This window comes from Nelusetta ayraudi, unplaced genomic scaffold (genome assembly GCF_046127955.1).
Source record: "Nelusetta ayraudi isolate G7.1 ecotype Tasmania unplaced genomic scaffold, CSIRO-AGI_Nayr_v1 ptg000189l, whole genome shotgun sequence".
NCBI classification, from domain to species: domain Eukaryota; kingdom Metazoa; phylum Chordata; class Actinopteri; order Tetraodontiformes; family Monacanthidae; genus Nelusetta; species Nelusetta ayraudi.
Genome location: NW_027466238.1, coordinates 209,829 through 281,917, shown reverse-complemented (window position 1 = coordinate 281,917; position 72,089 = coordinate 209,829). Strand labels below are relative to the sequence as shown.

The window sequence follows — 72,089 nt, the reverse complement described above, 5'->3', positions numbered from 1 at the left end:
CTCATTTCTGCAGCCAGAAACAGAGCAACCCCTTCTTCCTGATCGTGGTTTCGCCATTGTTCTCACCGGAGCGTTTGCGAGCAGAAGAAAATGGCGCAGCTTCTGGAATTTCTGTGGGTGTGACAAACCTTTACCAGAGGCGGTGCCACTAACCTGAGGGGGCAGGGTCGAGTGCACTTCCGTGACATCACCAAGTCACGGAAGTATGATCTGCCCGTTGGAAGCACAAATGTTCGAAAGTAGGAAACACTAAAGACCGTAACGTAGACAGACTTTTTTCACACCAGGGGGGATCGTAGACATGCCGGGGATGCATATTATTGATAGAAAACCGCAATAAAGTGCATTTTGGATACTATGGGACCTTTAATCTGACTGGAGATGGAAGCAAGTCAGTTAATCTGAGCATCCTGAGGACAAGACACCCTGAAGACAGTGCGTTTACATGGCACTAGAGAAATTTGAATTATTGCCTTAGTCCGATTATGATCGGAGAACTCACGTGCATGTAAACACCTTAGTCCGATTATGATCAGAGTTTGAGAACTCCGATTGGAATCGGAGAACTTCGATTGAGACACCCAGATAATGCGATTGGAATTCGAATTTCTCTGCCATGTATACGCCTAAGTCGGACTATTAACTGGACAACGCGAGTGCGCACGCGCCACGCCTCCCTCTCGCAACTCATGACCACACAACTACGTCGTCTAACAAAACAGACGGCGTGAAACAACCTGGCAAACGCGAATAAGAATGTTCGCATTTGGAGAGAGGATGAGACCGGGCTGATGCCTTCTCTTCTAAAAGAGATGGACATATTAAATAAAAGCACACCAAAGAGATGTTTTTCTGATTTGTTTTTATTTTGGTAATTTCGCTGTTATTCTGCTGGAAACGGCGTGCAGCGGCACCAGCTTCCTCCACGGTCGGCACTTTAATGTGCGTGTGTATAACTGAAGACACCGTTCCTTTGCAAAACCTGTACACAAACTCTCCCACCAGTCTGCTCCGAACCCAACAAGAACGAGAGTTTCGGGTCCGTAGCGACGGCACAAAGTGTAGCATCGAAGACAGTGTGTTGTTGTAGCTCTCCAACAGCAAACAACGTTCTTGTCTGCCTTTTAAAATCACCATGAGCACAAGAAATAGGGTACACCTTATCTGCAAAGCAAGTAACACGTACATTATGAACTATCGTTCCATATCATAATGATTTAATATGTCAACCGAAAGCAACTGACCAGCTGAAGAGACTCACTCCACCCCCTAGTGTTGGGAGGATGACACGTTCCCGTCAATAATTCGAATTTCTCAGCTGCATGTATACGGGGGCAAGGTGAGAACGCCGATTGGACGAGAAAACCGAATTATTGCTTAGTTCGATTAAGCTCTGCATGTAAACGCACTGAGTAGAGAATATGTTGGAGCTGCCAGTCTCCACAGTAGTGAAGACAGTCACTCTGTCAGACATGAAACCTCCATAATAATCCAGCAGCCAGAGACCGGAAGCCACTGAAACCACGTGACACACTGTCACATTCACATGTTTACACGTTCACTTCATTATTTAGTTAAAGGTCCCACGTGTGAAATTTTAAGGAAGCCCACCTGACAGCGCGTTTGGTATTTCCTTCACTGTCAAACGGGCTTCCTTCAGAAATGGAAGCGCAAGATGGCAGTGAACTATGAGCAAGATCCATTGTTCTATGTATATTCTTACCTATGGTGTAACCCATGTACATTATTATTACTGTTGTTTTTATTTACTGTAACATTGTTAAAGCTGTACTGTGTGGTTCGTTGTTTATATGTTTGTTAATGAAAAATCAATAAAACATAATTAAACAAAAAGTGAAGTGCAAGATGGCAGTGAACTAGGAGCAAGACCGTAGCTCTATGTTGTATGTATGTATGTTTTTATATGACAACCGTTCTAAGGGTAGGAACACCAAATAGCTTTTATTCTACTCTGTGTCTGCACCTTTAAAAATGTATGGGCAGTATGTTAAGCTTTAACTAATGTATAAAAATCATGAATCAATCCAAACTTTACACACTGGACCTTAAACTATAACTCGGCTTTGTCAACATCACTTCCTGTCTCCTCCCCTCATAAACCAGCTCAAACTGCTGCTGCTTCATTCCACTCAACATGACACCACCTGGTCTCATCGTTTGCTTCATCACTGTCTCCTGGTTTCAAGGTAACACATTCAGAAAGATTCAGCCACCAAAGTGGAACAATGACATCCACTGAACGCTCTGGCTGATGTTTTTATTGGCATTGTAATTTCTTCCAGGAGTTCACCTCAGTAAAGACCAACAGGTTTTCCAGGATCCCACTGACCTGATAGTGAAACCAAACCAAGAAGTCCAGCTGAGCCTCGAACATAAAATCCAAGACTACAAGACCATTCTGTGGTACCAGCGCTCACCTGGAGACTCTGCCCTCAAGCTCATTGGTTATGTCTATTATGAAGCTCCCACGATGGAACGTGCTTTTGAGGGTCACTTTAAACTGACTGGCGATGGAAGGAAGTCAGTTAATCTGAGCACCCTGAACCCAAGACACCCTGAAGACAGTGGGGAATATTTTGGAGCTGCCAGTTACCACAGTAGTGAAGACAGTCACTCTGTCAGACATAAAACCTCCATAATAATCCAGCAGCCAGAGACAGGAAACCACTGAAACCTTGTGACACACTGTCATGTTCACATTCAACACTCAAAGCAACATTGCATCAAGTAGACCCACAACTTTACTTTTTTATCCAGTCATTTATTTGTCGACGTTGTCGACATCACTTCCTGTTTCCTCCTCTCATTATAAACCAGCTCAAACTGCAGCTGCTTCATTCCACTCAACATGACACCACCAGGTCTCATTGTTTGCTTCATCACTGTCTCCTGGTTTCAAGGTAACACATTCAGAAAGATTCAGCCACCAAAGTGGAACAATGACATCCACTGAACGCTCTGGCTGATGTTTTTATTGGCATTGTAATTTCTTCCAGGAGTTCACCTCAGTAAAGACCAACAGGTTTTCCAGGATCCCACTGACCTGATAGTGAAACCAAACCAAGAAGTCCAGCTGAGCCTCGAACATAAAATCCAAGACTACAAGACCATTCTGTGGTACCAGCGCTCACCTGGAGACTCTGCCCTCAAGCTCATTGGTTATGTGAATTATGACACTGTCAAGATGGAACCTGCTTTTGAAAGTCACTTTAAACTGACTGGAGATGGAAGCAAATCAGTTAATCTGAGCACCCTGAACCCAAGACAGCCTGAAGACAGTGGGGAATATTTTGGAGCTGCCAGTTACCATAGTAGTGAAGACAGTCACTCTGTCAGACATAAAACCTCCATAATAATCCAGCAGCCAGAGACAGGAAACCACTGAAACCACGTGACACACTGTCATGTTCACATTCAACACTCAAGGCAACATCACATCATAGATTTAGCGACACAAATCTCGGACCCAGGACCTGCAGATGTAAACCTTGACTGCCTATTAGAAAGGAATCTGCATTCAATGTTCCTCACTGCAGTGGGTGAAGAAGAGATTGTAGAGATTGTGATGAGTTATGAAAAAAAAAACGTCTGATTGTGATGGAATTGATATAACTGTATTGAAAAAGGGTTTTGGGTTCTTTTACCATCTACGTTCTTATATCTATGTTTTGGATCTCCCTTTAATCAAATGGGTTTTAACTATTTACTTATTTATATTTAAATAAATAATTCGGTAAGTATTTATTTACTCATCTTTAAATATTTAATTATATAAATAATTATTTATTTATATTTAAATTCTTAATTCTATTTCACTTTTAAATTATACAATAATCAGAATGTATAGAACCTAGTTCTACTTGCAACAAGTCAAGCACACATCTGAAACACACCGTTCAATGCAAATGCAAAATAAAGTACACAGCACAACAGATTTCATAAATAAAATCCTCAATCATTTACTTGTAAACCAAGGAATGTTGGCTATGGACGTGTTTCAACCGAAAACAAAAAAAAAACTTTCACATCAGGGTAAACGCTATAATACAATCAAACTCAACAACTCAAAAAACACACTTGTGGGCCCACACCAACTAAGCCGGCTTTTTTTCTTTTTTTTTTACCACGGCACGCTAAAAGAAAACGGGTCATTTGGTCAGCCGGACGTAGCTCGGGTGCGACTGCGGTCAAGCCAACCGACAGTTCGAAAAAAGCGGTCGAGCCAGCAGGCACTCGCTTTTTGCTTGCTCCGTGTACACCAGGTATTACGGTAGTCATTGTACTCAATGGGGAAACAAGATCGAATCGCTTTTCTCTGTACTTGGTTTCAGATTAACATTATTGGAGAATTCCTAATTGTCACTCCATTATTACACTTCAGGGTGGTAGTGCAGCACCCCAGGAACACCCTCACTGAATTTCAGGAATTTCTGATGTGGTATTTCAAAATAAAGCTCATACAAAAATGTGCACTTTTCATGTTTATAAGTCGTGATTTCAGATGTAAATATTTGGAAATTGGTGTTCCTGGGGTTGTTCACTAGCACCCTGAAGTGGAATGGTGGAGTGACAATTAGGAATTCTCGAAAAAATCTAATCTGAAATCAAGAATAATAAACATAAAAAGTGCACAGTTTTGGATGAGCTTCATTCTGAAATGCTACATCAGAAATTTGTGAAATTCAGTGAGGGTGTTCCTGGGGTCGTGCACTAGCACCCTGAAGTGTAATACTGGAGTGACAATTAGGAATTCGCCAATAATGTTAATCTGAAACCAAGTACAGAGAAAAGCGATTCGATCTCGTTTCCCCATTGAGTACAATGACTACCGTAATACCTGGTGTACACGGAGCAAGCAAAAAGCGAGTGCCTGCTGGCTCGACCGCTTTTTTCGAACGGTCGGTTGGCTTGACCGCAGTCGCACCCGAGCTACGTCCGGCTGACCAAAGGACCCGTTTTCTTTTAGCGTGCCGTGGAAAAAAAAAAAAAAAAAAGCCGGCTTAGTTGGTGTGGGCCCACAAGTGTGTTTTTTGAGTTGGCCGCCGGAGCCGCAGCGTGTGGCGGTTTCGCCCACCACTGGGCAATGGAAAACAGAAAACAGTACCTTCGTCCAGGGCAATGGGGTCCACCACAGTGGGGGTCAACGGACAAAAAGGAGGCGCTGAGGAAACTGACCGGCTTGACGATGGAGGGTGACGATGTGCGGGGCGCTCGCCCGCCGTCTGCTGCTCCTCCCGTCCCACGGTCTCCGCTCCCACAGTTAGCGGATGGCTAACTGCCGCAGAGCGTGGGGCCGCTAGCTGCTGTGTTAGCTGCCAGGTGTCTCCGTCCTTCCTCAGGACAAACTTGAGCTGGCTGCAGATAATCCACTTTTTGGGAGAGAGTCCGTTTTTCCTCCGCGCCGTCGGTTTCCTTTTCTCCTTTGGTTTTTTCCCCCCGGTTTTCAGCCGAACACACCTGGTTCTTAAGTACCGGTGATGGTTGACCCGCCCACTGCTGAACACACCTGTTGCTTGAATAGCGGTGATGGTTAAGGTGCAGTACAATAAACAAACAAACAAACAGTTAAAACACCTGCTAAACATTTTAACAAAAATAACTGAAAACCAACCTTTTTAACCCATTTGTATTTTATAATATATAAATAGTATTAGGTTATTTAGATCATTTTAACCGGGTTACAGAAGCCACTCACTTATATATGTAATTTGTCATTTCAACCTGGTACCTTCCCTGACAGAAGGAAAATAGCTAAGGTCATACCCTTGTACAAAGCGGGGAGCAAAACATATTTTACAAACTACAGGCCTGTCTCACTACTGTCACAATTTTCTAAGATTCTAGAGAAGCTCTTCAATAAAAGACTAGACACATTCATTGATAAATATAAGTTACTTGCAGAAAGTCAATATGGGTTTAGGGCCAAAAGATCAACATCACTTGCCTAAATGGAACTCACTGAAGAAGTCTCTAATTGTAGAGAACAGAAAAAACATGCACTTGGAATAGATATAGATTGAAAAACAAAAAGCATTTGATACAATCGATCATAACATTTTAGTCAATAAATTGGAAACATTTGGAATTTGGGGAATAATATTAAATTGGGTTAAAAGTTATTTAAGTAAGAGGAGACAGTTCCTGAAGTTGGGGGATAGTTCCTCTTCATGTTTGGACATCACCTGTGGAGTCCCCCAGGGGTCAGTATTGGGACCAAAATTATTTTTGTTATATGCTAATGATATCAGCAAGGTATCCAAAGAAATACATTTTATTTTGTTTGCTGATGATGCAAACATGCTGTGCACTGGGGATGATTTTTACAGTCCAAAATCCTTAACTTTACTGACCTGATCAACTTCAAAACTGTGCAAATACTGTTTCAAGCAAAAAATAACCAATTACCTCACAATATACAAAAAAGGTTTATGTTAACGGAGAGAAATTGTTGTTTAAGGGGATCATTTAAAATTAAGCATAAAAGAATTCGTACTAATATGAAAGGATTTTGTATTTCAGTTTGTGAGGTGAAGCAGTGGAATGGGTTGCATGAGAATCTCAAAGGATGCCCGAACATGAGGCAGTTTAAAAAGTTTTACAAAGATATGATTTTTGCGGAGTACAGAGAGACATTGGCTTAAAATCCAGGCTGTCCAATTCGTTGTGGGGTATTTGTTATTATTATTATGGCTATTATTGTTGTGTTATTATTTATTATTATTCTCATTTTTTTTGACAATATTCAATGTTATTGATTCAATTAGATTGGTTGCGTTTCTTTTTCTTTTTCTTCTTAGTATGAATTATTATTTAATTTTGACCATATTGTTGCACAACTTTGCACTGATTTACTTTTTTTTTACCTTTGGGGAAGAGGGTGAGATTTAAAAAGTTTTGCTTCTTCTTACTCCTTTTCGAATATGCTATATATATGTCAGAATTATTAAATATTATTATTATTTCTTGGGTGTTTGACACTGTTTTGTTACTGTTTTTGATATTTTGCAAAAATTGTCTTGTTGATGTGCACAGAGGCTATTCGAAAGGAAAAATTATTAATTTCTTTCATTCATTCATTCAAGTAGACCCACAGCTCGACAGCCAGAGACAGGAAACCACTGAAACCTTGTGATACACTGTCATGTTCACATTCAATACTCAAAGCAACATCACATCAAGTAGACCCACAGCTCGACTTCTTTATCCAGGAGGAGACATCACTTCCTGTCTCCTCCCTTCAGTGAAAACCCATCTCAAACTGCAGCTGCTTCATTCCACTCAACATGACACCACCTGGTCTCATCGTTTGCTTCATCACTGTCTCCTGGTTTCAAGGTAACACATTCAGAAAGATTCAGCCACCAAAGTGGAACAATGACATCCACTGAACGCTCTTGCTAATATTTTTATTGGCCTTCTGATTCCTACCAGGAGTTCAACTCAGTAAAGACCAACAGGTTTTCCAGGATCCCACTGACCTGATAGTGAAATCAAACCAAGAAGTCCAGCTGAGCCTTGAACACAAAATCCCGAACTACAATGTCATTCTGTGGTACCAGCGCTCACCTGGAGACTCTGCCCTCAAGCTCATTGGTTATGTGAATTATGAAACTGTCAAGATGGAACCTACTTTTGAGGGTCACTTTAAACTGACTGGAGATGGAAGCAAGTCAGTTAATCTGAGCACCCTGAACCCAAGACACCCTGAAGACAGTGGGGAATATTTTGGAGCTGCCAGTTACCACAGTAGTGAAGACAGTACCTCTGTCAGACATGAAACCTCCATAATAATCCAGCAGCCAGAGACAGGAAACCACTGAAACCATGTGACACACTGTCATGTTCACATTCAACACTCAAAGCAACATCGCATCAAGTAGACCCACAACTCGACTTCTTTATCCAGTCATTTATTTGTCGACGTTGTCAACATCACTTCCTTTCTCCTCCCTTCAGTGAAAACCAGCTCAAACTGCCGCTGCTTCATTCCACTCAACATGACACCACCTGGTCTCATCATTTGCTTCATCACGGTCTCCTGGTTTCAAGGTAACACATTCAGAAAGATTCAGCCACCAAAGTGGAACAATGACATCCACTGATCACTCTGGCTGATGTTTTTGTTGGCATTGTAATTTCTTCCAGGAGTTCACCTCAGTAAAGACCAACAGGTTTTCCAGACTCCCACTGACCTGATAGTGAAACCAAACCAAGAAGTCCAGCTGAGCCTCGAACATAAAATCCAGAGCTACGACACCATTCTGTGGTACCAGCGCTCATCTGGAGACTCTGCCCTCAAGCTCATTGGTTATGTCTATTATGAAGCTCCCACGATGGAACGTGCTTTTGAGGGTCACTTTAAACTGACTGGCGATGGAAGGAAGTCAGTTAATCTGAGCACCCTGAACCCAAGACACCCTGAAGACAGTGGGGAATATTTTGGAGCTGCCAGTTACCACAGTAGTGAAGACAGTACCTCTGTCAGACATGAAACCTCCATAATAATCCAGCAGCCAGAGACAGGAAACCACTGAAACCATGTGACACACTGTCATGTTCACATTCAACACTCAACGCAACATCGCATCAAGTAGACCCACAACTTGACTTCTTTATCCAGTCATTTATTTGTCGACGTTGTCAACATCACTTCCTGTTTCCTCCCTTCAGTGAAAACCAGCTCAAACTGCCGCTGCTTCATTCCACTCAACATGACACCACCTGGTCTCATCATTTGCTTCATCACGGTCTCCTGGTTTCAAGGTAACACATTCAGAAAGATTCAGCCACCAAAGTGGAACAATGACATCCACTGATCACTCTGGCTGATGTTTTTGTTGGCATTGTAATTTCTTTCAGGAGTTCACCTCAGCAAAGACCAACAGGTTTTCCAGACTCCCACTGACCTGATAGTGAAACCAAACCAAGAAGTCCAGCTGAGCCTCGAACATAAAATCCAGAGCTACGACACCATTCTGTGGTACCAGCGCTCACCTGGAGACTCTGCCCTCAAGCTCATTGGTTATATGCGTTATGACACTGTCGAGATGGAACCTGCTTTTGAGAGTCACTTTAAACTGACTGGAGATGGAAGCAAGTCAGTTAATCTGAGCACCCTGAACCCAAGACAGCCTGAAGACAGTGGGGAATATTTTGGAGCTGCCAGTTACCACAGTAGTGAAGACAGTCACTCTGTCAGACATAAAACCTCCATAATAATCCGGAAACCACTGAAACCATATGACACACATATCATATTCAAACTCAACACGCAAAACAACATCATGGATTTCACAATCTTTTTTACTGATTACAATTAGAACATCTGTAGCGGTTTGTGGACAACTTCTTTTGTTTGATATTTTTTTCGTCAAAACCGTGTTTTTGACACATGAATCATGAAATCAAACTCAAAAAACAAAAACAAATCCACTACTACATTTGTTCTTTGTGTATAATAATTTATGGAAACATTGGAAGCATTTTTACTCGAAATAATTTACTTCATTTTTGCCTCTGAATATTACAAGATAATAATTCGAAATTCCAGAACTCACACGACCGTCTGGACGACTGACGTTCCACCAACAGGGGGAGGCAGAGAACAGACAGCTTTTATCAGACAGGAGGAGGGGAACAAACTCACGCAGACACATTCAGCCTTAATCTGTGAGAGCTTCTCTCTGTCAAACCCTGACAATGGTTTCATCAGCTCCCATCGTTGCTTTACTTCTCATCTCTCTTTATGGTATGAGCTCAAATATAATCCCTTAACAGCAGCAGCAAAAAATATTTCATTTTTGTTGTTGTTGTTGTTGTTGTTTTCTCTGCATCAACAATCTTGTTGTCCCTTCTTAGGTGGGGTGAGCACAGTGACCTTCAAGGACTCTCCTCCACAGATAGTAGGAGAGAACACCACAGTCCGCTTATCCTGCAGTCATGATGACACAAACCTTCAGGTGATGCTCTGGTACCAGCAGAAAGTGGACAGCCAGTCTCTGGACCTCATTGGATACACATATGGTCAGAATTCCCCGACCTATGAGAAGCAGTTCAAAGACCAATTCACTCTGAAGAGAGAAGATACGACAAGAGGAACGCTGATCGTCAACAGTGCAACGCTGCTACACACAGCTGTTTATTTCTGTGCTGCCAGTACACAGTGGTGTGGCGTCATGCTCCTCCCTCACTAAAAACCCTCATCTCTTCCTGTTAATGGCATGTGAACAAGAGCAGGTGAAGTTAATCACTATCAGGCACAGCAGCTCCAACATGTCTCTGTCTCTGACTGGACTCCTCCTCATCTTCCTAACATGTAATGTCCAAATAATCAAAAACAACCTTTGCTGAATTTCTAAATCAAGTGAATTGTACATTTTTAATTTGATTCAGTGGGAGTTTGATGCAATTTATTTGTTTTTTCTGACAGATGAGGCGCTGACTGTGAAATTTGAGCCGTCCTTCCCAAGAATAGTCCACGAGTCAACAAGAGTAAAAATCAGGTGCAGCCACGATGACAGCAGCATGACTGTAATGCTGTGGTACCAGCAGAAGGACACGGGCTCTATCAGCTTGATGGGATATGGCTACACTGCTGGCAGTCCCCCAAGCTACGAGGAGCAGTTTAAGGATCGCTTTGAGATCACCAGGGAGAACACGCAAACAGGAGCGCTGATAATTCCCAGTGCTGATCCGTCATACTCAGCTGTGTATTTCTGCGCTGCCAGTACACAGTGATGTGGTTGAATGTCTTCACTTTGCCAAAAACCTACATCTCCTTCACGCTTCAGCTGCTCCAACGCTGAAAGTGTGGAGGAAAAACAGGCTAATAAACTGTCTTTAATAATAATAATAATAATAATAATAATGATAATAATAATAATAATAATAACAATAATAATAAAAATGTATTGACAACAATCACGCAGACTTGAAAGAGCAACTTTACACAATTGACCACAAACTTTATGGAGCTCTCTAAAACAAAAACCCAGTAAGGGCTTAGGACCGCCCCTTTTCGGTAACTAGTGCACACCTCCGTATGCTGGCTAGACGCCACGTGTAGGCACGAGTGGGTTTTTACTAGGTTTTGTTGGAATCAGATATTTAACATCATGCATCATAGCATATTGTGTTATATTGGTGCGCTTTGTTCTTGGTGAATCTTTTGAGTTTTCAGTTCGACGCGCCCAAGCGTGGTTGTGCAAAACAAAAACTCTGGAGGATGCGGCGATCCAATGCTCCGTTTGTTTATCTTTTTCCCCACTCAAAAAACGAAAACAGTCTTACCGCGACAGTGGACAACGCGGCACAGGTTGCTTCCAACACACTGATCGTCAAATTAATCCAAAAATAGTCAAAAATCAGAAATCCAATAAAAATGCTTGACAGCGGTCTGAAACTGTTCTGCTGCGTTCTACTCAAGAGACCTGCCACCCTGATATAGTGCAGGTGCTGCAGTCACCAGCCTACGGTGATGTGGGGGCGTGGCCCTTAGTGCAACCGATGCTAAGAAAATACAAAATAAATAAAACAATTACTGTTGAGTCCATAATTAACACATTAAGCCAAAGTACCAATAAATCAGAAATAAGGAAAGAAAATAAATATTTTGGCTCCAACAGAGGGCACTTGCACCAGACTTTTATTCTGTGAATTTTATTTTGTTATTTTACAAGAAAGGAAGTTTGCATCATTAGTTTTATTTTGTTGTGTCTACAACATTAAGCGTCGGAAGTGCAGGGGAATAAATTGAGCCAATGGGTGGTACTAGGAAAATAATTAACGGGAACAAACACGCCCGACGTCCAAGGAATATTATGTAGTAATAGATTCTTTGTCCTTGGGCATTCACCCCCAGGGTGAAACCGGAGCAACCTAGGTTGGCCTAGAAGCTTGTTTCACTGGGGCACTGAATTGACCGATAAAATCATTCACAGTCAATCTCACTCGGGAACAAAGTATAAAGTCTGCAAAGGCCTCTGGATCAGGTTGGATTTAGAGTAGAACAATAGATAACATATAATAAATAACATTTTCTTTGTCAAGCTTACTTGGGTTGATGTGAGACAAGGCCCTTCAGGGCCCGCCGCCCATATGCAGACATGATTGGGTCCTGAGCATGTGCAGTTTCTCCACCACTAGTACAGCAGCTGTTGAGGCACATTAACAGAGAACGCAATGGTGAATGCTCTATAGTTAGAAAAGATAAAAAGGCCAAGTACTTTAAAGGGGACCTATGATGCTTTTCCAATTTTCTGAGCACTAAATACTGTCACAATGTTGAATACTAGTGTCAAACGATGCAAAATCGTCAGATGGGCGTGGTTCTGAACGCTCTGTTTCACCGAGTTTTGTTTTTAACATTGGGATCGCATTGACGTCAATGCATGCCGTATTTCCCTACATGGCCGAGCTCAGGCATACTCTCGGACTGGTTCCGCCCTCCCCCGCTCTGCCCCGAAAGTTATTTCGCTGTGTGCTGCTTCAAGAAAGGTTTTTCAGTGTGAGGGAAATTTGAAAAAAAAAAAAAAGATACCGAGCGACTACCGAAGCACCAAGTACTCAATCGAATGAGTGGAAGGAACAGAGAAAATGTTGGAGGTTTGTTCATCCTAATGCGGATGCAATATAACACCGTCCCAGTGGGCAACGGGAGGGAGACGGGCTCGACTCGACCGGTGGACGGTATAATAATTGTCACGGCCTCCAAGCTAACAGTATGCGCCTGTGATCTTGAGAGCCAACAATCTTCGCCTTTGATCTGCACTGCCTTTATTAACCAGTCTCCCATGTTCCCCCATTGCCAGATTATCTGTTTTACAGTGCACCAGTAATCCAGCGCCTGTCTCCTTGTTGTGCTGTTTCATTCCCCGGTTGACAACAGCCCGTCTTCGACCCTGCCTCCGCCTCGTCCTCGGACCGATTCCCCGGTATCCCCGGTAACGACCCTGCTCGGCTCTGACTACGTCCCTCATCTGCCCTGTCTGGATCCTTTCACTGTTATCGACCTCCGCCCGTCCCCGACGCCGATCTCGCCTGCCTCTCCCACCGCTTGCACTGGTTCTCGACCCTGGACTGCCCGACCTCCCTGCTTCAATAAACATCTTAAACTGCATCAGTGGTTGTCGTGCATTTGAGTGCACCAACACCTGACAATAATAAACAACTCTGTGACTCAAGTGATCATTTCAGCTTACATATTTTCTCTGCTAGGACAGTTTTTTGATACAAGTCAACAGTATGAAACGAAATCATTCTAAGCCCTATTAAAATGTCTAACAAAAATACAAAACAAAAACACAGTCAGTACAAAAAGTAAAATATGTTTCCGATTAGTTGATCAGGTGGCTTCAGGATTTGAGGACATTCCATTCCATACCTGCCTGGTTTTGTGATGTTGCTGTTTTATTCCATGCATTTGCTCATTATGCAATCAACTAATTGTTTTGTCATGCAGTCCATGAAGTGTTACTGAGATACAAGGTAAAAAAATAAATAAAAATACAACCTTTCTGGCTCAATCTCAGATGGAGAGAACACCACTGATGAATGATTTGGTGGAGGAGACAGCAAGTACAGTATTCAAAGTCACAGGGATGGGAACTTATGACCCATTCAGTCATAGGGATGGGAACTTATGACCCATTCAGTCACAGGGATGGGAACTTATCACCTCAGGTTTTTCTTGAAGGAGATTGTTTCAGCAGGTCATACCGGAAGGAAGGATGGACCATTTGGCTCACGGCCTAATAAGGACTTTTTTCCTGCCTCAGGTATTAGCCTAAAACGGGGAACAAAGGCTACAATCACATCCAATGAGGCTGAGAAATGAAGAACAGACAGCCAATCGAAGGACGACACTTGAGAAGACATTCACATCAGGAGTCAGCTTGTTTGTCTTTGTATTTAAGGACCTTTTTTTTAGGAGAAAGCAGTCAATCGGACTCCAGTGACGGCCAGGACTCGACTCCAGAGATCTCTGCACCAAATACCTTGTTCCTCCTTTTACTAAAACTGATTAAGATTTTACTTGTCTCCTATTCTCTTCATTAAACAAACACATGGTTTGGTAGCACAACACTAGATAAAGTAGCCAAACCAACACTTTGTCTCCATCTTCTAACACTAAGTCCGGCCGCTATGCACTGCCAGGTTCTCCCCATCCTCCCGCTTCACAGTGTTGTCTCCAAAACTCTCCTCCTTCCAGACCATTGTTGGTTGCGGCGATCGAGGGTCAAAAGATTTCTTCTCGTCATTCTCTCAACAAAACTTTCCCTAGACTTCAGCATGGTGTATACATGCATATACTGTATACTGCTGGTGCTGGCACATGAGGACCATCAAACTGCCGATGACGTCAGAGACCCAAATTAGCCGTTCTCAGACCAGCTCTCAGCTGGTGACTTCCTAGTTAGGTCCAGTTCTTTAGTTGGATCGGGAACAACCCAGAGACTGATTCAGTTTACAGTTGTTGTATCTATTTTGAGTGTTGTCTTGATCGAACTAATAAAACAAAGAAGAACTTGTGGTTACAACTGGCTTTTGTTTATCAAGTTAAAGAGTGCGGGATATGATTTAATGATGACGACCAGTAATCTAAAGGAAGCAAATAACCAATAATAACATTCTTCTCTATGTGTACATATATTTTCTTTTTTTTTCTTTTTTTTTTTTTTTTCCCTTGTCCGGTCTGGCCATAATGACAAGCAGAAGTGTCTCTGAATGTCTATGATGGCTGACAGATTTTATTCTCAGAGGTCGATCTTGAGAGTGTGAGCCACGTGGGTGGTTTCAGGAGCTACCTCTTCAGTGGTTTTATTATAATGTTCTTGGTGACATTCTGGCCATGACCGGACTGAGGGGGACAGATAGGGGGGTGAGTAGAGAGGGGAAATGAGTGGGGGGGGGGATGATGAGATGATGAGAGGGATAGAGAGAGAGGAGTAGAGGAGGCAACTGGCAACAATATACAATTGTGTTAAAAGAGAACAAAACAGATCGTAAATATGCATAACTAATTGTCAGATAGTGCATATATACCCATACAAACATACATGCGAGTTCATACAGTGATGTTAATAATAATAGCGATGATAATAATAGCAACGTTAATAGTAATAATAATAATAATAGTTATAATAATAATAATAATAATAATAATAATAATGATAATAATAACGATGATAATAATCTACTCATGGATCAATAAGACAATAAGCTATGCAATAGTGTACAACAGTGTACCCGCGCTTGTGTATATTTGTGTGTGTGTGTGCGTGTGTGCGGGTGTGTGTGTATATTTGCATGTGTGTATACTTGTGTGTGTGTGCATGTTTGCATCTGTGTATACGCGTGTGTGTGCGTGTGTGTGCGTGTGTGTGTGTGTGTGTGTGTGTGTGTGTGCGTGTATGGATGTGGTGGTGTGTGTATGGATGTGGTGGTGTGTGTACCTGAATGTGGGAGTGGGTGTGTTTAAGTACGTCACTGGAAGTAGGCTGCCAATTAGTGCGGTCCCCGAGGCCGCAACCGCCCCACGCCAGTGACGAGCCGGGGGTGGGGGGGCCGGACACGGCATACCCACCGCAAAGCCGGCCAGGAAGAGGCCCGGAGCAGCAGGCCCCCGGGCCGGAGGGCACCCGCCCCATGAGGAGCCAGGGCAGGGTGGACAGGGAGGCAGATACCCCAAGGAGAAGGGACACCATCCAGGGCGTCCTGGCGTTATGGGGACCTTGCCACAAGTGGCAAGGTCCCCATAAGCCCAGCCGGTCTCGCACCTCGGGGGCACCGGACTGCACAGGGCCCATCCAGGGTGGGAAAGATGTCGGGTCCAGCCCCCACTAGCAGGCCGACCCCACTGTGTGTAGGAGTGTCAGTGTGTGTATATGTGCACTTGCTGGTGTGTTGGACTATGGTGCGTTTAAAATGGAAGGGTGGTAAGGCCCTGGGGCAACCACACTGCTGCTGAGCAGGGCGGCGGCCGCAGTGCACGAACCCCCCCCCCCAGGCCCTAAGTGTCTATAATGCTATTAAAATTGGAGAGGGTCTCGGATGGAGCGGTGGCCGGCCGATGGAGACCCTCATCCAAAGCCCTAGTGATAATGTCAGTGGTTCGTTGGCTGCGTGGGGGCCAGGTCCTCGCCAACGAGGGTGCAGTCGGTGCCCCATGCAAGGGCGAGGAGACCGCACCGGGGGGAGGCCCACCGGGGACCCGGTCGCCGCCCATATCGAGTCCCCCGCGGCGCCCGGCCAGAAGGCCGGGCAGCGACCCCCCCAAGACACAAATCCCCAAAACAGAAGGAAAGAAAAAAATAATAATAATAATAATAATAATAAATAAATAAATAAATAAATAAATAAATGAAAAAAAAAAAATGAAAAAAAAAAAATATATATATATATATATATACATATATATATATATATATATATATATAAAAATAAAATTTAAATTTAAATTTAAATTTAAATTTAAATAAAATAAAATAAATAAATACACCCATTATGTGACCAGGGGGGACTCCCGGTTAGGGCGCCCCCTCAGCGACATCGGGGCCGGGGACACCACAGGGATCCAGGAGCCAAAGGGGGGGCCACCCCCCACCGCCCGAGGGCCCCGGGGCAGCGGCAGCGACCAGGGAGACGGAGGGCGAAGGTGGGGCAGAAGGCACCACCCGGGCACACAGGAGCGGTAGCCGCCGGCCGCGCAGCCCCACCCCAGGCATGTGACCCCACCGCGTACGATCCAGTGCCAGTTCCCAGACACAGGGACGGACCAGCCCCCCCACCAACAGGAGGGCCCCCGGCCCAGAGCCAGGGACCGCCGCCCCCCCACCCCAGCCGCCGCCCCCCCACCCCGTGGCACCACCCCCCAACCACCAGGCCCAGCCCCCCGCGCGGAAGACATCCCCCGCCGGGGCACCCAACCCCCGACCCCCCACCAACCCGCAAAGCAGCCGAGCACCCCACGCCCAACACCCCCCCCCACCCCCCCAGACCGCACCCGGCCTGCTGCAGCACAACCACGGCCGTCCACATCAACCAGCAGCCTCAGCTATTGATTGTTTACTAGTTAGTTATAGGATGAAGCAGACACTCCTACCAAGGAGGTGTGGTCTAACAGTAAGTTCCTATATTGTGCAATGTGCAGGTGTTGTTTTGTTTTCCAGTTTATGAGGAGTGTTTTCTTAGCGATAGATAAGGAGGTGATCAGCATGCGAGATTCTGCCTTATCTGAGGTGATATCACTAAGGTCTCCTAAGAGACAAAAAGAAGGAGTGGCTGTGATGGTGTAACCGACCTGTGCTGATAGATCATTGCATACTATGTGCCAGAATTTATTTACTGGTGGGCAATGCCATACAGCGTGTAGGTAATTATCTGGAACATTAACTGTGCAGTGTGAGCAGGTTTGAGTGGCGGTCATGCCCATCTGAAACATCCGCTGTCCAGTGTAGTGGATCCTGTGGAGTACTTTAAAATGTATTAATTGTAGATTAGGTTGTTTTATCAGTGAAAAGGTGTTCAGGCAGATTGTTCTCCAGAAATTAGAGTGGGGCTGGAGAGACAGGTCTCTTTCCCACTTAACAATGGGGATAGAAATAGTGCGATCTGTGTTTGTAAGGATTTTATATATCTTGGAAAGTAGTTTAGGAGGTGAGAAATTAAGGACCGACTGTACAGCCGGAGAGACCTCCATGTGTGTTTGTTCAAGTTTGAATTTTTTCTTAATTATGGACTTAATTTGCATGTATTCTAAGTAACAACTACTGTTAATTCCAAACTGTGTCACAAGCTCTTGAAATGGTCTAAAATTGTTATTCTCTCTTATGTGTTTTACGTGAGTTATACCTTTATCTGCCCAATGTGTGAAGTTAAGTACTTTTTTATTTTGTAGTAAATCAGGATTGTTCCAGATGGGCATACGACCGCACGGGAGAAGGGAAGAACCTGTGATTTTCAGAAATTCCATCCAAGCCGTCAGAGAGTGACTTATATTAACGCTTTTCATGCAGCTGTGGTGTTTTGGTGTGCTGATAAATGGCAAGTCTGCTAACTGAATATCACCACAATAGGCTTGTTCTATGACATACCAGGTTACATCATGTGGGCTAGGGTTGAACCACTTATGAATATACTTTATTCTGTTGGCAATATAGTAGTAATAAAAGTTTGGCAATTCTAGTCCCCCAGCATCTTTCGCTTTTTGAAGCGTCTTCAGACTGATACGGGGTGGTTTGTTTTTCCATAGAAATATTGTGACGTTTGAGTTCAGGGTTTTAAACCACTGAGCAGGGGGTTGATGTGGAATCATTGAGAAAAGGTAGTTTAGTTTCGGTAAAACCATCATTTTTACTGTTGCAACTTTCTCTAAAAGAGATATGGGTAAGTTTCTCCATCGGATTAGATCATTTTCTATTTTCTTTAATAGCGGGATGAAATTGAGTTGTATTAAGTCTGATAGGTTGGGAGAGAAATTGATACCTAAGTATTGTATGTTACCGGCTTGCAATGGTGCTAGAGTGGTTCGTTTAAATTTACAATTAAGCGGTAGCACCGTGGATTTTGCCCAATTTATTGAATAGTCTGAAATACAAGAGACATTGTCAATAAGGCTGATAACTTCAGTAAGTGAGGATTGTGTATTTTGAAGAAATAACAATACGTCATCGGCATATAAGCTTATTTTATGGTCAGATGTTGAAGTTTGGACTCCTTTGATATTATCATTTTGCCGAATTGCAGCTGCCAGAGGTTCTATGAACATTGCAAATAGTGAAGGGGAGAGAGGACAGCCCTGTCTGGTTCCTCGTTGCAGATTAAACCTTTGAGAGGTCTGGCTGTTCGTTCTGACTGAGGCGCACGGAGAGCTATATAATGTTCGTATCCAGGATATAAATGAATTCCCGAAACCAAATTTTTGTAGTGTTGAGAATAAGAAACTCCAATTGACCCTGTCAAATGCTTTTTCTGCATCTAGCGAAACAATTGTTGTTTGTAGATTGTTGGCGTTAGTATAATCTATCAGATTGATAAATCTACGTACGTTTGAGGTTGAATCTCTACCTTTAATAAACCCTGTTTGGTCAGGATGGATTATATATGGAGTAATTTTTTCTAGTCGTCTAGCTATTGCTTTACAAATAATTTTAAGATCGGTATTGATTAATGATATTGGTCGGTAGCTAGTCGGAAGCGATGGGTCTTTGTCCGGTTTGAGTATGAGGGTAATGTTAGCAGAATTCATGTTTGATTGGAGAAGTCCAGTATTTAGGATCTCTCTAGCCATTCTATTATAGGTCGGACCAATAGTAGGCCAAAGTGCCTTATAAAATTCTACTGGGAAGCCATCAGGTCCTGGGGCTTTATTTACTGGCATTTGTGCCAAGGCTTCTTCAAATTCCTCCTGAGTGAGATCTGCGTCCATTGTAGTAGCCTGTTCCTGATTTAATTTAGGGAGCACAATACTATTAAGAAAGTTATCTATTGAGGCTTCTGAAGGATTATTATCGGAGGAATATAATTTTTTGTAGAAATCTCTGAAGCATTGGTTAATTTCTTCTGGGTTATGGGTTAGTTTGCCATCCAGGTTTTTGATGGAGGAGATTGTTGCTTTTTCTCTGTTTGACTTTAGCTGGTTCGCTAAGAATTTGCTAGAGTTATTATTGCATTCAAAGTTTTCAAGGTGTAATCTTTGCATTTGGAACTTGTTTTTTTTATGTCAGTTTGGCTAATTCCGTTTTTAGTTTGCATAACTCTTTCCATACGTCTTCTTCCTGTTGGATGGCATATGAAGATTCTAAGGTTTTAATATTATTAACTAATTCAGACTCCAGAGCTAATTCCTTTTTTTTTTTGCGGCATGAGTAAGATATTATTTTGCCCCGCATTACTGCTTTAGCTGTTTCCCATAGAACATGTACAGGAGTTTCATGCAAGTCGTTAATTTGTAGGAATATTGTCCACTCCCTATTAAAGTATTTTATAAAATCTGAGTCTATGAGTAATGACGTGTTCAGCCTCCAATTCCAGATCGGTGCTCTAGGTGCCTTTGTAGAGACGGAGATAGAGGCAGGTGCATGATCACTAATAGTGATGGAGTGGATCCGGGCTTCCCGGATATCTGCCAAGAGTGAGTTGCTGGTGATAAAGTAGTCCAAGCGTGAGTATGAGTGGTGAACAGAAGAGAAAAAGGTGTACTCTCTGTGAGTTGGGTGGTTTGAACGCCAAGGGTCTGATAAACCAAAATCACTCATATACTGTTTTAATGTGTCTGCAGCTAATGAGTGTCGTTGGCTAGCTGAGGTGTTGGATCTATCAATATCAGAGTTTAACACTAGGTTGAAGTCACCCCCTACTATGAGTGTTGTGTTTACATGTGCAGAGAGTGACAAGAAAAAGGCATGGTAGAAAGAGGGATCATCCACGTTTGGGCCATAAATACTAGCAATACAGTAATCTTTATTGTCAATGTTAGTGTTGATTATTATATATCTTCCATTAGGGTCAGATATTGTACTATTTATAATGAAATTAAGTCTCTTATTGATCAAGATAGCCACACCTCTCTGCTTCGAGTTGTAACTCGCCGAGTAGATGTTTGGAAAAAGGGTCGATTTTAGATTATGTGCTGTAGTGTTTGTTAAGTGAGCTTCCTGTAGTAGGGCAATGTCGGCTTCAAGAAAATTCAAATGGTTGAGAATTTTAAATTTTTTTGTCCCTGGTACCTATACCCCGCACATTCCAAGTGACGAACTTAAGGGAGGTCATGTTTACTATATAGACCTAGAGTGGTGTATGTGTTAGTGTGTGTGTTACGTGTGTGTGCGTGCGTGCGCGCGCGCGTACAACTGCCAATGTAAACAAACATCGTTGCAATCTGTCACGGTGAACATTGTTACCAGAGAGAAGAGAAGTGAGGAAGAGACATTAGTGCAGTTTGAGGGGAGGGATATTGAGGGGGGAGAATCAGTTCGATGCAGAAAAGTCATACTTTAACTGAAATGGCGCTTACGTGATTATCATTGACAACAATATTGGCATAAGCTGCGTTAATACGATATTACCTGTTGTCTTGAAGCCTGTGGAGAGAACGGTTAGTACAACCACGGAGTTGACTCGCTATCGCGGTAGAGCTGACCGTTGACAAACAGTTTGTCTACCGCGACAACCGCTTTAGAGCCTTCAGCGAGGAACCTTTTCCGGATCGGGAAGAGGACTCTTCGTTGATCCAGAATCTCCTTTGGAAATTGATCATTCACTCCAAAGTCGGTTCCGCGAAGTTCCCGTCCTCGGCTCTTTACCAGCATTTTTTGCTTGAAATGTTCAAATTTTACCACGATGGGTCTCGGCCGGCGGCTGTCAGGTTTCTTCCCTCCAAGACGATGTACCCGGTGGAAGGTGATGTTCTTGACGGTCTCCGTAGGAAGCTTCAGATGCTTCGTTAAGAAGTCCGCTACCGTCTTCTCCGGGTCTTCTTCCGCCTTTTCGGGGATCCCTGAGAACACCAGGTTGTCCCTCATGCTGCGCGCCTGGAGGTCTAGGACTGTTTCTTTTAAGTATTTATTGTCTTTAGAGAGTTGGCTCATTCCCTCAGTGAGGGATTTAACCGACCCTCGCAGCTCCTTGTTTTCTGCGGCTAGTGAGACAACCTGTTGCTGGCTGAATTCCAGCGACTCGCGCATCGCCTGGAATTCCTTGTGGAGTGTTTCCATTAAGGTTAATCTGGCATCAACGCTGGAGAGCCTTTGTTCGATCGACAATAATATGTCAATCGAGGAATTGCCGGGTGGTGAAATTGTTCCGGGGGAGTCTTCGGGACGGCTTCGCTTGGAAGACGGCGTTGACGTTGGCGTTGGCGTCTTGCCCGTCTTCCCCATAACTCTTCGGTCGAAGATGTCGTCTAGATATTTTTCCAGATCGGCTAAGCTCTCCTCGTCCTCCAGGCTTCTTATCTCTTATCGTTTTAATCTATTTTATAAATATATGTAATTCGGCAAAATAGTCAGGTAAAGTTTGTTTACTACTGACAGGGTGTCGCCATTTTGGATTGCGTCGACGGTCCGAGAATCTCACAGCATCACGCGAGCCACATATATAGTGTACATATATTTTCAAATGAAAACTGCAGTCACCAACGAGACACCAAATGGATATGCCGACGTGTGGAGGTGGTGCAATGATGCAATGTAGAGTAATGACAGGAAAGCCGGGGAGAAACCAGGAAAAACGCAGAAGTGAAAAGAACATGAAAACGTGGAAAAAAGAGACAAAAGTAAATAATTCTCTCAATGCTAAAAATGAAACTACCACCTTGGGATACACATTTTCAAAGGTTGTAATGTGTTTGCAGTTGTATTTTACAGTGAGGTAGATCAATTACATTTTACACAATTACAATTTAATTTATTTAGTCACAGTGCACAAGAACTACTATTGATATACTTTCAATGTAATAACTTAAAAATATTTTTGTTTCATACAGAAATGCAGCATTTGTTGCCCTCTACAGGCTTTGTTTGGTATCATAATGAACAACTACGACACAATTAACTATTTTCATAATGAGGATATCAACACAAAGTGATCAGAAAACAGATCCTGTTCGCGAATCGGTCTGTGGAAAATCTGAATATTTCTTATCTAAATAAATAAATTAATAAAAATATTGCAAAAATCATACAGCCATCTTATTTATTTTGTCCAAATGTATTATTTTCAATCTTAATTTGTCAAAAAGTGAAGTTAATTGTTTTTTATTTTGATTTGATAGTTTTTTTTTATATATATATTTTTAAAGAAATGCAGGCATTGTGACTTGTCATCAGCTAAACCATCTGATAAGGAGTTGTATCTCCTACTGATCAGATGTTTGTCTCTCTTGGCAGACAACAGGGTGGAGAGAGAGACAGAGAGAGGTGTGACCAGCTATGATGTCACTTCCCCAAACAAGCCAAAACAAACACAAACAGGCCAGTTGAACTTCCTTTTCCCTCCCTGTACTCTGGCTTCTTTTCTCAGCCGCCGTCGCACAGAAATAGCAGCGGGCGGCCGACTGCTGCAGCTGATCCCACAGAGATGGAGGCTGAGATGTGGAGGGAGGGCTGAGCAGGCAGCCAAACACACGGCAGGTTTTTGTGTGGTGCATTTTCACCGTGGGGACAGGGGGCCACGGTGATACAATCCCATTGAGCCACCGTACAAAAACCTCCCAGCATTAGCACTCAGCACCCAGTGTGGAGGATGCTGCATGCTGCCTGCCACTCCAGTTTAGCAGGAAACATCACCCAGGTGAAGGTGTGTGAGGCATCAGGACACTCTGACCTTAGAAAAGTCCATTTATATTCACAACATATGCTGGAAAACATGCAAAATGTTTCTTCAAACTCTTGTGAGGAGTGTTTGGAGGTTCCTCCTGCCCATTTTGACTAAAAGCAAACAGGACTTTGGACATGGTTGAACCCATCCTTCCGTCATCCTCTGGATTATATTACCGTCTCAATATGCAGATTATAAAAAGTCTTCAGACTTTTTTGTAGAGGAGACATTCAGTGTGACACTGGATCTGAAGCCTACTTTGGAAAAGGAACCAAACTCACTGTTCTGGGTGAGTCTGACTTTTAAATCTTTGGTTTAGCAGAAAAACATTCAAATAGTTTAGTTGTTGTTCAAAGGGAGGATGATCCATCAGTCTGAACAAGCTGCAATAATAAGCTGAAGTCAAAACACTGTGACCAACAATCAGCCTGCTTACTTCGGCAAGGGAACCAAGCTGACAGTTCTGGGTAAATATGTCCATTTATGAGCGATAAAGATATGAAAACTGTTTTGCATTGACCAGGTGAGAAAGGTTTTAGTTTGATGCTCAGTATTTCTGCACTGTGACAACGTTAACGAAGCCTACTTTGGAAAAGGAACCAAACTCACTGTTCTGGGTGAGTCTGACTTCTAACTCTTTGGTTTAGCAGGAAAACATTCAAATAGTTTAGTCGTTGTTCAAAGTGAGGATGATCCATCAGTCTGAACAAGCTGCAATAATAAGCTGAAGAGAAAACACTGTGACCTACACTGATCCTGCTTACTTCGGCCAAGGAACCAAACTGACAGTTCTGGGTAAATATGTCCGTTCATGAACTTTCTTTTGAGGACAACAGTGAAGATGAAAAGATAAAGATAAACATTTTTGAGTTGACCTGGTAGGAAAGGTTTTAGTTTGATGCTCAGTGTTTCTGCACTGTGACAATGCTAACCCAGCCTACTTTGGAAAAGGAACCAAACTGACAGTCCTTGGTAAATATGTCTATCCATTCTTGTATTTTCTATTAAAACACAGTCAAAAGAGTTGTTCAGTTGCCCAATATTAATCCAATCAGAATGAGAACAAGTGTTTGATGCTCAGTGTTCCTGCACTGTGACAACTTTGCCGAAGCCTACTTTGGAAAAGGCACCAAACTGACAGTTTTAGGTGAGTTCAATCCACTCATCACGGTCAGTTAACGCAGTGATGTTGTCACCAAGGCAGCAGAAAGGTGTTTTCATGAAACTGGTCAATTATTGAACTGAGGCAAAATCACTGCGAACAGCCTTCTTCCTGCCCACTTTGGCCATGGAACCAAATTAATGGTTTAAGGTCAGTAAAAAGTAGCATTAAAGGAGGTGCAGTGGGCCGTGTGGTTCACGATAATGTTGTCATACATTTGGATGTATGTAAAACACGAAGTTTGAGTTCACCCGTGGGGCTTTTTGTCACCATGCTCACACTCTGTGCCAATTACGAAGCTCATTTTGGCTCAGGAACCAAACTGACTGTTCTCGGTGAGTAAACCACCAAAACCTCCTCTGATCGTTGCAGTGTGTTTGTTAGGAGGGACGACAGACTAACGACTGCGTTATGTCAGAATGTCAGATTTAGTTGAGCTGTACAGCAACAAACAGCATGCCAGCAGTGGCATGGTGGGGGTAGTTTGAGCAGCTGACAGAGTTCACTGTGACTCTGGTTATGAAGTGATCTTCGGTGGTGGAACCAAGTTGACCGTGTTGGGTAAGAAATCACATTGATAAAAGAGAAAAACAACCACAACAATACTTTAAAATAATGGCCAAGACAGAAAGGCAAAAGTAATGCAGCATGTTAGAAAAGTTAATCTGAGAAGAGGCAGCCATTCTTCTCAGCGGTTTTAAGGTTACATTTGTTGTAAGTAAAAAAAAAATAATAATAATTAATTGGATTAAATGCAACATGCTAAAGGACCGTCTCAGTTTGGGCGTTGGTGGAGTTTACTGTGACTCTGGGACACTGCAGCCTTTCTTCGGCCGAGGCACAAAAGTAACTGTTTTAGGTGAGAAATCATTTTAAAGTCAGAGTAATTCCTCTGAATCATGAAGAATTATGATTCATGTCATAAAGGTGTTTCTGCTGTTTGATCTGCAAGAAGATGCACTGAATCATAAAGTAGCCTCCAAAACATGAAGAACTGTTAAAATAGGTTGAATTGTGAGGTAATGAAAAATATCCCCAAATAGGAGCAAGACTTTAGATAGAATCAACTCAATCAGCACCGTTCAGTCTGTGCAGCTGGCACTTTTCGTGAGTGTGAAGTGTAGAAGAGACGCTGCAAGCAGCTTTTACTGCAGCCTGGTATCAGTGTGAACAACTATGAACCTGCTTACTTTGGCAGTGGGACCAGACTGACTGTGCTGGGTGAGAAAATCCATTGAATATTTTATATGTTGACGCTTCTTCACCTTGAAGGTTAAAATTATATATTTAGGGCCGTTGTGTTTTCTGTTGTTAAGTTGCAGTTTTACCTCACTTAACATGTTGTTTAGTGAGATAAACATTGTTGCTTTAAAAGAAAAAATGTGTGTGGCAGCGGTGCAGGACCTCAGGAAAACTGACAAACATAGAATATTTGGGCGGCAGGACTGCTTGAAGGCTGCTGACAAACTCTAAACTGTTGCACACAAGCTGATTATTCTGCTGCACTTTGTGCTTTCAAACCCGGTGAGTGTGATGCAGCCGGTCGATAGGTGAGAGAGTTTTTCACACTATAGTCAGCGGTGTGCTCCGCTTCTTATCCTCCCGTCTTCGGAGAAGGAACCAGGCTGACGGTTCTCAGTAAGACTTGCTAAGAGACTTTTTACACAAATTACGAAATTGTGTTAATTCTGAAAGTTCTCCAGAGTTTCTGTAACCTTCTCACATCTTGCACCGCTGTCAGATTGGAAATACTGCACGTCTTTCACATTGATCTGAATGTCTGTTTATGCAGAAAAATATCCCCCAGTGACATCACCGACGGTGAAGCTTCTTAAACCTTCAGAGGAGGAATGCAGAAACCAGAAGGACAACAGGAGAAAGAAGACATTGGTGTGCGTGGCCTCCCACTTCTACCCCGACCACGTCTCCGTGTCCTGGCAGCAGAACGGGGAGGAGGTCAAGGATGGCGTGGCAACAGACACCGCCGCACTGCGGCCTCAGGGGAAGGACTACTACAAGATCAGCAGCAGGTTGAGGGTCTCTGCTGACACCTGGTTCAATCCTGACACCCAGTTCAAATGCATCGTCAAGTTCTTCAATGGGACAAATTATATAAATGAAACAGATACGGTCAATGGTGACCCAGGTGAGTCCACTGAGGAGATGAGAAGATGTCCAACCTGATGAGTGGCTATGAAATAACCATGTGTTTGTGTTCATTCTGCCTCTCAGCTCCAGTAATGGACAGTCTGACCAGAGGTGAGAATGTCTTAGATTTCAGGTGTGATATGTTCCCAGTGAGGAGCTTCAAAATTTTAACTGTCTGCTTAAAACCCCCATAGAGAAATACTTGAAGATCAGCCAGTCGGCTAAACTCTCCTACATCGTCTTCATCGCCAAGAGCTGCGTCTACGGCGCCTTTGTGGCATTTCTGCTGTACAAGCTTCAGGTCGGTTCCTAGCACAGTACCACCTTTGACCTTCGACCTCTGCCTCTTCTCCTCTCCTCTGAAAAACACCATGTGTCTTCATGCTTTCAGAGGTCAGCGGGGAAGCTGAGCCGCTGAGAGAGACAAGCAGAGGGGCTGCTGGGAAATGAAGTCTGTTCAAATCTGGAAACCCTCACATTCACAACTTCTTTAAGCCTGGCATTGTCACTTTGTGCCTGTAAAAGTGTTTTGCTTGCTGTTTTTCTTATTTCTTAATAAAAGTATGTGTGTATCTTCATCCTGGTCCCTTACTTTGTCAAGACGCAGTTTGAAGCATCAGCGCTTCAGTTTTCAGTCACAGCTTGAATGAGATTAATTGCTGATATCTGCACACCAGTCGTCTTATCTCATATTTTTGGAAATACTGTGTGAAACTTTCAGGTTTTCATTTTCCTCCCTGAACATGAGATTACAAATTCTTCCGCCGACAGACACCTGTTGAACTGAATTGCAAAAAAAACCCCCAAAAAACAACAACATTATTTTCCCCATTACTTGTTAACTGACAGACTGCAGATGATCTTTAAGTTGTTTTGTTCAAACACCTTCAGTTGGAAAGCAGATGTGAGGACGAGGCAGGAAGTCAACACTGTGTGTGGGTGTGAGTCAGTGTGTGTCAGTTTGTGAGCGCACTGAGTGTGAAACTGGGACAGAACCGCTGCAGAGGCACAGGATGTGGTCGCGCAGCCTTGTTTCTCTGCTGAGAAACGATGAAGCTGCCGCCTTCTTCCTTCTTCACCTGCTGCTCTGCAGCACACACATATACAAATACACACATGCACACACACACACACACACACACACACACACACACACAGCTCTCTCTGTTGACACAGCTAGGGCAAATGTTAATCTCTTGATGCTCTTTAAATCATATTTATCCATAACATCAGGTTTAAGTCCTGTGTCAAACAGACTTTTCTGAGAGTGTCTCATTTTCAGGAGGAAATTGAAATAATTTCCCCCATTTTCTAATGTGATTAATCGAAAAACCTCTGAGAACCTCCAGGAAGTTGCATATTTAGCACTCTGTTGACAAGTCGATGCTCTACTAGACTTTTCTCATTTCACACAATGCCTCAAGACCGTTTGTTGGAGCTGAATAAACAAAAAGGCACCTTCTCTACTGAATGATTATTTCTACCCAATCTTCGTGAGTCATTTTTTTATCTTCTGGAAAGTCACTTGTGTTATTTTTAACAGCTATTTTCCACTGGAGGCCTTGGCAGGAACCACAAAGGTTAAAGCTTGTTTTCACCACGATTCCTCCCACCTGATAGTGATACTCACTAGAGTGAGGAGGTGGACAGCTATGACATGTTAAAGGGATCTCATCATTGAATCACTCGTTGAGGAAGCTTGCAACACATTTGTTTTGTTGTTTTTAGAAAACATTGAACGATGTCAAAAACATGTTTGTGCTCGTCAGAGTGAAGCAAACAGGAAGCAGCAGATGTGCAACCACAAAGTATACACAGCATCTCCACATCTGAGGAACAAAACCTCATCCTGCAGAGACAAGCTGCTGCTTCTACTGCTAAAACCAGAGCTCAGCTCTCAAGCATTTGTGTCTCATCAAATTACCAAAAATATGGTGCTGAATATTTATACTCTTAGTAATCATACACTTTAACATGTTGCTGCAAAAGCACTTTAACTGTCTAATCTATTGACCGGGAAAATAAACTCCACTATGAATGTATGCAACTCTCTTGAGAAAAGCAACAAAAAATTTCATGAAGAATGGCTTTGTACATTTAATGTCATAGGGAGCAAGAATGCCAGAAGCTCTCAGGGACAAAACGTTGGCTACATAAGAGACTCAGCAGCTCATCACTGTCTGACTCTCCTCAGTGTGCATCCATACAATCAAACTGTTGATCACAAGCACGTGTCTTGTGACCAGACTGAAACTTTGCACTGACATGTCAGCTGTGCCTGCAGATGATAACATTCAAACTGAATAATGGATAAAGACATCACCGGTGAAACGGGTGTGTGTTGGAACCAATTGCTGTACAGCAGACACACAGGTTAAGGTCAAAGAGTCTTTAATCAGGAATCAGGCAGGACATGAGGAATCAGGCAGGACATCAAGAATCAGGCAGGACATCAGGAATCAGGCAAGGCATCAGGCAGGACAGGCTGGTCAAATACAGGCAAGGTTGACGACAGTCTTCAAGTCTTGAGTGCAGAAAGGTAAATAACAATCTGGCGGGGAGCGAGTGGGAAGCAGGCGTCTTTATACATAACCAGTCAGATCAAAGCGGGCAAGCAGAATGGAGTCGCTTTTGTTCCCAGTGGGGGAACAAAATGTCCAAACGGGGACAGAATGTCCAAATTGTGACTGAACAGAACATACAATAAAACAACTTTCAAACATCCAAATAAAAAAAGAAAATAATAAAAACAACATTCAATACGTTAACAAAGATACAATGTAGATGTTGCACCCCGGCAGCAGAGGCCGTGGGTCCAGACATTTAAAAGAACACCTCATCTAATAAACAGAAGGAAACAATTGCAAAGATGAGGCGGAGAACACGTGTAACCCTTTTTCAGGCGTAGCATGAGCTCTGAGGAACAGGTGGTACCCCAGCGCTTCCTGTCTCCCCGAAGCGGCACACCGTGCTCACTGCCACCCACAGGTGAGGAATGGCATAACATCTATGCCTAAAGTTGATGAACTCAACCCAAATAAGAGCTATTAATATAATCCCATAAAAATAAAGACAGGGATTTAAAACCTAAATCATGTGCTGCATTAACAAATTGTGAAGCCACTTCAGTGGGCATCACATAGACCATTTAATAAGACAACAATCAAAAATACAAATGTGCAACAGAGGAAGAAGAACGTGGCAGGGCAGTGGTGTGAGGGTTAGTCTGATTGTGGAAACAGGAAGAGAGTCAGTATCACGGACGTTAGGAGTTAAAGAGTTCCAGAGCTTGCCATGTTGTATCACTGTTTGATTTAAGGAAGCTGGATGTAAACCAGGATTTGATTTTTGATTAACAGGCAATAAGGGGAGAAGGCTGGGATTTAGTGAAGAGGTAGAGTTGGGTGTCATCTGCATAGGAGGGAGTGAAGCTTTAGTTTTGCTGCCTGTGTTTCGTGCTTGATGTCTGCCACCTGATTCTCACTGTCAGCCCTGCCCTAGACTGTTCTCACCTGTGTTCCCCTGCCCCAGTGTATAAGTACTCCTTGTCTACCTTTGTCTGTGTTGGATCGTTGTTTTGTCTTCTGGCAAGGCACCAGCAAATTCTTAGCACTCAAAGGAGGAGGGTGGGATTTTATTAACAGTTGCACTTGTGTTAAGTGTTTTTTTTCTCTCCTGAAGCACCCTGTGTTGCATTGTTGGTGTATACTGACTGTATTGAAACTTTCCACCGAGACGTCAGTGGAAAACAGAAAAGGTCTGACTGCCGCCAAGTGCAGAATTTTCAGTGGACAAGGCGCCATCTGCAGGATGAACCTGCAACACGTCATACACAGCAGCCGAGCAAGAAGACGAGTGACATGACTAGATTAGACAAAACGGCTCATAGCAAGGTGGCTTTCTGCTAACGCTTCAGTCGGTTTGATTTGCTGCCCTCTTGTGAAAAGAGAATATATTGCTAAACAAATAACCACCAACAACTACATATATACAGGTTTACTACCCAGAAAATTAGAATATCCTGAAAATGTTGTTGTATTTCTGCAATTGAACTTAAAAGGTGAATGTGATATATTATATAAAGGAATAATATGCAAATCAAGATATTTCAAGTTTTTATTTCTTTGGATTTCGCTGACCAGGTCTTGCAGCTTTTTAAAAAAAAAACTCAAATTCATAAACTCAGAAAATGAATTTGTGGGATTGTGGTTTTAATAAGCTGAAAATCTGTTATCATGGAAATTTTATCATTTAAAAATTGCATTAGGGACTATTTTACAACAAAAATGACAAGTAAACCAGTGGCCAACGGAAGAGCGGCACTGTGGATGCGGGTCTAAGACAGCAACGCGGAGCAGGTTCCCGGTGGAATAGAGGGGAAGCAGTGGCAGACCTCTCTACGTTACACCATAGAGAGGTGATGCACCGCTAAGTGCCCTCTATTCACCTTTTAGCCTTCCATTCCCCATTTTATCTGTTTACGACGTACAAAGTCTTTAATTGCACTTTGTGCCCCAGTGTTATGATATGTGTATTTCCACTTCCTACCACAGGGTGTCAGTAAGGTTCATTATTGATGAATGGTGTACATTGTATATATAGGAGATTTAGAAAAGACTTGATGAACACATGTACAGGACCTAATGCTCGGCGTTAAACAAAAGTTCTACATGATGAACAACGTTCTTTCATTCCAATAAGAAGAACAAAACAGACAGGACCTGTCTCGTGTCATACAGCGCCCTAGAGGACAGCCGCTGACAACATAGGCACTGGACAGAGACTGACTGGTCCCTGTGGGGTACTCGACTCTATATTTTTCCTGTTGGTTTTGGCTTTGCTGACCCCGAATTTTAAGAACCTGTGGACCTTTTTAATGGAGTCCCAGGCTTTTTAACTTGGCGTTTTTTAATGATTATTATTTAGGTTATCCCTTTAAATTCCGACCCCTCGCCACACCACTGTCTTGTTCGTCTTTAAAATGAGGAGAACTTATAGTGTCGATCACGAGCTAACGCTCCAACTTTATTACCGCTTCTTCTTCTAATACACTCCAACTCCCTGGCGCCCCACCGGCCCCCTCAGGTGGTCACTATCATTAATGACACATATCAACACGATCACGTCACATCTAACCAGAGCACAACCACATACAATGGAGAAGCAGGTTATAACGGGCTGTACCGGTTCCGGCAGTGTCAGGAAAAAAGATGAGCATGCTCGTCTATACAGTTTATGGCGGGAAATTCGACTACAGGAGAGCCGACGGGAAGTATTCAGCAACCAAAGAAAAATCCTCCATCGGAGCTCTGACTGTGAAAGACCTGCAGCTGGAGGACAGCGGCATTTACTTTTGTGCTATAAGCAAACACAGTGATGCGAGACGTAAAGGGGCTACGCAAAAACTGATTGGGCAGCAGAATCAGGGAATTACTTTTAATTCGTTCCAGAAGGTGGAGCTGGAGCACCAGAAATACTCTGAGAAAACGGCAGAGGAACCAACATTAAGACACACCTCCTGACCTCATTATCATTACATCACATTGTCTTCATCATTTACCATTATTAACTCTAGTCTTGGAGCTCCATGTATGAGTGCTGATGTCTCTGTTCCTTATCACATTTAACAGCTTCCTCACTGTCATCTGAAATGTTGAGCTTCACACGTCAAGGTTGGCCGAGACCCATGTGATTCAATGACGAGGTCACTTCCTGTCTCTTCCTTTGGTTGAAGAAGCAACTCCAACTCCAGCTGGGTCACTGCCTCCAACATGACTCCATCACATCATGTCGTTGTCCTCATCATCATCTCCTGGTTGAAAGGTGAGGTATTTATGTTTTCCCAGTAATTTAATTTAAACAAGGGACTTCATATGCAAAGACAGACACTCCACCACTGTCACACCAATCTAGCGACTAAATGTGGCCTTCTTATTTCTTTCAGGAGTTCATCTCAGCAAGGACCAAAAAGTTCTCCAGACTCCAACTGACCTGATAGTGAAATCAAACCAAGAAGTCCAGCTGAGCTTCACACATAATATCCCAAACTACGACGCCATTCTGTGGTACCAGCGCTCACCAGGAGACTCTGCCCTCAAGCTCATTGGTTATATGTATTATAAATCTCCCACAATGGAACCTGCTTTTGAGGGTCGCTTTAAACTCAACGGAGATGGAACGAAGTCAGCGAATTTGATCATCCTAAAGCCAAGACACCCTGAAGACAGTGGAGAATATTTGTTGCCTGGTACCACAGTAATGAAGACAGTCACTCTGTCAGACATGAAACCTCCAGCAGCCAGAGACAGGAAACCACTGACACCATGTGACACACTGTCAAGATCAAACTCAACACTCAAAGCCACGTAATGGATTTAACAATCTTAAGAAACCATTTTTTGACTGATAGCAATTAGATGTAATGGACCAGTTGTTTTCAGTCACATTAGCATTTTCTGGTTCAGTATAAAGATTTTCCAAACCCTCCAAACCCCAAAAATAAATCCGTTACTACATCTGTTCCCTATTTTGCTTCAGAAAGCCTTTTCTAACATTGGAAAAGATAAATGATCTACTTTCTTTTTGTATCTGAAATTCAAAAAAGTGCAGTCATCTTGAGGACTGATATTTCACCAACAGGTGAAACAGCTTTTCACTATGTTTTCATTCATGTTCCCATCTTTGTTTTATGTCTTGTTTCTTTTGATTAAATTCTCAAAGCTATTTTTTGAATAGCTTTTAAACAGCAATTCTTAAAGCTCAAATACCATCTCAACTTGAATCAACAGCAGCATGAATACTTTCTTTGTTATGTGTTTGTTTGTGTAGACATCCGAGAGCTCTCCTTCACAGATAGTAGGAGGGAACACCTCTGTCCACTTATCCTGTAATCATAATGGCAAAAACCTTCAATTCATGCCCTGGTACCTGAACCTCATTGGCTATATGGTGAGAGATTCCGACCTATGAGAAGCATTTCAAAGACCATTTCAAGCTGATGAGAGAAGATGTGACTTATATGTGGCTTCAGGCTCCTCCCTCACTAAAAGCCCTGATCTCTTCCTGTTACTGGGACATGAGAATGAGCAGAAGAAGTTTCATCACTTTCAGCCACAGCGGCTCCAACATGTCTCTGTCTCTGACTGGACTTCTCCTCATCTTACTGCCATGTAACGTCCAAAACATTGAAAACACTCATTTCATTGTTGTATTGAATTTCTAAATCAACTGAATTGTACATTTTTAATTTTAATCCACTTTAAAATTTTCATGTAATTTCCTTTTTTTCTGACAGATGAGGCGCTGACTGTAAGATTTGAGCCATCCTTCCCAAGAATAGTCAACGCGGCAACAAGGGTAAAAATCAGCTGCAGCCACGATGACAGCAGCATGAATGGAATGCTGTGGTACCAGCAGAAGGACAAGGGCTCGATCAGCTTGATTGGATACAACTATTTTGGCATTAACCCGTACTACGAGGATCAATTTAGGAATCGCCTTTTGATCACCAGGGAAAACAAGCAAAAAGGAGCGCTGAAAATTCCCAGAGCTGATCCGTCACACTCAGCTGTGTATCTCTGCGCCGCAAGAACACAGTAATGTGGTTGAATGTCTTCCCTTCACCTAAAACCCACATCTCCTTCGCACCTCGTCTGCTCCAATGCTTAAAGTGTGGAGGAGTAACAGACTGAGAGACTGTTTTCTACACATGGACAACAGACACCCTAAATTAAAATTAGAGATGGACTGATCCACATTTTTTTTTACTTCCAATTAGAACCCGATACCGATACTCTTCCAATTTGAGAAGGCCATTCCTCTTGCCTCGTAGAAGAACAGCTTCAACATAGCAACACTAGTATTTATCTTATCTCCTCTTGGAAGACTAGAGGACGTTATTGGCATTAAAGATCAAGCCTTAAATTGGTTTAGATCTTATTTGTCTTCAATTTGTGTATGTTCATAATCACTCATCAGAACATAGGAGGATTAGTCATGGAGTCCCTCAAGGGTCTGTTCTTGGACCACTCATCTATCTATCTATCTATCTATCTATCTATCTATCTATCTATCGATCTATCGATCTATCTATCATCTATCTATCTATCTCCAACTGGTCATATGGCACCAGATGGTGACCCTCTGGAGTCTGGAGTTTATATGGGAGTTTTTCCTGGCCACTATCACACCTTGCTTGCTCTCGGGGCCCAGTGTCACCAATCACCAATGTTATTATCATTATTGGTGATTTTATTTGAGGCTGTAATAAACTCCTTTCTACAGGTAAGTATGACATCTAGCAGGCAGGAATTACTTGCGCAGTCATATGGATCTCTTAATAACATTTCAAACTGCTACATATCCCAATATGCAATACACAAAGTCTACTTCAAGGCCTGAAATCCCTATATGTGAGCGATTATAGCCAAATCAAGAGTAGCCGCTCACCCCCTGACCCTCCTTCTCCAAGTTTGTCCAAACCCATAATCGAAGAGCATTCCTGTCAGCATCAAAAATGCAAAATGATGGTTACTTGTGCAAGTAGTTACAGGCTGGCAAGCATAAACAAGAACAACAGGTCAACAGACTTGTCAATCACAGCCATTTAGACAAAAGTTGGTGTGTTTTTGTGATGTTTAAACAGGGAAAGCAAAAATAATCTATCACTGAAATCCAAGGCATGCAAAATTATGAGTGAACAGAGCACACAGTTGTGACTCTCTCTTAATAAGTTATGTAGTTTGTTTGCACCAACTGTTCTGAATCAATCAGGGTGTAATCCAGAAATGAATTGGTCAACTGTTAGTTGTAGGCACTTTGTAGAACATTCATAGGAGACGTTTGAGGAGTGAAGTGCTGACTCACCCGACCTTTATTAAAACATATTCTGAACTGAGACTCTCTTGGTATCTAGCCGTACTACCGTTTTGTTTAGCAACCTGTTATCCAGCAGAAGAGCCAATCAGAAAATTATGCATAACTCATTTAGTGTGTAAATGTATTATATTTATGATTTATTGGTTTAAAAGTATGATTTGTAAATATTTTTGAGTAATAACAAAAACATTGCCATTTGTCATTGACAAACCCATTTGAAAAAGGAGTCGTGTCTCCTTTGTCTATCTTGAAAGAGGGTGGAGGGAGAGAGGTGTGACCAGCTGTGATGTCACTTCCCCAAACAAGCCAAAACAGGCCAGTTGAACTTCCTTTTCCCTGCCTGCACTCTGGATTCTTTCCCCAGCCGCTGTCACACAGAAATAGCAGCAGGCGGCCGACTGCTGCAGCTGCTCCCACAGAGATGGAGGCTGAGATGTGGAGGGAGGGCTGAGCAGGCAGCCAAACACACGGCAGGTTTTTGTTAGGTGCATTTTCACCGTGGGGACAGGGGGCAGGGTGTGTGTGTGTGTGTGTGTGTGTGTGTGTGTGTGTGTAAATATATATATGTATATACATATATATATATATATATATATACATATATATATATATATATATATATATTTATATATATATATATATATATATATATATATATACATATATATATACATATATAATATATGTATGTGTGTGTGTGTGTGTTTCTAACAACACTGCTATAAAAGTGATGCAGAATGTTGGGGGGGGGGGTCAGTTCATCTGAGAAGAGGCAGCCATTCTTCTCGACAGTTTTAAAGTTACATTCCTTTTAAATCAAAAAGTAACAAATTGAATGAAACCCAAGAATGCTAAAGGCGTCTCAGTGTTGGTGCTGGTGGAGTTTACTGTGACTCTGATGCACTGTAGGCTTTCTGGTTTAGGTGAGAAATCATTTTAAAGTTAGAGTAATTTCTCTAAAGGTAAAGGTGATGTCAAGAAGGCTTTTTTCTACTGTTTAATCTGCAAGAAGGTCGACTGAATCATAAAGTAGCCACCAAAATGTGAAGAGCTGTTAAAATGGTGTAAATGGTGAGGTAAGAATGACAATGTCTGTCGAAATTGGAATGAATGAATGTGAGATGTTTTTTGCTTTAATTTAATTTTTATGTTTATAACAACAAAGGCATGGGCCATAGTAGTACAAGTCAAAAACAAAATAAACAAAGACAACCAGTAATAGTGATAAAAGTTGAGGGTTGGGAAGTTCGTACAAAATATTACAGCAAAACGAACTAATGTAAAAAAATATTAATTAATTAATGAATTAATCTGTTTAGGCTTTATCTAGACAAAATCTAGCAAAATGTTGAAGATCAACAAGAATTTTTTTCTTCCAATCTTTGGCACGTCAGCACTTCTTCACCTGCTTGAATGTTAACTTAGAGAGCTGTTGTGTTAAAAACACATTTAGTGACATAAAGTCATTGCTCTCAAGTGTGTAAAGAAAACTCTTAGGTAGTGAATGTGTGTGGTGATGGTGCAGGACTTCAGGACCACTGAAAAACGTAGACTGGATGCTGGACTGGATGAAAGCTGCTGACAAACTCTAAACCGTTAGACAGGAGCTGATTATTCCGTGGCGTTTCGCGCTTTCAAACCCTTTGAATGCGAAGCAGCCGGTCAGCATATTAGTGAGTTTTTCACACTCCAGTCGGCGGGGTGCTCTGCTCCTTATTCTCCCATCTTTTGACATTGAACCTGGCTGAAGGTTCTCAGTAAGACTTCCGAGTAAGACTTTCTACACAAACCGCCGAAGTGAGCTGAAGTTGCGTTAACTCTGAAATTTCTCCCAAGTTTCTGTAACCCTCCAACATACTGCACTGCTTTCAGGTTGGAAGTACTGCATGTATTTCACGCTGAACTGAATGTTTGTCTCTGCAGGAGGAAATCGCCATGTAAAACCACCGACGGTGAATCTTTTGAAACCTTCAAAGGTAGAATTTAGAAACCAGAAGGACAACCGGAAAAAGAAGACACTGGTGTGCGTGGCCTCTGAATTCTACCCAGACCACGTCTCCGTGTCCTGGCAGCAGAACGGGAAGGAGGTCAAGGATGGCGTGGCAACAGACACCACTGCACTGCTGCCTCAGGGGGAGCAATACTACAAGATCAGCAGCAGGTTGAGGGTCTCTGCTGACACCTGGTTCAATCCTGACACCCAGTTCACATGCATCATCAAGTTCTTCAATGGGACCAATGATATAATTACAACAGATACGGTCAATGGTGAATCAGGTGAGTTAACTTTGGGGAGGAGAAGATGTCCAACCTGTCGACTGGCTGGGAAATAACCTTGTGTTTGTGTTCAGTCTGCCTCTCAGCTTCAGCAAAGGTCAGTCTGCCTCGAGGTGAAAATATGTTTTGTCTATTTCTCTGCAGAAGCACAAGTGACACCACCGAGGGTGAATCTTATAAAACCTTCAGAGGAGGAATGCAGCAGCCAGAAGGACAACAGGATAATCAAGACTCTGGTGTGCGTGGCCTCTGAATTCTACCCAGAGCACGTCTCCGTATCCTGGGAGCAGAACGGGAAGGAGGTCACGGATGGCGTGGCAACCGACGCCCTGTAACCTCAGGGGGAGCAATTCTACAAGATCAGCAGTAGGCTAACGGTCTCTGCTGACACCTGGTTCAACCCAGACACCCAGTTTAAATGCATCGTCAAGTTCCTCGATGGGACCAGTGAAATAATTACAACAGATATGGTCAATGGTGAACCAGGTGAGTCCACTGGGGGGATGAGAAGATGTCCAACCTGACGACTGGCTGGGAAATAACCATGTGTTTGTGTTCAATCTACTTCTCAGCTCCAGTAAAGCACAGTCTGACCAGAGGTAAGAATGTCTTAGATTTCAGGTGTGATATGTTCCTGGTGAGAAGCTTCAGATTTCCAACTGTCTGCTTGAAACCCCCATAGAGAAATACTTGTAGATCAGCCAGTCGGTGAAACTCTCCTACATCGTCTTCATCGCCAAGAGCTGCGTCTACTGCGCCTTTGTGGCATTTCTGCTGTACAGGCTTCAGGTTGGTTTCTAGCACAGTGTCACCTTTGACCTTTGACCTCTGCCTCTTTTCCTCTCCTCTTAAAAACACCATGTGTCTTCATGCTTTCAGAGGTCAGCGGGGAAGCTGAACCCCTGAGAGAGACAAGCAGAGGGGCTGCTGGGAAATGAAGTCTGTTCAAATCTGGAAACCCTCACATTCACCACTTCTTCTTCTACTTCTCCTTCTTCTTCTTCTTCTTCTTCTTCTTCTTCTTCTTCTTCTTCTTCTTCTTCTTCTTCAAGCCTGGCAGCGTCACTTTGTGCCTATAAAAGTGTTTTATTTGCGTTTTTCTTATTTCTTAATAAAATTATTTGCATATCTTCATTCTAGTCCCTTATTTTTTCAAGACACAGTTTGGAGCATCAGAGCTTCACTTTTCACAAACCACACGTTCAACACTTCTTCAAACATGGAGTTGTCACTTTGTGCTCATAAAAGTGTTTTTTTACACACGCAGTTTCTTTTTTTTAACGTCTTCATAAAGTCTCTGTGTGTATCTTCACCCGAGTACCTTGTTGATTCAAGAGCGTGCGAGCGCACCAAGTGTGAAACTGGTACCAAAACGCTGCAGAGGTGCAGGATGTGGTCATGCGGCCTTGTTTCTCTGCTGAGAAACGATGAAGCTGCCGCCTTCCTCCCCACAGCTACGCTCCTTGCATTGCACCTGCTGCTCTGCAGCACACACACACACACCCTCTCTGTGTCGACACAGCTGGGAAAACATTCATTTCTGCAGCTCTTTGAACAGTGTTTATCCATCACACCAGGTTTAACTCCTGTGTCAAACAGACATACAGTATTTAAATAATCAGCAGATGGAAACACAGAGAGCTCTTTGCTGAGAGTGTCATTGTCAGGAGTAAATTGAAATAATTACCACCATCTTCTAATGTGATTAATCATAAAACTGCAGAGGCCATCCAGAAAGCTGCATATTTAGCCCTCTGTTGACAACCTCCTGCCAAAGCCGATGCTCTACTGGACTTCTCATTTCTCACAATGCCTTTATCCCATTTGTTGGAACAGAATAAACAAAAAGGCATCTTCTCAACTGAAGACTTGACAGTTCATTATTTCTGCCCAATCTTCGTGAGTCCCTTATGAACATGAGTCACAGTTTTATCTTCTGGAAAGTCACTTGTGTTATTTTTAACAGCTATTTTCCACTGGAGGCCTTGGCAGGAACCACAAAGGTTGAAGCTTGTTTTCACCACGATTCCTCCCACCTGATACTGTAATGAGCATTTATTTACTAGATGCGTCAAATCCTCATAATTTAGCAACTAGAGCGAGGAGGTGGACAGTTATGACATGTAAAAGGGATCTCATCATTGGATCACTCGTTGAGGAACCTTGCAACCCATTTAATATTTTGTTTTTAGAAAACATTGAACGATGTCAAAAACATGTTTGCGCTCATCAGAGTCGAGCAAACAGGAAGCAGCAGATGTGCAACCAAAAAGTAAACACAGTATCGACCCATCTGAGCAACAAAACCTCATATTGCAGAGACAAGCTGCTGCTTCTACTGCTAAAACCAGATCTCAGCTATCAGGTCTCAAGCGTTTGTGTCTAATAAAGTCATCAAAGATGTGGTGCTGGATATTTATACTGTTAGTAACCAGACACTTTGACATGTTGCTGCAAAAGCACTTTAACTGTCTAATCTGTTGACCTGGAAAATAACCTCCACTATCAATGCCTGCAACTCTCTGACAAAAAAAAGAAGGATTTAATGAAGAATGGCTTTGTACTTTTAATGTTACTGGCAGCAAGAATGCCAGAAGCTCTCATGGAGAAAAGTGAGGGTAAAAAAAAAGTTGGCTCCATTAGAGAATCAGCAGCTCATCACTGTCTGACTCTCCTCAGTCTGGATCCGTACAATCATACTGTTGAGCACAGACATGTGTCTTGTGAACAGACTGAAAGTTTCCACTGACATCTCACCTGTGCCTGCTGCCAAGTACCTTAATATGCAAAGCAAATACGCTGAGCTGGATGTGAAATTAATTCTTGCCACTGATAAGAAAAATAAAACAAAACAATTTTGGTCCCCAAAACTGACGCAAAGTTTAAACACAAACAGGTTTGTGTTGTTTGATTGACACCCAGAAGGGGGCAGTAGACCTCTTGTGATGAAACATGATTATTCAGTGAGGAGGAAGTCTCCGAGTTAAAGACAGGAACCAGCAACACGATTGCTGTCATCTGCATCACTTTAAACAGCATCATGGTCTCAGGTAATATAGAGTTGATTCTGATCTGTTCCATAAGTCTGTTCGATTTATCAAAAAAATAATAATTTCTGCACCAATATACAAAGACAAGCCAACCCATGGTTAAAAGGCATAATTCATGTTCTCAAAAGGAATATTGTTGACTCTTTTTCATGACTCTTCAAAGGTTCCTCTCTCAGTGACAAAGTCCACCAGAAGCCACATGAGATGTTCAGCCAATGAGGGAAAGACGCTAAAATCCAGTGTTCACACAACATCCAGGGTTACAGCATCGTCCTGTGGTACAAGCAGTCCCAGGACAGTAGGATGCAGCTTCTGGGATACATGAATGTTAATACTGGTAACATTGAGCCTAGAGTGGATGTGGCAATAGAAGGGAGTGCGATGGAGGGAAAGATGTGCACGTTGACCATCAGAGGACTCAGCCGGAGCAGCAGTGCACTTTACTTCTGCGCAGCTAGTCAACACAGTGACGTGTCTCACTGCTCCTCAGAGCAAAAAGCTCCTAGTGTCAGTGATGAAGCCTCACGCAGCTGCATCCATCACACCAACTGTGTCTCCCGCTTAGAAAGATGGAGAGATTTTAGTGGGAGGTTCCTGCTGCTAAGCAGCTCAGAGCCAAACCCACCTCAGATATTCACTCAGCATCTCCTGCTGAGTCTCAGGTCAGCAGGGTCAGGACACCACATCAGTCTACCTCTACTTAAATATAGTAATTCAGAATGAAGCTCCTCCCACTCACCTCCACTGTGACACCTCCCACCGCTGAAGGACCAAACCCATCCTGATACAAACTGAACCAAACACAAGAGTGACTCAAACATCAGCCTGGAAACATGATGATTCTTCTCTGCTGTTTGACCCTCAACATCCTACTGGTCTCAGGTAACCTCACTGAACATCTCTGCTCACTCTAATCACACATTTATCTGCATGTTTCACAGCATGACTCACTGCAAAGCAGTTTGACTTAACGTGTGTTTTGACCTCTGCAGGTTCCTCCCTCAGTGACCAGGTCCACCAGGATCCAGCTGACATGATTAGCACAGCAGGACAAACAGCTACAATCAACTGCTCACACAGTATTAATAGCTACGACCGAATCTTCTGGTACAAACAACTCAACAGAAAGCTGCAGTTTCTGGGATATATGCTTGCAAAAATTGGAAAGCCAGAGAAAAAACTGAACGTGACATTTGGAGGAAGCGCCAACAAAGACGAAATGTGCACATTAACAGTGTTGGAACTCAGTGTCAGCAGCAGTGCACTTTACTTCTGTGCAGCTAGTTTACACAGTGCTGTCAATCACTGATCCCCAGTGCAAAAACCTTCTGCTGTCTTCATCTCCATCACAGAGACTCACACCTGGAATTAACCTGTGTAACCAGAGTTTAACTTCCGTTCATCCACATCAGATACAAGCAAATGTTCCTTTGATATATGACGCCTACGTCCTGCATGATGTCTCATATGTACACTGTCTGGGACGTCACACTTCCTGGGGAACATTCAGTTGTTTTAAAATTCAGGTTGTACTTTGAGAGGGCCGGATAGAGGTGAATATTAGAGATTCACGTTTGTACTTTAATCAATCCATTTTCCATCCCTGCTTTGTCCCGAGCTCAAAGTCACATGGGTCTGCTGGAGCCTATGCCCGCTGTCATGGGGCAAAGGAAGGATGGCACCCTGGACCCAGTCGCCAATTCATTGCAGGGCCACATAGACACAAACAATCGTCCACACTCGCATAAATGGACAATTTAGAGTTTCAATTCACTTCACGTGCATGTTTTTGGACTCTGGGAGGAAGCCGGAGAACCCAGAGAGAACCAAGACACAGGACCTCCACACAGAAACGTGTCGCCCTTGTACCTTAATATGCAAAGCAAATACGCTGAGCTGGATGTGAAATATATTTTTTCCACTGACAAAAAAAATAAAACAGAAAACAAATTTTGGTCCCCAAAACTGACGCAAAGTTTAAACACAAACAGGTTTGTGTTGTTTTATTGACACCCAGAAGGGGGCAGTAGACCTCTGGTGATGAAACATGATTATTCAGTGAGGAGGAAGTCTCCGAGTTCAAGACAGGAACCAGTAAGACGATGTGACAACAATTGTGTCACACCAAGAACTTCGGCAGGAACATTGACATCATGATTGCTGTCATCTGCATCACTTTAAACATCATCACAGTCTCAGGTAATATAGAATCTGATCTGTTCTATAAGTCTGTTCTAATTATTTTTGAAAAAAAATAAAATAAATATGCACCAAGATACAAAAGCCAACCCATGTTTCAAGGACAAAATTCATGTTGTCAAATTGAATATTGCTGACTCTTTTTGCTTGACTCTTGAAAGGTTCTTCTCTCAGTGACAAAGTCCACCAGAAGCCACATGAGATATTCAGCCAACAAGGGAAAGATGCAAATGACACCACCTGGTCTCATCATTTCCTTCATCACTGTCTCCTGGTTTCAAGGTAACACATTCAGAAAGATTCAGCCACTGAAGTGGAACAATGACATCCACTGAACGCTCTTTCTAATATTTTATTGGCCTTCTGATTCCTCCCAGGAGTTCAACTCAGCAAAGACCAACAGGTTTTCCAGGGTCCCACTGACCTGATAGTGAAACCAAACCAAGAAGTCCAGCTGAGCCTTAAACATGAAATCCAGAGCTACAATGTCATTCTGTGGTACCATCGCTCACCTGGAGACTCTGCCCTCAAGCTCATTGGTTATAAATTTGGAAATAGCCTTCCAAAGATGGAATCTGCTTTTCAGAGTGACTTTAAACTGACTGGAGATGGAAGCAAGTCAGTTAATCTGAGCACCCTGAACCCAAGACACCCTGAAGACAGTGGAGAATATTTTGGAGCTGCCAGTTACCATAGTAGTGAAGACAGTACTTCTGTCAGACATGAAACCTCCATAATAATCCAGCAGCCAGAGACAGGAAACCACTGAAACCATGTGACACACTGTCATGTTCACATTCAACAAAGCCACTTCACGATCAACAAGAACCACAACTTGACTTCATTATTCAGTTAAATATTACTCAGTTTTGCTGACATCACTTCCTGTCTCCTCCCTTCAGTGAAAACCATCTCAAACTGCAGCTGCTTCATTCCACTCAACATGACACCACCTGGTCTCATCGTTTGCTTCATCACTGTCTCCTGGTTTCAAGGTAACACATTCAGAAAGATTCAGCCACCAAAGTGGAACAATGACATCCACTGAACGCTCTCACTGATGTTTTTGTTGGTCTTCAATTTCTTCCAGGAGTTCACCTCAGCAAAGACCAACAGGTTTTCCAGTATCCCACCGACATGATAGTGAAACCAAACCAAGGAGTCCAGCTGAGCCTTAAACATGAAATCCCGAGCTACAACACCATTCTGTGGTACCAGCGATCACCTAGAAACTCTGCCCTCAAGCTCATTGGTTATAAAATAACAAATAGCCTTCCAAAGATGGAATCTGTTTTTCAGAGTCACTTTAAACTGACTGGAGATGGAAGGAAGTCAGTTAATCTGAGCACCCTGAACCCAAGACACCCTGAAGACAGTGGAGAACATTGTGGAGCTGCCAGTTACCACAGTAGTGAAGACAGTCACTCTGTCAGACATGAAACCTCCATAATAATCCAGCAGCCAGAGACAGGAAACCACTGAAACCATGTGACACACTGTCATGTTCAAACTCAACACTCAAAGCATCATCATGAATTTCACAATCTTAAATTACTTCTTTTTTGTTGATAGCATCAGAACTTCTGTTGCTGTTTTTGGAAAAGTTTTTTTGTTTGTTATTTTCGGTCAAATTACTGTTTTCTATTTCAGTACACAGATTTTACTTATTTTGCTCCAAATTGCAGAACTTTCACAACAGTCTGGATGACTGACATTCCACCAACAGGGGGAGGCAGAGAACAGACAGCTTTTATCAGACAGGAGGAGGGGAACAAACTCACACAGACACATTCAGCCTTAATCTGTGAGAGCTTCTCTCTGTCAAACCCTGACAATGGTTTCATCAGCTCCCATCGTTGCTTTACTTCTCATCTCTCTTTATGGTATGAGCTCAAATATAATCCCTTAACAGCAGCAGCAAAAAATATTTCATTTTTGTTGTTGTTGTTGTTTTCTCTGCATCAACAATCTTGTTGTCCCTTCTCAGGTGGGGTGAGCACAGTGACCTTCAAGGACTCTCCTCCACAGATAGTAGGAGAGAACACCACAGTCCGCTTATCCTGCAGTCATGATGACACAAACCTTCAGGTGATGCTCTGGTACCAGCAGAAAGTGGACAGCCGGTCTCTGGACCTCATTGGATACACATATGGTCAGAATTCCCCGACCTATGAGAAGCAGTTCAAAGACCAATTCACTCTGAAGAGAGAAGATACGAGAAGAGGAACGCTGATCGTCAACAGTGCAACGCTGCTACACACAGCTGTTTATTTCTGTGCTGCCAGTACACAGTGGTGTGGCGTCATGCTCCTCCCTCACTAAAAACCCTCATCTCTTCCTGTTAATGGCATGTGAACAAGAGCAGGTGAAGTTAATCACTATCAGGCACAGCAGCTCCAACATGTCTCTGTCTCTGACTGGACTCCTCCTCATCTTCCTAACATGTAATGTCCAAATAATCAAAAACAACCTTTGCTGAATTTCTAAATCAAGTGAATTGTACATTTTTAATTTGATTCAGTGGGAGTTTGATGCAATTTATTTGTTTTTTCTGACAGATGAGGCGCTGACTGTGAAATTTGAGCCGTCCTTCCCAAGAATAGTCCACGAGTCAACAAGAGTAGAAATCAGGTGCAGCCACGATGACAGCAGCATGACTGTAATGCTGTGGTACCACCAGAAGGACACGGGCCCTATCAGCTTGATGGGATTCAGCTACACTAGCAGTAAGCCAAACTACGAGGAGCAGTTTAAGGATCGCTTTGAGATCACCAGGGAGAACACGCAAACAGGAGCGCTGATAATTCCCAGTGCTGATCCGTCATACTCAGCTGTGTATTTCTGTGCTGCCAGTACACAGTGATGTGGTTGAATGTCTTCACTTTGCCAAAAACCTACATCTCCTTCATGCTTCAGCTGCTCCAACGCTGAAAGTGTGGCTGATAAACTGTATTATGTGTATTATGTATAGGTTCTCTCTCTCTCTCTCTCTCTCTCTCTCTCTCTCTCTCTCTCTCTCTCTCTCTCTCTCTCTCTCTCTTTATTTTTGTTATTGAACTGGGGCAACTCCCCTTCCATTTTGCACATCGATGACTGTATAAAAACCTATTAAACTGATGCGCACTTTCGTCTGCTGGCTAGACACCACAGGTAGGCATGAGTGGGTTTTCCCAGCTTTGTCTCCATCTTCTAACACTAATTTCGGCCGCTATGCACTGCCAGGTTCTTCCCATCCTCCCGCTTCACAGTGGTGGCCCCAAGAATCTTCTCTTCCAGACCGATTGGTTGCGGTGATCGAGGGTCAAACAATTTCTTCTCGGTCATTCTCTCTCTTTTCCATTGCCAACTAACTGAGTGTGATCAACGGTACGTAACTACCTGCGTCTCTGCTGTACTTTAATTAGTAGAAGATTATTTACTTTCTGTTTCGTTTACCCCTTACCCGAGTCCGCAGGCTTTAGCCAGAAGCTCTGCCCATAGCTGCTATGCTGTCTGCAGGACCGTTGCTGTTCTGTCACAATGTGAAAAAGGGAAACAACAAACATTTAAGTAGCTCATTGCAGGGCACCGTCAGCAGTTCCAAGTCGGCGACCCGGCCAACGCCAGTCAGAGGTTCCGAGTCGACCCTGGTCCCCTGTCGGCGGCCAGTTCCTGGTCATAGCTTTATAAATTTTGAATATGGGATGTCTGAAGGCCATCTCTTAAAGATGGGGTAATGCCATGTTCTGTGTATTTGCTGTTTTATTTTGAAGTCTGTTTGTCCTGTCGTCAGTTACTTTAGTTTTGCTTCCTGTGTTCATTTCTTTGTTTTTCAGCCCTGCCCTTGATTGTTCTCACCTGTGCTCCCCTGCCCTAGAGTCTAAACAGTACTCGTGTCCCTTTGTCTTGGTCAGATCAATGTCTTCTGTTTTCTGTCAAGGTTCATGCCATGTCGTTTTTGTTTTTGCCCAAGTATTTTACATAATAATAATAATAATAATAATAACTTTATTGTCATTGCACATAGTACAACGAAATTTTAAGTGCAAAACCAGCGGTGCAGGTAAAATACATAAGAACATACATACTCACGATTCCACACTTACACACATTCACACGCATACATCCATCTCATAAGACAATATGCTTAAGAAGTGTTTAAAACGTAATGGATCTCAGATAAAAACTGTTCTTCAGCCTGTTAATCCTGGTTCTAATGGCCCTGTTTGCACTTGGTCACTTGTAACTGTTTTGGGGGACTGGATCACGAGAACAGATCTTGAAGCATCTGTTCGCACGTAGCATAAACATGCGTCTCGAGCGTGCCATTTGTGCGATTTTCCCAGTAAAAAGATCCAATAAATTAATGACACGCAAATTAATAAAACGGGAAACATTTGCAGGCCGAGTAGCAACAAAACAGGCTCACGCTGGTTACGTTATCTATCGCGCCTTATTAGCAGACCCAAGCCTGGCCCAGTCACTGCCTGACTGATAACAAAGAGGCGTCAAGTTTTGACACAACAAATCTTATAGCTCACCTGAAAAGTCGTCATCGTGGCGAAGTGGTATTGAAAGAATACGAGGTAGCCGCTTTAGCCGCTAACAGTGCGAAAGCTAAAACAATACTACTATATTATACATATACATTATACATATACACATATACATATATAAATATATATATATAAATATATATTGTGTGTGTGTGTGTGTGTGTGTGTGTGTGTGTGTGTGTGTGTGTATGTGTGTGCCACTGCAGGCACATGAGGACCATCAAACTGCTGATCTGATGACGTCAGAGACCCAAATTAGCCGTTCTCAGACCAGCTCTCAGCTGGTGACTTCCTAGTTAGGCCCAGTTCTTTAGTTGGATCGGGAACAACCCAGAGACTGATTCAGTTTACAGTTGTTGTATCTATTTTGAGTGTTGTCTTGATCAAACTAATAAAACAAAGAAGAACTTGTGGTTACAACTGGCTTTTGTTTATTAAGATAAAATAAAGTGCACTGTTATGATTTAATGATGACGACCAGTAATCTAAAGGAAGCAAATATCCAATTATAACATTCTTCTCTATGTGTACATATATTTTCAAATGAAAACTGCAGGGGAGAAACCAGCCTGCCAGCCTGCTTACTTCGGTAAGGGAACCAAGCTGACAGTTCTGGGTAAATATGTCCATTTATGAGCGATAAAGATATGAAACCTGTTTTGCATTGACCAGGTGAGAAAGGTTTTAGTTTGATGCTCAGTAGTTCTGCAACGTTAACGAAGCCTACTTTGGAAAAGGAACCAAACTCACTGTTCTGGGTGAGTCTGACTTCTAACTCTTTGGTTTAGCAGGAAAACATTCAAATAGGTTAGTCGTTGTTCAAAGTGAGGATGATCCATCAGTCTGAACAAGCTGCAATAATGAGCTGAAGAGAAAACACTGTGACCTACACTGATCCTGCTTACTTCGGCCAAGGAACCAAACTGACAGTTCTGGGTAAATATGTCCATTCATGAACTTTCTTTTGAGGACAACAGTGAAGATGAAAAGTTAAATATAAACATTTTTGAGTTGACCTGGTAGGAAAGGTTTTAGTTTAATGCTCAGTGTTTCTGCACTGTGACAATGCTAATGTGACGCCCACAAAGTATGTGTGATCACATTGTAATTTTATTGTATAGTAAGTGTTTCATTTTATAATATTGAATGTACCGTAGCATGTGTGATATGGACATGAGTAAGTCATTGAAATTGACTTGCAGTTCGTGATTTTCACCTGAAGATGGCAGCGCTCGCTCCTCGGAGGTCTGGGGCTCTCGCGTACGGTAGCCTCAGAGTGCTGAGGAGCGGAGCCACGAACGTCACAAAGCTGCTGCCATTGTTTCTTTGAAACCTTATTATCATGTTTACAGGTTAGTGTGTGGCCAAGGTCAATGTTTGCAATACACCTATGTTTCTTACTCTTTATAATTGTCTGTAAATACGACGTTTGTGTACTATAATGTGTTTTAGCGGAAACTGTAAAGTTCGTTGCCGAACGTGACCGAGCATGTGACGCGAGTCAACTAGCAAGCTCGCATTGAGACATTTAGCAACTTGTTAATAGCATTTTGTTTTCGTTTTGACTCCAGTACATTTACTTCCTGAAAAGCGTGGATGTATTCTTTGACTTCCTTGTACAAGGGTTTGGGAATTGATGTATAGGACCGCTGCACTGGAATGTCATCTTTCAGCGTGATGCTCATCTGTAGGCTTGGGATACAGCCGATGTCATTGTCATCACGAGCAAAGGCGTTTGACTCCTCATAGAGCATTTTCTTCACTATCACTTGTTGTTCATTGTCTAGCTGATGAAGATCAACAGGTGGGTGCCACCGGTGAGGCTATTCGCTTGGGTCTTGGTTCTTGTCGCTGGCAGAAACAGGTGAGTTAACACTGTTGACCTTGATGTCATCTGTCTGGTCTGTTTGTACTATCTTCTCGACTGGCTGTATGCTGCCTAGCACTGTGAAGCTGCCCAGTCTGACATCCTGTTGCGTGTTATTGTATACTGGAATCTCAACAAAGGGCCGACTGGTGTGGCGTATCTCAACCAGACCATCACCAAGATCTAGCTGCTCCAGTCTGAGGTCGGAGTGGTTGACCTCAAACAGTGCCACTGGAGGGGTGAAGTCAGCGGGCACTTTACATTTGATGCGGGCCACCTGACCTGGTTGGACAACGCCATCATGGCGACCGACCCTCACTCGTGTCTGGCAATAGGTGGGTTCCCGGGTTTGTACAAAGTTGACAATTGCTTCAGCTTTATCGCTTTCAATCTGTATTGCCTCTTTCAGTAGCTGGGCCACAACTTCTACTCCTCCCTCCCGCCCTAGGATGAGTTCTTGGATCACGTTGAAACCCAGTATTGGTCTCAGGAGATTCACACAGCTGACCAGGAAGGGAACTCCACCCATCCGTCATATGGTATTGGTTCCCCATTTGCTGCTGTAAGATCGAGTTCACTGTCGCCCAGAAGTTCACAGAGAGGACGCACTTCCTGTTGGGGTAGGTATCTCTGTTTCCACTGTCGGTCTATAATGCTCACTTGTACGCCAGAGTCAAGGAGAGCAGTCACAGCATATCCACTCAGATTGCATTTCAGTACACATTTCTCTCCAATGAGTTTGGCTACTCGCTGTGAAGGAGACTGGATGTTGGCTTGTGATATTTTGCTGGTATCAGGGTGGGACTGGATACTACAGTCGGTCACAGGTTGTCCTTTTGCCGTGACCAAGGGGCGTTTCCCGATGGCTTGTTTTCTCTCAAGCATCCCACTGCCCGGTGTCCCTCTTCTCCACAGTTGAAACAGTGGTTGCAGTCAGTACGGCCACTGTCAATGCAGTTACGGCAGCCCCGAAACCTGTCTCTTCTGACCTGTCTAGCCTGCCTACTGGGACCTTGGCATGCACACTGGGGCTGAGGTTCGACTGGCGGGCATTTTGATGTTGCTGTCGCATTTGGCTGTAGGGAGTTAACTACCTTAGTCAGGGCCTGTACTTGGGCAGTTAGCTGGTCCACTAGCTAACTGTGGAGATCATCTAGCTGGAGCGTCGGTATTATTTATATTTGTGTTTGTCTCAGTGGTGTGAACCTCGCTACTTTGGGCCAGTGCAACTTTGGGGCGGCTGCTGCGTGTGCCCAACCGTCGTTTCCTCTCACTCTCCTCGCTGGCTGTCTTTGTGACCAGCTTTAGGAGTGCCTCATCAGTAACTGTAGGGTCTGAGAGCAGAGGCCTCAACTCCCGCCTAACATCATCATACTTCTCACTCATGCCCTGATAAACTGTATGGAGAAATACGTTCTGTGCAGTGCGTGCCTCATACTTAATATCTGCATCTGTCTGTCTTGATGTGAATATCACTTTCTGTTTTATGCCCATCATTCTATAGAGGAACTACTGTGGCGACCCATGTTCATGCTGCTTGGCGTTCATCAGGTCCTGAAACAATTCAGTGCTACTTTTCTCTCCTAAATGTGACTGGAGGAAGCTCTTGAGCTCTGAAATAGTCATGTCATCTTTGCTGGACAGCATCTCTTTAAAGTTTCCATGTTTGATTACGCGAAACACAGCTCTGATGATTTCGTCTTCAGTGTGCTTCTCTTTTGTACCTTGGTCAATCTGTTTGCTGATGTTGCTATATCTGATATCAGAGGAACTGTCTCCTATTTGTCCTCCATGGATCTTGAATTCCTTCCGTGCGAGGAGGGGGAGGTCTCTGAGAGCAATCATGCTTTCTGTAGCATTTATGGTGTGTTGGTCTGTAGTTGGAGGAGGTGAATGCATGACCTGACTGTGGAACAGGTTATTGTCAACGTCAGTGGGCTGGTTATCTGTCATGTGTGGTGGGGTGGATGGGAAACTACCCTGATTAAGCTTTTTGTACAGCTCATTATAGTCAGCCATCAACATACTTAACTGCGACTCTTTGGCCGTTTGAGAGAGCCACTGCTGTGTAACCTCTTCCTCTCGTTGTCGTTCTCCATTGCTGTGGACCGACTAGTGCACAGTCATCAGTTGCCTCGGCTCTTGAAGAAGTCCTTTGCTCTAACCACACAGTCAGACGCCCTGGATTTCTCTGCACAGCGATCCCGGACGAGCCCCCAAAAATCTGTTACACCCCTCAGATGGTGAGGGTGTGTGGCAGATAAGGTTTCCTGTAAACAGGAATAATAAGGTTTCAAAGAAACAATGGCAGCAGCTTCGTGACGTTCGTGGCTCCGCTCCTCAGCACTCTGAGGCTACCGTACGCGAGAGCCCCAGACCTCCGAGGCGCGAGCGCTGCCATCTTCAGGTGAAAATCACGAACTGCAAGTCAATTTCAATGACTTACTCATGTCCATATCACACATGCTACGGTACATTCAATATTATAAAATGAAACACTTACTATACAATAAAATTACAATGTGATCACACATACTTTGGGGGCGTCACACGTGTATGCTGTTACCTCACTCTCAATTTCCCGTTTAGGGGCTAGATTTTGGATGTCTGTGGCAAACAATTTGTAAGGTCCAATTTTGCTCCAGAGAACTCCTTACCGTTTCCCTGACCAGGTATCATCTATTACTGAAAATTACAAGAAGGCTGTTAACAAAAGCCTCATCTATATTGAAACATTTCCCAACATTTCATCCATATTTCATTTTGAAATATGTCCAGCCTCCAGCAGATCTTTTATTTACTTACTTACATTCCTCTGGGGTGATCAAAAGTGATGGGCTGAGGAGAGTTTTGCTCTTTGCCTCAAGACTTGAGGACAAAACGTCTGTCACTGAGTCTTGTGGATTAAGTGTTTCGGTGGTTGAAGTCAAGGCACTGGGCTCCACGGCTTCAGGAGTGGTGGGGGCAATCCATTTTGATGGAATTCTTGCCTGTGGCTCCACATATCTTTTTAAATGATCAACATTGATCCTTTCAAGGATTAGTCCTTTTTGGGTTTTAACATCAATGCTTTTCCCTTCAATTTTGGTGATTGTGAATGGACCCAATAAATCAGCCTCTAATTTCCCTCCTTTTCTTTGTTCTTGTCTAATGTTCTTACGGAGTACTTTGTAACCAACCACAAAGCTGTCATCATCCCCCTTTAATAATTTCCTTTTCATGACTTTTTCTTGCCCGTGTCTCCTCCACTTCAGTGTAAACATCTTTGAGGTCTGTCACACGTTTACATGGTTCCTCATTTTGTATCATGTAGCATGTATGTTGTCATCACTTCTCTAAAATATTAGCAAAAAACACAAGGACTCAAATGTATATGGTTCCCTAATCAGCATCTACTGTATGAAAATGCTATCATACATGCAATTTGTCTGGAATTTGAGATGGATAGCGGGCCTTTCTTCCGTACATCAAATAATAAGGTGAATATTTTGTAGTGATTTGTTTTTTGTTCGCAATCCAAATACAGTTGGTTTGATCCAACTGTCACAGTCATTTGGATTGTCAAGCACCATCTTCTTCAAAGCTCTGGAAACAAAACAAAACAAAAACATGTTAATTTTTCATGCAGGCCTGATTGGAGATAAAATGAAGACAAAATGTGGACAGTTTTGTTTTCACCATTGAACGGTGCCATTTAGTCTTTCGACCAAACCATTTGTCTGTGGGTGGTATGGTGCACAGAGGCTTCTTGTAATGCCAAGCTTGGCATACAAATCTAGGTTGATCTAGAATTAGAATTAAAAACATACATTTTTATATCAGAAAAAGTTGGTTCTCCCAGAGAAGTTTCTGTAAACAATAACACAAAAAAAAAAAAAAAAAAAAAAAAATCACTTACTTTGTTGAGGAATTCTTTGCAGAATCTGTCAGAATTTGTTTGGGTGCGGCATATCTATATAAAGAAGTCGAGTACACATTCTGCTACTTCCTCAGCCTTTTTACTTTTAAGAGGATATACCTCCAGCCATTTCGTGAAGTAGTCCACCATAATGCAGACATGTGTATCCATTTTTTGAGCACTTTAATTTGCCAACAAGGTCCATTCTAACTAATTGAAAGGGCTCTGATACCTTATGTGAACCAAAGCACAAAATCAGTTGTTCTACATTAACATTGTTGGTGTATGTTAAACAGCATGTTTCATTTATGAAGACCATTCACTTCAATGGGTTGGTATTGAGTTTTCTCCTTTAAAGATGCCCTCCTCTTTTGGCAGTGATCACACTGGGCTCTCTAAAAGCAAATTAATTCAGAACACTCAGATCTGACATGCAAATGTTGTTTATATTTGCTTGAAATCAATAGCAATAGAGCAATTGTGCACTCAGGCTTTTTGTGATGTCTTTCTTCATGCCAGGCCAGTAATATCGAAGACCAATCACAAGCAATGTCTTTTCCACGCCACAATGGGCTCCAATTGCGCTGGCATGGAACTCCATGAATAAATTGCCTGCCTCATGTGGACTGCGCACAACTTTAGCCAGGTGATCCTGACTCGTTTTTTGAAATGTTCGCGATCGGGCGTCATGTAATAAATCACCGATCCGATCAATGACGTCATGGTCGTGTTGAAACTTTTTTAATCTGTCTCATTTACTCCAAAGTAGTTTCATGGCATCGACATGTTTATTTGTTTGTATCCGAGAGCTAATGATTCATGATTCATGATTCAAAAAACGTAATTTTCGTCTTCGTGCCTCTTCCTGTTTTGAGTACTGTCACTATGTGATGGACAATAAAGTTTCTTTGAATCTTCACGAGAGCAACATCCATGGGTGACACAAACAAAAATGTGGGAGGTGTGTAAGTTTTTCAAAGTGAGAGAAACCGACATAGCACGAGCTATCTGCAATATATGCAACGCTACAGTACCTCGCGGGAGAACATCTGCAAAAAATTTCAACACGACAAATTTAATCAGGCACTTGGAAAAGATGCACACGGAGGAGCATGTTGAGTTCAAGAAACGCAGCGCGGAGAAAGAAAAAGAAAAGCAAACTCCGAAACGGATGCTAAAGCAAACAACTTTATTGATACTCATCAAACAATACATAAGTATATAAGTACCTACACATTTAAATATTGCTCCTCACGTGATTGGATCGGTGATCGGTTATCGGTTATTTGATCTAGAATTAGAATTAAAAACATATATTTTTATATCAGAAAAAGTTGGTTCTCTCAGAGAAGTTTCTGTAAACAATAACACAAGGAATTCTTTGCCGCGATCTGTCAGAATTCGTTTGGGTGCGGCATATCTATATAAAAAAGTTGAGTACACATTCTGCTACTTCCTCAGCCTTTTTAGTTTTAAGAGGATATACCTCCAGCCATTTCGTGAAGTAGTCCACCATAATGCAGACATGTGTATCCATTTTGTGGCACTGATAATACAATTCCCCATCTGGAAAATATTGCCATAGAATATTTGAAGAGTCATTTGAAACAGATGGAAAGAGCACTGAAATAATTGACTGAAAGAATCAATCTTGCGTAGTGCAAAAAGGATTGGGAGCTGACTATAAATATCAATCTAGTTGTTTTTAATTACTTATTTAAATGCAATGACAAAATTAAATATCTCAATTCACAACATTACAAACATCACCAGATGTATAATGTTATCTCTTTATGTGCGCTGAACGCCATCACTCAAATGTGCGACACTGCCCTGTGTAATTGAACGCATCATGCTGACGACATGGTTACCTGTTAAATGAGACACAATGTCTGAGAACAGTTATTCGAGTGAAAAAAAAACCTTTGTTTTTTCTGTTAACTTTCATTCAGATATAAATTCAAGATGGCAGATTTTCATGTAATACTATTATTTGTATCATCTTCTATGCAATTTCCGTGAATTATGTATATATATCTGAAAATGAATAGAAAAACAACTATGAACATGTGGCAAACAACACTACTTCAAACAAAACAAGACGTACTTAAATTAAAACAGGCCAAGAGATTAGGTACACGAAAAAGTGAGTAAATGTAACTCACTTTCCACCTCTGCATTTATGATGAAAGAATCCAATACATTCAACAATGCTGTGTTGAATACTGTGTCGTTACTTACTCAGAAACTGGAAACTGTCTGCCCTTCGTTTTAGAATGTAACGTTGAATTTTCGTGAAATTCGGTGGATGTGTTCTTCAATTTCAAGTTCAAAATTTGTTCAACTTTTTGAGGGTCCATCGTTATGTCCTTCAGTTCAGTTAACACCGTTACAACTGTAGTTGAGAAGCCGACTGCTCACAAGTCACTTAATTGCGATAAAGCAAAATTAATTATTATCACCTGGTCCATTCTTTTGTAATCGCACTGGTCTGTTAATTACATTTTATTAATAACAGCTGTGATACGCTGAAAGCAGACCCCTGCGAGCCTGTGGTCAAGAAAGTGTGGGTATAAGAATGATTTATTAATTATTTCTAATTTATTAATTATTCTATAGAATACAATAGGTATAGAAATAATTATTAATACCAATTTAATTATTGATAATTTATTAATTATTTCTATACCCACACAAGTTAGATCGTCAAGTTAGACTGTCACTTTTAAAACGTGACAGGCTGTTATAAGTATGCAGTGTTACGAGAAAAGATCCCTGAAATATAAGATCAGGATCTCGTAATTAAGAGATCTTTTCTCGTAATTTCATGATTATCTCATAATTAGGATATATTTTCAGATTGTTTGCCTAGAAAGCAAATAAAATAAAATAAAAATATTAATTAAAAATAAAAAAAATAAATAAAGGAAAAAACAAAGCCAGGGCCTTTTCTGGTATCTATCGACCTGATCTATTATTTTTTATTTATTTATTTTTTTGCTGCTGTACTTCTTGACACTCACAGTATGCCAAGTACCCTCTTTTGTCACGTCTTCTGTAATGAAATATTTAAATTTTAACTTATTTTAATTTGAAAGGCTTTAAATCAACTTCCGGTCAAAAATCTGTTAATTTGAAAGGCTTTAAATCATCTTCCGGTCCAAAAGCGTTAACTTCCGACCCTGACAGTGCAGGCGGACCTCTCAGAGCAGGCGGGTCCTGACAGTGGAGGTCTGCAGCCAGACTCTCTTGGTAATCTCTGTTTACGGACATGTGTTAGTTTGGGTGTGTCACTTTGAAAGAATAAAAGCGGGTGTCTTTACTTGGAAGTTGTGCGCAGAAATCTCACAACCTTTTCCAAGATTGCAAGGCTGCAAGATGGAGAGAAAGTAATTTTCATTCCATTAGTTTATCATCTTACTTTTTTAAAAAGTGTTGCGTTCATCTGCATGTGGCACATTTCTGTCAAACGCTAAAGGGAGCTACTACAGAGGTGCAGAAGAGCCACATGCGGTGGCTATCAGCGCTTCTCCTGCAGCCTGCCCTTCAATGTAAACGCCCACTCAGTCACCCTCTCTTCGCGAGAACTCACACAGAAGATGATTCATGGCACATGCATTATTTATTTTTCTCGATCAGAACGGAATCAGATTACACAAAAAAAACTATACTTTGACACTACTTGTGTGTTTGAGTGTGACCTCAGAAACATGTAGGTTATAGCAGTGTTTCTCAAAGACTAGTGTAGCACGAGGTAATGTCAAATTTCACTTAATTGGTCTAAACAAGCAATAATAACGTTGTATTTTTCAGTGACTGCGCTTTGAAATGAATGTGAGCCTGTATTACCTGATATTGTCATTATTAGGCTAAAAAGTGTCATTTTATCATATTTTTGGTGAGTGGTGCCAGAGGATTTTTTGTGTTCAATGTAAAAAATGTGCCATGGCTCAAAAAAGGCTGAAAAACACACTGTCAAATAAAAGTTTGGTTTAACTACCCAGAGAACACTTCTTTTATACATACATTAATTTAGCAATGGTCCTGCCCTCACCCTTCCCTCATCTTGCACCACCATGTTTGTGAGGCAGCCCGGTGAGGACAATCCAGTCTGACTGAGGTGATAGCAACCAGTGGTTTTTGTCAAGACCGTACTTCTGCAAAATCTGAATTATTTTCTGTGAAAGTGCTGCAGCATCCAGGCGCTGTGCTGCCTCAAAGGCAAGGAAGCTCTCACATACTCACCCACTGTAATAGTATCTTATTATAGAGGACATCTGTTCTTTTTTTTTCTTAGGTCTTTAGTCTCATCAACAAAAATGCTGAAAGCTTCACTTTGGACAACTTCACGAGTTATTGAAGTGCAAACCACTTCTAGGAGACAATCAATTATTTCATTTTGTGTGCCATGCCCAAGATCTGTTGCATTTCTTTGGCTTGTAATTTTTCTTTTGACTGTGGGATTGTGTTTGGCTAGCAGTTCCATAATAGAGAGAAAATGTCCTTTATCCTCACCTTCTGATTCTGTATGTACTCTCTGTGCTATGTTCTGCATAGCTGTGAGGAGCAGGGTTTCTCCAACAATTTTAATGTACTCTCTATTGTCCTACACTAATTTATTATATTCTGCATTTAAGGAGGCTGAAAGAGAGGATGTGCTTGCAGGGGACTTTTCATACTCTGCCCATGCAAACATTGCATTAGTATGTGCTTCAGGTTTGGCATGGCCTAAAAGTCCCCCATCTTTGAATGGGTAATGGGTAATGTAAATACTTTATCACCTGAAGAGAGGAGACTGAAGTGCCAGCAGGCATGACAGTAGGCAGAGTCTTTACTCTGAGAGTATTCCAGCCATTTATGTGTGTTGTACCAGTCTTTTGACAAGCAAACTCCATGCCAAACTTCCAGAGGTAACACAAAACCAACAATTGCACAAGCGATGAACTTAAGATGGAAGCTATTCCGATAAATTGGACCATGACCATGGAGGAGGAGGCTTGGCGTTTCATTTGAATATGGAATAAAACAAAAATGCACCACTCTCACGTCTTGTTAACTAAAGGTTAAGTGCACCTGGCCAGTTCTCAGTTCAATGTGCTAGTACAGGAAACACTAATCCTGCCAAGTGCTACTTGGAGCTTGGGTCGACACAGGTGTAAAATGGTAGCAATTTGTGTGCAAGTCTTGAACATTGCATGACAGCTTGCTTGTCAACCAACAATTTTCAAGGAAAATTCATGGAGAAACGAGGTCCTCATGCTTAAACAGCAACCTAGCTAAACTTTGATCAGTCAATTAACAGTTTTAATGCGGCACCACGTTCACCTGTCCAATTGACTAAGTCTGCCTCCAGCAACAGCACAACAGTGCGGCAGGTTTGTGTTTGTTGATTTCTACCTGATCACCTGTGTGTTTTCCTTTCTGTTTCTCATTGCATAATTTGACGTGTTTCATATTTTCGTCAGGTGGAGGCGACGCGGCAGATGACCAGGGTCGTGCCGGTGGTTCCCGTGGTTCCTGTGGTTCCCATGGTTCCTGTGGCTCCCGTGGTTGCCAGCGCCAAGCCAGAGGAGGCCAACACAGTCCAGGAGGCAACGCAGAAGATCAACAAAGCTAAGGCTGCTTTTCCTTCTTCTTCCGTTGCCTCTGCCTGTTTCGCTCGTTCCGCTGTGCCTCGCGTATGTAGAGTTTGTGGTCCGTCGTCGGTTAGTAGCAGAGATGCAGTGGTAGATCGTAGCACCGGGATTAGGCTCGTCAAGGTTGTGCGTGGCTCTTTTAGTCAGGACGACGATCGTCGCGGTTTCGTGTACCCAGGAGTGCAGTGTATGGCCATTGCTTTAACCAGTTTAGCGAAACATACGTTGCGCAGTGTGGAGTCTTGGTGTCTGCATGACCTGGACGCTGCTTTGGTTACAGGTGATGAGGCGTACACAAACGTGCGTCACCTTAGTACAACTGTTCAAGAAAAAAAGTGGCTTTCTGTCCCAGATTTGCCAAAAGAGTTGAAAGTAGATGGCCAAACCTTGCGGTGCATTTCTAAAGACACACTGTCGGGCAAAATAGGCAAAATAGGCGTAACGGAATGTAAGCATATCGAAGCTGGCGCCTGGGTTATTTTTCGAGATGGACTGGAGAGGGTGGTGGGTAATATATATATATGTATATATATTTATATATATATATATACATATATATATATATATATATATATATATATATATATATATATACATATATATATATATATACATATATATATGTGTGTATATATATATATATATATATATATGTGTATATATATATATATATATATATATATGTGTATATATATATATATATATATATATATATATATATATATATATATATATATGTATATATATATATATATATAAATATATATATATATATATATATATATGTATATATATATATATATATATATATGTATATATATATATACACATATTCATATATGTATATGTATATATATATATTTATATATATATACATATTCATATATATATGCTTGCTTGCTCCGGGGGCCCAGTTGGTTCTCTCTGATTATTATTATCTCGTTAACTCATTTATTTATAAACGCCGACAATTTTTTTATCGCGCGATTAACGCACACGGTGCTTTTTGAACCTTTGGCCGCTCCGTAGATTGTGGAAACGGGAAATGAATCGACTCACACGCTTGTAGCCGGCTTGTAAACGCAACAAAAAACGAAAAAGACACTGAGCGTAGATGAGCACTAGGAAGGACTAACATGGATAAGGCGTCAATTGTAAATGGAAAGTTCCACTTCAAAACGCTGCCAGATGGCAGTCTTGAGAGGACAAAAGTGATATGCATTCCTGCAACAAGTGCTTCCATTCGGCGCCCATGTTAATCAATGTAGTAGTTCACACCAGACGCGAACAGGCGCACGGCTCCCCTCGGGGATCGTGCCATGCATTTAACGTCAGTTCACTGGACATGGAAGCGAAGCGTCGCGAAGGGCCGAGCGCTTCCATTCGGTGCCCACGTCAATCAATGTGGTGGTTCACACTAGACAAGCGCGCGGCTCGCGCCATGCAGTTGTCGTTTCGGCGTCTGCTCTATTTTGTGCGCGAGCCGCGAGCGATCCTCGTCAATAGTACAGGAAGTCGCTCAAAAAATGGTGAATTTTCAAAATAAACTAATTTCAAAATAAAAACCGAAATTCGACCATATTTGTATGTTATATTTGTCAGTACATTGTATCAGAGTGCGAGAGAGATTAAACAAATACACACACACACACAGAGGAACACTTGATCAAAATAGGTCTGTTTGATCCTAGAGATGCCGGTCAGTGATCATTATGAAAGAGGTCTTGAGATGGACACCTGAGTGTGTGTTTCTATTTACACACACACACACCTACGCCCATTCGCATCTGGTGTGAACCACTACGTTAATTAACATGGGCGCCGAACTGAAGCGCTAGGCGCTTCTGCGTCCAGTGTGAACCGGGCTTAAGGGTCATCCTTTTGTGTTAATGGCTGCTGAAAAAGGGGGGATGAATAGTTCAAGTTCGAGTTGAAAAGTAAAATATACAAATTTGGTAGTACTAGTAATCATTACTATGTAATTTTACGGTTATGCCCATCTGTTATCTTTGTTGGGCTTGAGTTTATAATTTTTTTTACCCTATGCTTTTGTTTTGTTAGTAGTACTTGTCATTGCTCCAACACAAATAAACATGCTGCATTTGCAGAAAGCAAATATTTGCCTACTCCCATGTTGATATGATTATTTTAAAAAAATGGAAAAATATCAGTTTTGCAAGACTGCAAGGTCTCATCAGCTGGGATCGAAGTGAGGACAGGAAGGAAGTGGAAGGCAGCCAAGGCAGTGGAGGTGGCAGAGTCCCGCCTAAGGCAAAAGGCACTGGTGGGGGTCGTGGCGATCGGAAGAGCAGGCTTGGGATACTTTCCAAAGCCCCAAGTCAGCCAGGCCCTGGGCAGAGACAGACACCAGCTACTCAAGGAAGAGGTCCGAGCAGGCCTGGAAGAAGAGCGAGTGGGCAGAGCAGTGGGACTCCGGCAGCAGGGAGCATGGACTAGGTGGGAGGGCACGTTGCAGCGTAAAGTCACCTGGTCTAACATCATGCAGGCAGACTTCCACCGCGTCCGGTTCCTGGTGCAGGCAGTGTACGATGCCCTCCCCAGTCCAGCAAACCTCCATATGTGGAGAAAGAGTGAGACACCTTCATGCCCCCTTTGCTCCGGAAGAGGCTCCTTAGAACATCTCCTCAGCAGCTGCCCAAAGGCCCTGGCCGATGGTCGCTACCATTGGCGTCATGATCAGGTGCTCAAGGCAGTGGCTGATACTATAGCCTCAGCCATCAGCAGCTGCAAACAACATCGCGCTCCGAAGAAGGCAATCCCCTTCATCAAAGCAGGAGAGAGACCCCGGGCAGGTCCACCGAAAACAACAGGCCTCTTCCACACAGTTTCTGATTGGCACCTGCTCGTCGACCTGGGAAAACAGCTGAGGTTCCCCCAACACATAGCTGCAACATCGCTCCGGCCAGACATGATCATCACCTCTGAGGCTTCGAAACACCTCATGCTGGAGCTTACAGTTCCCTGGGAAGAAAGGATCGAAGAAGCCAACGAGAGGAAACGATCAAAATACCAGGAATTAGTGCAGGAGTGCCAGGGCAGGGGCTGGAGGACATTCAATGAGCCCATAGCGATTGGCTGCAGAGGCTTTGCAGCACGCTCTCTCTGCAAAGCGCTCAGCCGTTTGGGTGTTTCAGGGGCGGCCAAGAAGAGAGCCATCCAGTCCGCAAGTGAAGCTGCAGAGAAAGCCACAAGGTGGTTGTGGCTGAAAAGGGCAGATCCGTGGGTTGCTACTGGGACGCAAGTCGGGACTTGATCACCCCGGCTGGGTCGCCTGGTGGGAGGGTAAAGATATATATATGTGTGTGTGTGTGTGTGTGTGTGTGTGTGTGTGTGTGTGTGCGTGTGTGTGGAAATAGAGCGAGAAGAGAGAGATAGTTTTTTTTTCATTTCTTGATGAGCTGATGTCTTGTGCATACCTGATACCACACATTGAACAAAGTTGGTTTATTAACTGAAAAGATTTAAAGATTCAACTCAGGCTGTCAGTCCAAAAACGAAGGGCTGAAAAACTACGGCTGAGCAGGCTGAGACAAAGATGCAGTCGAACGGACGGTGCTCTGGGAGTAACTGATGAACTGGCAGCAGATAGGTGATCGGACCAGGTTTAAGTACAGGTGTAGACGAGCTAAAGGCAATCAGATGGACCAGTGACACGTGTGTCAAGGGAGCAGGGGTGGTTGAGCATGTCGATGATCCCTCCCAGGCCAGCAGCCAGACAGGGGAGACAGAAGACAACATGAAGGGTGGAGGGGAAATAGGAAAAACCACTGCAGATCCCAACCGATACCCTTCAAACGCTGCAGTTTAAATCCTGCGATAAACATCACTGCAAAAGGTGATTTCACCTAGTTCCTTGATGTTAACATATTTTTGCATTTCCTCCTTGGAGAATGACAAGAAGCAGGTGAAGATGATGTTCCAGGAGGATAAATTTCCCTTCACCTTCATTCCTCAAGTCAACTGCCAGGCCCTATCAATTTCTTGCTATTTATCAGCCGCCAGAAATCCCGATTTCTGATCAGAAAAAAAAGGAATTACGACAATCATGCTTGAAATGCTCCCTTGAACAGATCCTGGAGTTGCCTTACAAAGGAAAAGATCTCAGCATGTTCATCTTTTTACCTCAAGAAGTAGAGGACGGTACTACAGGCCTGGAGAAGGTGGGACAGAAGCTTCGACACACATTTTAAAAAATATAAATAAATAAAAAACTAAAGACATTCAGAAAAGTGATAAAGTCTTCAAATCAACCACCAGCTGGAGAAGGAGCTGACCTATGAGAACTTTGTGGAGTGGACTCAACCGGCTAGGATGGACGTTGTCGAGGTCCAGGTGAAGATGCCAAGGTTCAAGATGGAGGAGGAGTACGGACTGAAAGACGTCCTGGTCAGCATGGGGATGGTCGATGCCTTCAGTGCCTCACTGAGCGACTTCACTGGTAGGACACTTGACTTGTTCCAAACTTTTTTTTTTTTTTTTTTTTTTTTTTTTTTTTTTTTTTTTTTTTTCCCTTGTCCGGTCCGGCCATAATGACAAGCAGAAGTGTCTCTGAATGTCTATGATGGCTGACAGATTTTATTCTCAGAGGTAGATCTTGAGAGTGTGAGCCACGTGGGTGGTTTCAGGAGCTACCTCTTTAGTGGTTTTATTATAATGTTCTTGGTGACATTCTGGCCATGACCGGACTGAGGGGGATAGATAGGGAGGTGAGTAGAGGGGAAATGAGTGTGTGGGGGGGGAGGGGGAGGGGGGATGATGAGATGATGAGGGGATAGAGAGAGAGGAGTAGAGGAGGCAACTGGCAACAATATACAATTGTGTTAAGAGAGAACAAAACAGATCGTAAATATGCATAGCTAATTGTCAGATAGTACATATATACCCATACAAACATACATGCGAGTTCATTCAGTGATGTTAATAATAATAGCGATGATAATAATAGCAACGTTAATAGTAATAATAATAATAATAATAGTAATAATAATAATAATAATAATAATGTTGATAGTAATAATAACGATGATAATAATCTACTCATGGATCAATAAGACAATAAGCTATGCAATAGTGTACAACAGTGTACCCGCGCTTGTGAATATTTGTGTGTGTGTGCGTGTGTGCGGGTGTATGTGTATATTTGCATGTGTGTATACTTGTGTGTATGTGCATGTTTGCATCTGTGTATACGTGTGTGTGTGTGTGTGTGTGTGTGTGTGTGTGTATGGATGTGGTGGTGTGTGTATGGATGTGGTGGTGTGTGTACCTGAATGTAGGGGTGGGTGTGTTTAAGTACGTCACTGGAAGTAGGCTGCCAATTAGTGCGGTCTCCGAGGCCGCAACCGCCCCACGCCAGCGACGAGCCGGGGGGGGGGGCCCCGGACACGACATACCCACCGCAAAGCCGGCCAGGAAGAGGCCCGGAGCAGCAGGCCCCCCGGCCGGAGGGCACCCGCCCCACGAGGAGCCAGGGCAGGATGACAGGGAGGCAGATACCCCAAGGAGAAGGGACACCACCCAGGGCGGACAGGCAGCAGAGCCCGGCCCCCGGACGGGGGCCCCCCAGGGCAAGCGAGACCAGACCCATCCCCATGACAGGACCCAGCCCCTTCACCCACCGGGAGGATCGGTACCCAGGGCGGGCCCGGGCACCCAGAGGCCCCCCCCCTACGGACCCAGTATGGCACATCAACCGGCCCCCTCCACCCCCCACACCCCCCAGCCACCCCCACCGCCCCGGGACCCCCCGGCACCAGGGGACAGCCCCCCCCCGGCCCCCGGGGCCACAGCCGTACCCCCGCCCCCAACGCCGGCAAAGCGGGCCCCCGAGCGAGAGTCCCCCCTGGTTCCCCCTGTGTCCTGTAAAAGAAGAAGATAAATAATTAAAAAAAAAAGATAAAATTAAATATTCAATCCGTGGGCCCCCGCCCACCATTGTCAGACCCCCGTGTCTCAGGTCGTCGCCGCCCACCCGCCCCCGAGCGGCGCAAGGGGACCACCCGGGCAGCGGCCCAGTCCCGGGATTGGGGGAAGGGGGACCCCGCCACAAGTGGCAAGGTCCCCATAAGCCCAGCCGGTCTCGCACCTCGGGGGCACCGGACTGCACAGGGCCCATCCAGGGTGGGAAAGATGTCGGGTCCGGCCCCCACTAGCAGGCCGACCCCACTGTGTGTAGGAGTGTCAGTGTGTGTATATGTGCACTTGCTGGTGTGTTGGACTATAGTGCGTTTAAAATGGAGGGGTGGTAAGGCCCTGGGGCAACCACACTGCTGCTGAGCAGGGCGGCGGCCGCAGTGCACGAACCCCCCCCCCAGGCCCTAAGTGTCTATAATGTTATTAAAATTGGAGAGGGTCTCGGATGGAGCGGTGGCCGACCCTCATCCAAAGCCCTAGTGATAATGTCAGTGGGTCGTTGGCTGCGTGGGAGCCAGGTCCTTGCCAACGAGGGTGCAGTCGGTGCCCCATGCAAGGGCGAGGAGACCGCACCGGGGGGAGGCCCACCAGGGACCCGGTCGCTGCCCATATCGAGTCCCCCGCGGTGCCCGGCCAGAAGGCCGGGCAGCGACCACCCAAGACACAAATCCCCAAAACAGAAGGAAAAATAAATATATAAATAAATAAATAAATAAATAAAAATAAAAATAAAAATAAAATAAAATAAAATAAAATAAAATAAAAAAATAAATACACCCATTATGTGACCAGGGGGGACTCCCGGTTAGGACGCCCCCTCAGCGACATCGGGGCCGGGGACACCACAGGGATCCAGGAGCCAAAGGGGGGCCACCCCCCACCGCCCGAGGGCCCCGGGGCAGCGGCAGCGACCAGGGAGACGGAGGGCGAAGGTGGGGCAGAAGGCGCCACCCGGGCACACAGGAGCGGTAGCCGCCGGCCGCGCAGCCCCACCCCAGGCATGTGACCCCACCGTGTACGATCCAGCGCCAGTTCCCAGACACAGGGACGGATCAGTCCCCCCACCAACAGGAGGGCCCCCGGCCCAGAGCCAGGGACCGCCGCCCACCCACCCCAGCCGCCGCCCCCCACCCCGTGGCACCCCCCCCCAACCACCAGGCCCAGCCCCCCGCGTGGAAGACATCCCCCGCCGGGGCGCCCAACCCCCGACCCCCCACCAACCCGCAAGGCAGCCGAGCACCCCACGCCCAGCACCCCCCCCCCAGACCGCACCCAGCCCGCGGCAGCACGACCACGGCCGCCCACATCAACCAGCAGCCTCAGCTATTGATTGTTTATTGCTTAGTTATAGGATGAAGCAGACATTCCTACCAAGGAGGTGTGGTCTAACAGTAAGTTCCTATATTGTGCAATGTGCAGGTGTTGCTTTGTTTTCCAGTTTATGAGGATTGTTTTCTTAGCGATAGATAAGGAGGTGATCAGCATGCGAGATTCTGCCTTATCTGAGGTGATATCACTAAGGTCTCCTAAGAGACAAAAAGAAGGAGTGGCTGTGATGGTGTAACCGACCTGTGCTGATAGATCATTGCATACTATGTGCCAGAATTTATTTACTGGTGGGCAATGCCATACAGCGTGTAAGTAATTATCTGGAACATTAACTGTGCAGTGTGAGCAGGTTTGAGTGGTGGTCATGCCCATCTGAAACATCCGCTGTCCAGTGTAGTGGATCCTGTGGAGTATTTTAAAATGTATTAATTGTAGATTAGGTTGTTTTATCAGTGAAAAGGTGTTCAGGCAGATTGTTCTCCAGAAATTAGAGTGGGGCTGGAGAGACAGGTCTCTTTCCCACTTAGCAATGGGGATAGAAATAGTGCGATCTGTGTTTGTAAGGATTTTATATATCTTGGAAAGTAGTTTAGGAGGTGAGAAATTAAGGACCGACTGTACAGCCGGAGAGACCTCCATGTCTCTCAAACTTGTGTGTTCAAGTTTGAGTTTATTCTTAATTATTTTATGACTTTTATGAATTTTATTTATGACTTGTTCCAAACTTGAAACAAATCTTATTCTTACTTGTATGAATGTGATTTTTATTTTTGTTCTATATCAGTGGTGTTTCACTGGTGGGCCCACAATGGGTTCTAAAATGTGACAGGGGGGTTGGAGCAGGAGCAGATGGATGGAGTGTTTTGGTGACCCACCTCAAATATATCATGAGATATGTAGAAAACATGTTGCTTCAATGTCAATTGAAAATTAACCAAAACAAAGTTTTTGATGCCCCATGGCATTTAGCTCTTTATTGAAATGACTCTGAAAACACTGAAAAACAACCTTTTATTTGATGACTTATCCGATATATATATATGTATATATATATATATATGTAGAGAGCGAGAGAGAGATAGATAGAGAGACGTGTGTGTATCTACACATATACTGTAGATACATAAAGAGGAAAAGGCCAAGTGAGGAGAAAGAAGAGCCCACGACTTGTATGAAAAAATAAGCAACTGTGGCAACCAGAAAAAAAACAGGAATTGCACCTGGAGAATTAAGTTGACCTCTGCTAGATTAATTACAAAACAAAGGGAGGCACACAAGTTTTTTTGGTTTTTTTTTACCAACGAAGCTTAGAGAGGTGGTTCCATACAAAAAAGTTTATTCTTTATTACAGCACTCAAATCATTGAACAATAAAATATACCATAGGCGACCAAGGGAAGAATATTCAACATAAGGCCGAAGAAATGAAGTGGCCTATTCAAAATAAAGAAGAAATATTCAAAACAGGGGGGGATAATTCAAAGTAATGGGGAGAAAATAACTTCAGACGGGGAAAATTGGGTCTGTTCAGGGCTGAGGAAACGCACCTCAGCGAATAACTACCACCGACACCACAAATATTGTATGTGAACAAAATACTAGTTTGTCCTGAAATAGCTGTTGGCTAAACTTAACTTAAGAAATGAAAATCTTAGTGGTCTCAGTCGTATTAACATGTGCAGATAGGCTGCCTTAGCACCATTATGCTTTTTTTTTCTAATAGAAAGCTGCACTCTCAACATGTTCAACCATCCAGAATTATTGCTACGTTATGAACGTTTGTCAGAAAGCAAACCGTGTGCAAATCCGTCAAGTTTTCAGCGAAATCAGAGTGTTAATGTTTGTTCAGATCACTCACCTTGCCTCACATTCACTACATCAGACCGTGACTGCCTGACTGTGGAAAAATGGCAGCCAGTGCGGACGTTGGATTCTGCGCCGTGAGACATCTAGCCTTCTGTAGATATATATGGCCACGAGCGTCAGAACGTCAAGATAGCAACCCCTCCCTTTTATGCTCGGTTGGGGTTAGGGTTAGGGTTAGGGTTAACCTCCTCAACGATTGGCCAATGCACCAGGCAATCTGAAGAAGCACCCCTGCCGTGCCCTAAAATGCCACACAACTTTTAACAAATAATACCAGGAGTGCTACTACTAACTTTATCTCAAAGCACAGTCACTCCATAATGACATGTTTGTTTTTTTGGTCAGACCATTTAAGTGAAATTGGATCTTTTTGTGTCGCAGCACAGTGGTTGAGATACACTGGTTTAGATTATAATGCAACACATTTGTCAAATATATCTCCCTTTTTGCCTCCTCTCTGACAGGCATGACTCCAGACTACAGCCTGTTTATTTCAGATGTGGTCCACAAGGCAATTGTCGAGGTCAATGAGAAGGGAACGCCTCTTTCATTATTGTTTTTTTTTTGTTTGTTTTTCCCTTTCGCGAAACATTAACAAAACGATAGACCAAATAAAAAAACACTTTGAAGGCTTGTGAACGAGCCGAGGACGTGCAGACAACGTTGCGTTTGTTTACAACACGGGCAGAAGTACAGCTTCTTCTTCTTCCACTACTCTTTCCGGAAAATGAGCAACTCCGCGCATGCCCAAATGATTCATTCTGAATAAACGCTTTTCTTGCCCTGATTGAAAACTCATTTACTGATGCTTGACTCAATAAACTCAGTGTGTGTGTGCGTGTGTTTGTGTATATATGTATACTTTATTAGCTTAATAATAAGTGATAGGGCTTGCTGTCTTAGTCTTATAATTTTAATCAACGTAGGTAACATTGTACTCATGGGCGTGGTAGTGGGGGGGAAATGGACCCGAGTACCCAGGGCCCCAGCAGGGAGAGGGGCCCATGAAAATCCAGAATTGTTTTTTGTGTGTGTGAGGTTTTTGTTTCAAATGAATTGGGCCCTTCAATTAATTGGTGTCATAAATTATTTCAAATGTATTGATAACATCAACTGAGAGAATGAACAGTCCTCCAACCATTTTGGACATTCTGGGGGGCCCCTCCAGAAAGCGCAAAATGGTTCAGTCCGCCCGATAGCGACCGTCGACAGCGTCAGTGAGCCCAGATTGAATGACTACTTGAGTGCGAGACATCATGCTGCCCAAAAAACACAAGTCGCGGTGCCAAAAGAGGAAAGAAAAAGAAAGAAGGCAGAATGAGGGGAGGTAGCACCAGCTGCAGACTGCTTTCTTTCTAAAAGATGAACCGAGTTTGCTTTTTATGCAGAGTCCAATTAAAGTACGTAACGTCCACTCCAGACAGGTGCCGCTGATGTTTGTATGCTCACATGGCTCACAAGTCTTTTAGCTTAGCTAGTTGCTGACCTATTCTCGAGAAAAACAACAGAACAAACACTGGGCTTAAGATAGATATACATATTTTAAAGCATCGACGCCGAAATAAAACATCTGATTAATTAGCCCTTTTAAGGAAAACCAACTTTCTGTATGCAGTTACGGTACGTTTGGGGGGAATACTCGCCGCTATCTTTATTTTATGTTCCTGAGCTCCCAGACACAATGAGCCCTCCGGCAATAAGACACATAATGTCCCATGGTGTCTGGTGTCAATCCTCCTAAAAAAGCAATTATTGCCCTGAGAATTTATTTCTTGCCTTGGAGAATCAAATTGAGGGGAAATTCATTCATCAAAAATTCTCTCTGGCAAGTATTGTTTTGGGGGGAATTGGTGGGGCACCTTTCAAGGTCTGTGTCTAACCATAACATGTCTCCAACACCATAGCTGTGAGTAACTGTCCGAGGACATCGTTCCTCTCTCACAGTTGTGCCTCTGTCACCAGATGGGACCTGAGATGGAGCAGGATTTTGCCTGAGGCAGGGAGACTCTGGAAGGCTCAGTCTTTGTTTTATGGCTGTTTGAAGATGAGCCATTCCAGATTCCTGTAGGACAGCAATGGATGGACACACAAGTGGAACTTCCCTTGTTGGTGGTGTGTGGAGTCGACAGTGCTCTGAGGAACATTGTTTTTCTGATGTAAACACTTGCAAAGTTCCTCATTTTCCTCTGAATGATGGCAGTAATATTGCATTGTGCATCAATTTGCAGGGTGCCTGACCTCGACGGTGCACTTTCAAACAGTGTACCCAACAGTTGTGCCCTCTGTAAATATATCTGCTGAGACACTCCCTCAGTTGTGATGGCTTTCACCAACTGAAGTAGCTGGTTGTCAGTTTCCTCACCATTAACCAGGTTTTGGAAATTAACACTGTCAGAGTAAGTACGACACAAGCACTGACAGAAGGCATCAAACGCACACGTGTTTAGTACACAGACTCTTGTGTTGTTGATTACTTCCATTCCTTAACAACCCCCCATTTTTTTTCTTGGTTGTCACAGATGGATCAGCGTGGAACCACTCAGGACAAGGACAGAGGTAGGAAGACCTTTTCCTTTTCTTGGATGGAATGCAGAGGCCTCTCCAGTTCTCAGTTTCATCGACTGGAGCTTCTCTTGATGGTCTGCCTTCCTCTTGCTGGATGGGCTCAAAAACCAGATTGACATCTGGAGCCTCTTTGACAATTGGTAGTACAGAATCTTCCTTCTCTGTGTAACGGGTGTGCAGGATATTGGTCTCAGAGATGACTTGAGGGCTGTGTTTTTCATCTTTTATGTGCCTCATTTATGCAACGATGAACTGTGTAATTTATTGTTATATATTACAATACAGTCGCCAGAGCAAGAGGAAAGGCCAGGTTTTAAACTTGGTTTTAAGCCAGGCTAAGCTGGGGGTGTGGTTGAGCCTTAAGAGGAAGATAAATGACAGGGCAGAGGTCGATCCCTCCGTCATATGCAAGAAATTGATCTACGTGTTGATTTCATGTTTTACAGGAGGGAAGGGGACTTGGATTTTTTTAATGAAATGTCGACTTTTAACGGTGCGTTGTGTGCGGTGACAGAGGGGGAATGATCTTTTAGTGACGTGCTTATGTAAAAGTTTTATTCATTTATTTATGTATGTATTCATTTATTTAGTTTGATTTATGAATGTAAATAAGGCAGCAATTAAATGTTATTTTTTAAAGTCAAAATCAAAAAATCTTCTTCTCTTTCTGAACAGGGCACCTGGTGGTTTTATTGGCCTTTTGTCCATGTGTTCTGCCCCAGCCTAGGGGGCGCTAGAACACAACATAGAATCTCTCCCCCTTCTCCCAGCTCTCAAGGAAGACCATGCGTGTTAGTCCATGTTACGTGCAGCCCGACCACTCCTCCCCAGTCCCAGTGAGCACCAGCGTGCAATTGGTGCTCAGGACGGAACTATAAAAGGAGCGAGAGCAGGGCGGGCTCGCTCTCTCTTGCTCTCCCATTCAGGAACGCATCTCATCATTTGGTCAGGCGCACGCCGCGACCATCGGAGGCGTCCAGGTCGCACGTATTTTTGTTCTGTTGATTTAATCCTTTTTCCCTCTTCTCCCCACCGACAGGTGATCACACACTTGGGTTAATAGGACCCATGTGTTCTTTTTTTGTGTTAGTTTGGGTTGTGGCTGACCGGTAGTCCTGTTTTCGGATTTTGTTTAACTTTGCTGCAGGTTTTGAGATTCTTCAGGTTAAACTGAATAGTCGGGACTCGGACGGAGTCCTATGGCCCTGTGTGGGCTGGCCTTGTCCGTTTTCCTTCTTTTGTTTCGTTTGGCCGGCGCCCACAGCCCTTTTTGGTTTTCTGAGTTGACACTTTTCACCTGTCCGGGGGGTTGGGGGTTTTAAATAAAAATAAAATACTTTGCGTAAACAAATGGTCTGTCTCCTTATATGCAACGGGTCCCCCGAGCCATTTCTTGTTTTGGGGCCCGTA

General features: G+C 43.2%; 2 protein-coding genes and 1 long non-coding RNA gene across 3 annotated transcripts in view; all 3 read left to right on the top strand.

The window, feature by feature from the left end:
* Positions 1-27,225, top strand: part of LOC142881263 (uncharacterized) — a gene marked incomplete at its 5' end in the record, with an annotated part of 73,329 nt that extends 46,104 nt beyond the window's left edge. Inside the window, 4 exons of the mRNA XM_076015416.1 lie at positions 26,292-26,645; positions 26,732-26,758; positions 26,842-26,948; positions 27,039-27,225. Of these exons, the coding sequence (XP_075871531.1) occupies positions 26,292-26,645; positions 26,732-26,758; positions 26,842-26,948; positions 27,039-27,065 (515 nt within the window). The remainder of the gene's footprint in view (positions 1-26,291; positions 26,646-26,731; positions 26,759-26,841; positions 26,949-27,038) is intronic.
* A 10,918-nt stretch (positions 27,226-38,143) lies between these two features.
* On the top strand, positions 38,144-38,935 carry LOC142881253 (uncharacterized). Its single transcript, XR_012925536.1, has 2 exons — positions 38,144-38,400; positions 38,484-38,935. It is a non-coding gene; the product is annotated as an uncharacterized LOC142881253 (long non-coding RNA).
* A 24,068-nt stretch (positions 38,936-63,003) lies between these two features.
* On the top strand, positions 63,004-71,722 carry LOC142881262 (leukocyte elastase inhibitor-like). Its single transcript, XM_076015414.1, has 4 exons — positions 63,004-63,167; positions 63,265-63,445; positions 68,579-68,669; positions 71,719-71,722. The coding sequence occupies exons 1-4, from the start codon at positions 63,114-63,116 to the stop codon at positions 71,720-71,722; spliced, it is 330 nt and encodes a 109-aa protein (XP_075871529.1). The 5' UTR covers positions 63,004-63,113.
* The last annotated feature ends 367 nt before the right edge of the window (positions 71,723-72,089 follow it).

Coding starts and splice junctions, on each gene's coding strand:
- LOC142881262 (XM_076015414.1), top strand. CDS start 63,114: ATGTTCATCTTTTTACCTCAAGAAGTAGAGGACGGTACTACAGGCCTG. Junction 63,168..63,264: donor GTACTACAGGCCTGGAGAAG/GTGGGACAGAAG, acceptor ATCAACCACCAG/CTGGAGAAGGAGCTGACCTA. Junction 63,446..68,578: donor CTCACTGAGCGACTTCACTG/GTAGGACACTTG, acceptor CCTCTCTGACAG/GCATGACTCCAGACTACAGC.